Source organism: Anastrepha ludens, chromosome 2 (genome assembly GCF_028408465.1).
Source record: "Anastrepha ludens isolate Willacy chromosome 2, idAnaLude1.1, whole genome shotgun sequence".
NCBI lineage: Eukaryota > Metazoa > Arthropoda > Insecta > Diptera > Tephritidae > Anastrepha > Anastrepha ludens.
In genome coordinates, this window is record NC_071498.1 from 49,313,069 (window position 1) to 49,385,157 (window position 72,089).

General features: G+C 36.1%; 3 protein-coding genes and 2 non-coding genes across 6 annotated transcripts in view; 1 reads left to right on the forward strand and 4 right to left on the reverse strand.

Annotated features, from left to right (window-relative positions):
• Positions 1-11,194: 11,194 nt before the first annotated feature.
• On the reverse strand, positions 11,195-15,696 carry LOC128857555 (dynein regulatory complex subunit 5). The gene is made up of 6 exons (XM_054093308.1): positions 15,450-15,696; positions 15,032-15,379; positions 14,744-14,921; positions 14,450-14,646; positions 11,529-11,779; positions 11,195-11,462 (listed from the first exon to the last, which is right to left on the reverse strand). The coding sequence occupies exons 1-6, from the start codon at positions 15,670-15,672 to the stop codon at positions 11,286-11,288; spliced, it is 1,374 nt and encodes a 457-aa protein (XP_053949283.1). The 5' UTR covers positions 15,673-15,696; the 3' UTR covers positions 11,195-11,285.
• Positions 15,697-27,572: 11,876 nt separating this feature from the next.
• LOC128857563 (attacin-A-like) lies at positions 27,573-28,614 on the reverse strand. 2 transcript variants are annotated; one of them, XM_054093323.1, is made up of 3 exons: positions 28,335-28,614; positions 28,141-28,217; positions 27,831-28,064 (listed from the first exon to the last, which is right to left on the reverse strand). In XM_054093323.1, exons 1-3 carry the CDS (start codon positions 28,490-28,492, stop codon positions 27,928-27,930), a joined length of 372 nt encoding a protein of 123 aa, XP_053949298.1. In that variant the 5' UTR covers positions 28,493-28,614; the 3' UTR covers positions 27,831-27,927. The 2 variants fall into 2 exon arrangements, with proteins under 2 accessions (XP_053949292.1, XP_053949298.1); XM_054093317.1 differs by having other exon boundaries at positions 27,573-28,217; positions 28,335-28,613.
• Positions 28,615-31,674: 3,060 nt separating this feature from the next.
• Trnat-agu (transfer RNA threonine (anticodon AGU)) lies at positions 31,675-31,748 on the forward strand. The gene has a single exon. It is a non-coding gene; the product is annotated as a tRNA-Thr (tRNA).
• A 25,034-nt stretch (positions 31,749-56,782) lies between these two features.
• Positions 56,783-56,855, reverse strand: Trnaa-agc (transfer RNA alanine (anticodon AGC)). Its single transcript has one exon. It is a non-coding gene; the product is annotated as a tRNA-Ala (tRNA).
• Positions 56,856-66,776: 9,921 nt separating this feature from the next.
• Positions 66,777-72,089, reverse strand: part of LOC128857575 (uncharacterized) — a 6,828-nt gene continuing 1,515 nt past the window's right edge. Inside the window, exon 2 of the mRNA XM_054093329.1 lies at positions 66,777-67,292. Within this exon, the coding sequence (XP_053949304.1) occupies positions 66,801-67,292 (492 nt within the window). The 3' untranslated portion in view covers positions 66,777-66,800. The remainder of the gene's footprint in view (positions 67,293-72,089) is intronic.

The following is a 72,089-nucleotide window of genomic DNA, read 5'->3' on the forward strand; positions in this document are numbered from 1 at the left end:
GCAAATGGGTAAGCCTGTAGGCTACAAGTTCTCTTTTAAGGGTAATATCGCTATTCTTTCGGATAGCCAAGCTGCAATCCAGGCACTGGATTCGGCTAAAACAACCTCTAAACTGGTGCAACAAAGTAGGAATTCACGATAACGCTCTTGCAGAATCGGTGTTCACACCATTAGGTGCAGTCAAGAATATAATTTTCCTAAAATATCTCCGAATCGCAGAAGGAGAAGAAGACGAAATGCAAAATTAGCAGAACGTTATGGCTAACCTATAGACTCAGGAAACCATCGACATTGATAAACATGAAACAACGGGACGCCTGGAGACTAACGGCAGTCATAATTGGCTTTTGGTCTGTCGAGGAACAAGCAGCCAAAATGGGCACCCCTCACAACACATACTGTCAAAGGTGTAAACAACCAGAGAATAAGGAAACAATCTTCCACTTCCTCTGTGAATAACATGACCTATGGGAGAACAGAATGTTAACCCTGGGCAAACCTCTGTTCGACAGTCTCGAACAACCTCCTGGCTTTGATGTCAATAACCTAATAAGTTTCCTAAACCGCACATAATGGATATAGTCATGCTGTAAGTAACTGTTAAACAAGTTCGTAACGAGGATTTAGCAACTAGTTATATTCTGGATGAATCATCACTTTTGGCTTTGATTAGCAAAATTTTCATGTAATTTATCCTGTTCCTAATGACCATTCGTATTCATAAAGATTCAATTAGTATCCTCTAAACATTTCAAAACCTTTACATTTGATTTAAATTGACTCACTTCGGAAAATAGATTTACTTACGTAAAATTTTCTGCATTCTCTTTGCTTGTTTTGTCTACATACTATGTGTATGTTAATCCCATTTTATTTATAACTAGTAAATCCGTTCACGCTTCCCTGCAGCTCAACCAGTTTTGGAAGAAAATATTCCCTTTATTTAGCCAATACATGTTTTAAATTTGAGCCAAATTTTATAGATATCTTGCTTAGGTTAGGTTAGGTTTGGCAGCCGCATCGCACATAGAGACAACGATGCCACTTAGACTACGAACTTGGTCCGTTGTGGGCCGCGGGGGCTGGGCTTTCCCTTTCCATATTGAACCATCCTGAGCTTTTGACCAAGTAAAGGTAAAAGGTTGTTGATAAAGTGTATAAATTATCTACATTCGTTAAGAAGTAGGATCATAAATATCGGTTCCTGCTTCTGGATAGAGCTGGGTATGTGCAAAAAAAGGTGTTAAATTGTTTCCAGCTCCTCCTCATTTCTGCAGCTACGACAGTAGTCAAGCGTGTAAGCTCCTTGCATGATTTTCTATGAGACAAAAGACCTGTGAGAGCCCCTACTAAGGCCCGAATTTGAACCCAACATAAGATGATACGATATTGTTTGGCCATCTCATTAAGAGATTGGCGACAACGTTAGACACTCCTTGATGTTATTTGGAATGCATCCTGGGCTCGTAGAGTAGCTTGGCTGTCTGATATTTAGAATGCAGATATCTGTTGATGATATTCTGTTTATCTCTAACCATTTTAAGGCTTCATGAATAGCGTTTATTTCCGCTTGAAAAATACTACAGTGATCCGGTAGTTTAAAGGATTCACTGGTAGAAAGCTCTTCGCAATATAACCCTGATCCTACACCGGTGTCCAGTTTAGACCCGTCCGTGTAAATCTTAACGGGTGTGTTGGATGTTGGATTTTCTTCAAGTCATTCCAGTCTAGAAGGGATTTTCATTAGGAAATTCCTTTCGAAGCAGAGACTCGACATCGCTTTTTCTTCTGGTGCGTCTGATGTAGAGTGACACTCGACATTGCTTTTCGTTGTAACACGTCCGATGTCGCGTGCGGCTCGTTCTGTATCAAGTTTCACTCGTATTTAAGTTTTACTCTTTCTCAATTTTAGAATAAATAAGATAAGAGCTACGGCATAGACAATTTCAAATGAGCCATGCATCTTGAACTTCACGCCTTCGCTTTAGTCTTTTCGAACACAGCGCAGTGTACAGTTCGAACTCGTAGCAAATGAGGCATTTTCAAAACTTTTTTACAAGAAAATTTTATTTTGTAAAGAATATGGCTAAACAACAAAATTAACAGAGTACAACAGTCCGTAATACTGAATTCGAGAGTGATGATAGGTGACCAGTATACAGCAACCTACTGCTTTCTCCGCAAAACACTAGAATGGGGAAGGAAACGGTTTTTCTGGGTCTTCGAAGTGTCAATAATTAATGCTTATGTTTTGTACAAGCATCTCCGAACACCAATAAAAACATTTCCCACAAACAATTTAGAGAGAACCTTTGACTTGATCTTGAGGAGAACTTCCGAATGATAGTGAAATGTGGAGTACCGGCATCTACCGACAATGAACAACGACTGAATGGAAAATTCCATATCATAACACTGAATCCCCAGCGTAAACATTAGGATTGTGTAGTTTGCTCCAATCGAAAAGTTCCAGGTGGAAGGAAAGAAACTTCTTACATTTTATTTATAATTTTATTTTATAAACCCACCAATTCATCTCACTAATTCACATCGTACGCACTTACGAATCCAGCTCGGTTCTGCTGGAACGAAACGGTAAACAGCGTTCGGTCCGCAAAGGGTTAAACTAATGAGTCGATAATCATCGCATTTGTTAGCTCTGGGTTTTTTTGGCAACGGCACGAAGGTCGACTGTAACCAATCCTTTGGATATACACCATCATCGTAGATTTTATTAAATATTTTAACCATAATTCCTATATTTTATTCATTCACAAGTTTATATATAATTGAGTTGGAATTTCATCCGGTCTTATGGATTTTTTATTTATGAATTTTTGGAAGAGCAAAGAGTTGGCAACACTGCACAACTACACCAAACGTCACGTACTCTCTGATGGGTGCAATCTTGTTTCTAACATTCTAGGCATTGAATGCACTATTTTTACGCTTTAAAAAATTTATTAAATAAAAACCCAAAGCAAAGAACTCATCAATTAACTATTTGCAAATAGTAAAAACTCAAAAATTTTAGCTGTCGCTGTGCCAATGGGGAACAAAATTTAAATTTTTGAACTTTGAGTTGGTCTTTACCACAATGAATTCATAAAAATGTTTATATTTGATGTTTTTAAAAAGCGACGGAATTACGCTGAAGTACTGATGAAACCATCTTAGAGTTTTGAAACTGTCGCCAGTCGCTGAAATAACTGATTTTGCTTTCATATAGATTTTATCTAGCCATTTCATCTACATCATTTTTACACGCAATTATATGCATACATATGCACAGAGATACCAACATCTATACAAATTCCAAGTATTTTTGCATATTTTTGTGCAAAAACTTTACATCGACATAAATCACATTGCGAATCCGTGAAAGATTTATGTGGTGCTAAATATCCAACCAGCCAGCCACAGCCCAGCGAGCTCAAGGAACCAACCGAGAGCGGTGACAGGCGGAAGGAAGTTGATCCGACACATACAGAAAACTACTGCGTTGTAAAGACTGCGCAGTATTAGGTGGGGTGGCACTTGCCAAATACGAGTACGACTCCCACACCCCCATAAAACTTACCTCAGATTATTTTATTTCCTTGGAAGCCTCTGATGCGAAATGTTGATTTTTGTCTATTATTTTTGTATGCTTTATTTAAAATTCAATTTAACACTTTTATACATTGCGAAAATTGAAATATTTTCACTCGCAGTTACTGGTTACTAATGTATTATTGCTGTAATGTATTTGGCTTGTCTACAAACAGCCACATATGTATGTATGTAGGCGTGTATGGAAATATACATACATATATATACATTCACTCGCACTTTTCCATTTTTCCACATAAGCATTTCGCAAAGTATTATTGCGAGCATCCTAAATAAACAAAAGTCGTAGCAAAAGAAAAACAACACTCAGCCAAGCCAGACAAGAAAACAATTTGATTTTAATTGAAAAATAGCATACGCGGAAAATTTTTTTGTCCATCGGATGTATTGGAAAATGAGTTTGGGGATGAAACATATTGGAAAGGACTTATGAGAGGTGAACTCTTTCTAAATGAGGTTAGTAAAAAATTAAATATTAATTATTTGAAATGTTTACTAACCTAAAATTTGTGAAGCAAGTTGAGTGGATCGGCCAAACAGGTAACGTAATAACATGAATTGAAATAAAAATTATAAAAATATTACATACATATAAATTTAAACAGTTAAGGAGTCGTTGAAGTAAATCCATTTAACTTTTAGAGGGCTTCAGATTTAAAGTGGCGTTCGGTCCAAAATTAGTGGTCAAAACCAATAGTGCCCTACAGTGTCCGACACTCGAAGTGTAACCAATTAAAAAGGCCGCAAATTTAGCCACAAAATTACTTTTATTCAATTCAAAGTAAAAAATTTATGAAAATAATACAAAATTAAGAATCAATTTAATTTTGCTCGATATGACCACCTTTTGTCTTGATTGAGAACTTGGGACGGTCTAGAAATGAATCGCAAGCTGCCCGAATGTGACTTACAGGTATTTTGGCTCACTCGCGGACAATGTCTTTTTTCAGCGCCTCGAGACTGGTGAATCTTTTAGTTCGGACCTTGCTCTCCTAAATGGCCCAAAGAGAATAATCCATCGGATTCGCCTCTGATGAGTTTGAGAGCCATTTTGTGGACGGTCTGAAGTTCGGAACATTGTTTTTTAGCCATTCTTGGTTCACTCGAGCTTTGTGAGACGGCGCCGAATCCTGTTGAAACGTCCATGGTCTGCCAGCGACATTTTTGTCTACCCACGCCTTCAAAGCAACCTTTTCCGATAATATTTCGCATTTACCTTGAGGCCAGGCTCGATGAAAACGATTGGAGAGGACCCATCTGCGGTTGCAGCGGCCCAAACCATCACCTGTGGCGGGTGCTGCTTCCTGATCGATGACTCAAATTCTCGTATGAACAGTCGGTTTAATAAACCTTATCCTTTGTGGAGTTTACGAATTGTTCAATTTGAAAACTTTTCTCGTCAGAAAACTCAATGTTCGGAGCACGGAAATTGACCGCTTTCAGCCAAACAAAGCAATTTTTCGCTATCTCAAGTCTGACTTGTTGCTGCTTTGGTGTGAGATGCTATGTCCAGATATTTTCAGTTCTTTCGCCACGTATTTCAGTAAAACTCCTTATTACCTCTGAAGGCAAGAAAGACTAAGGATTTGTTCCCTACAACTTGCTTCCAGATTTTTTATACCTTCAAGCCCGGAAGCAAAGCCTTTAAATATTACCTGTGAAAATATAATGGAAGCAAATACTAACATAAAGCCTCATAATACTAAAGGTGATCTGTAGTAAAAACATGGAACCAAAAACCACAATAGATAAATAAAAGCTGGCTCATGCGTATAAGTGTTTCTGCTCCCAGCTAAAGCAGAATTCAGGTCTATATTTGAGGTTATGTGCAAATGCTACTTTGGACTAAGTGGGCAATTGAGTATCAAAGTTTCCTCTCGCCGAACAAAACCAACAATCTACAAGGCTCTCATCATGTCCGTCCTAACATATGGCGCAGAAGATTGAACGATGGTAATATCCTTGTTGTGCTTGAGACAAAGATTCTGCGGAAGATTTTGGACCTTTGCACGTTGGGGGCGGCGACACAGAGAATAAAGATCCAGCGGCTACGCTGGCTGGGTCATGTCGTCCGAATGGATACAAACGCTCCGGCTCTGAAAGTATTTGATGTGGTAGCAGAGGAAGAGGAAGGCCTCCTCTGCGTTGGAACGATCAAATGGCGGAGGACTTAGCTTCACTTGGTGTGCCTAACTGGCGCCGGTTAGCTCGAGAGAGAAACGACTGCCGCGCTTTGTTTAACTCGGGAAAAATCGCGTAAGCGGTTATCGCGCCAATTAAGAAGAAGAAGATTTGAGGTTATGTAGTAAAGTGAATATCGTTGCATATGTATCAATATATTTTTCTTTTATCTTAATAAGAGACAATTCCACTGTTAGATGTCTGCGTAGATTCTTGAATACTCAGAAATTTCTGAATTCGGCAACAAAAGATACTGGAGTAAACTCAACGGCATTCGCAAGAATGCTACTTGCACTTTAAGAGGGTTTATTTTTTTTTAATGGACATTTTTTGAAAAAGTATATTCTGCTTTGTGGTAAAATATTTTCTCTGAATTTTTTTGGTCCATGTTATCAAAACAAGTGCTTCTAAAATGAGACAAATCAGCCAAGCATACCCTTCACAGGAATAAGTAATCCTTCAATCTCAATTCTAGTAAATTTTGCATAAAGAACTTGGCCTCACCATTTTCATTCGGTGTATTCAGTTGTCCTAAGTAGAAACTCTTTGATAATTCCTAGTCTTTCTCATCACTGAGAGATTTGAAGATCAACAGGAAGTTATTTTCCATTTAGCGACAGCTTGAAGTACATTTTGTATTTTAGTGAAATAAATCAGTCATCTCGTGACATCATCTCAGCTTAGTAGTCAGAATGACGAAAATAGAAAAAGATACCCAAACATTTCTCACTAACCCTATTTTTGAGCATAAGACCCACTTTTCCACAGGAAGAACTTTTTAAAGTCACATGAAGAGCTTTCGATGCTGTAGTTCAAGTCATCAGCAGCATTTGGACATTGTTAATTTTTTTAATATTGGTATCCGCCTCAAGGGCATTCTATTGCCTGGTTATGAAACTGCCGCTCTGGAAACTAAAAGGCTGTGAGTTTCATCTCTAAACTTTACCAATAGATCTGCAGCAAAAGGGCTTGCAATTTTGTCTCCCCGCCTCAGATGAAGCAAGTATTTTGTCTTTTTAGCTTCACGGGGGGATACTTTTTAGAGTTATATGCTCGGGGTCAAGTGTCTCATGCCTTTAAGCGAATAATTAAATTTATGAATTAATGTCTTAATTTTTCAAAATTATTTTAAACCTTTTCCTTCCTATATTTTTGGAGGAATGCTTGATAATAAGCTTATTTCGGCAATTCATGTTTGTTGAAAAAAATGTTTATGACTTACAATACATGACCAAAAAACATCTGATACACTAAAAATAGCTGAAATAAATAGTCATCTTAATAGCTGAGGTTACAATTGAGGTCTTTAAAAAACTTTCAAACACTCCCATATCTATCATTTCCAATTAATTTCCTAATAAAAAACAAAAAAAAACGCAAAATTTTTAAACTCAAATCTAATCTCCAAATTGTGCACACCTTCCCTCGAAATCTTTGCTCTGCAACAACAATTAAAACTGATGGCCAAAGTTCAAATCCCTACAGCAATTTGTTTAACAACCATTAAACGAATGAAAGAAGGAAGAAAAAAAAAGATACCAGCGTACCTATGTAAAGGGTGTTTTGTTTTTTGAAGACGAAGAATTAAACTGGCAACACTGTATTCTGTCAAATTCTTCGTTTCTCGGTTGTTTTGAGGTGATTGGCTTGGCGATTCTACTTTTAGTACTTAAATAGACTCGTACTGGAGCAACGTTTGGAAATTTCTCAATTTCAATTGGAAAAATATCGTCCATTTTGCTATTAAAATACATAAGCCGTTGTTGGCACACCATTGAACCAACAAAAAAGTCATACTTTAGTACGCTTTATGGGCCGGTCGAATCACAGGCCACCTCGTTAGTGCGATTCGTTAGTTAAGGGGTTTGGAGTAGTTAGAATTTTCAAAAACTTGAATTTTTTTCTATATTTTCTTGAAACATAATATATTAGAAATATTGTGTGAAAATTTGAAGTGAATCCGAGAAATACTTTTCGAGTAATTCGACAATTAACAAAGGGCGCTCTGGCGCTCCGGAGCGTTCGCAAAACTTTAAATGCGCTTTTCTCAAAACTATGTTTTTTGAACTGGTGATCATTGTAACTTAAAAACCGCTTGGTAGATTTCAATAATATTTATACTGCTTTTGAAAAACATAAAAAACTCGTGCCTGATCGAAGGAGTTTTTTTTCAAAAATTTCGATTTTTTTAGGCAATTAACTGTCGGTTTTTTTCTCGAAAATCGGAAAAAGATTTTCTGAGGCCGCCATATTGTTAATTTTTAAAAAATTACTTCGATTAGGCACAAGATTATCTATTAATAAAACTAATTTCTCTTGTACGATGGATTTTAGATGAATGTCCAAGGACTTGTGATGATCACCGCAAGCGACTTTTGGAGAAATGGACTCCACACAAACAGCGATAACTTTTACAATTTTTTTTTTTTTGAAATTTTGCTAAAGTGAAGTCGTAACATGATTTTTTTATTTTTGTAAAATAAAGCAATTGACTAGCAAAACAAAAAATATTGAAAATCATCATTTTTTCAGGCCTCTAACTACCCTAACCCCTTAAGTTTTTTTTTTTTTTAAGATATGTATGTCGCAAAATCAGTAACAATAGAACACTTAGAAGGTAAAATTTACGAGTTATTGCCGAAATACAGCATGATTTAAGAGTTTATGAGAATTGTACCTCCAGATTACGAATTTTAGAAAATTTAACCTCCGTGTATGTTTGTACGTATCACTCGAGGCCGTCATGTGCCTGCAATTATATTCAAACATTATTGCGATAAAATGATCAATCGGCATAAAACCAAATTTTTGGACATTAAAAATATTTTTGTCTGTTTTATTTCCATTTATGCTTCTTCACATCTAAAACGAACACCCTATATATTGTATTTATTGTGTCGATTTTTTTTGGCTGCTGACTTTACTTCGGCGCACTTAACTTTTTCCAACGATGTACCTTTTTTCTGTAACCTACGATTCCCTCTTCTACTACCTTACCCTCTCACTCAAATATTTGTATGTTTGTGTATGTACACGTATCCCTTTTAATGGTAGTTCTTAAATGCCAGCACCACCCTGTGCACAACTACATGCTCACAATATGTAGCTATGTTAAGCGAAAGTGGCTGTCCACTTCAGCGAAAAGTTTCAGATGTTTTGTTATTCTTAGCACTTTTTGTTGTTATTGCTATTTGAAAGTTTGTTGTTATTATTTCGTTTTTTTTTTGTATACTGTTTTTGTAAACAATTTTTTTTGCTCACAATGACCTTTGAGAGAAAGAAGGTGTTTTTCTTTGTTAATGGCTTTAAGAGGGTTAAAAGTGTTGCGGAATCTAATTAGAAAAAAGGTGGCACGAAGAACGGAAAGTATGGTTTGTTAATGGCTGTAAAAAACAAGTATAATATTATAGTGATTTTAGGGCTTAAAAATTGCATGCCTTGAGGTCACAATCATGATGGAATTGTGTCTTTTGCTTTTGAGGCTCAGAAGTTAAGGAAATTATGCAAGCGAAGCTCTTTCTTAGTTCCTTAGCTTATGTAGCTTGTGCACATTTCTTTTTATTTAAATAACAGCAATTATAATTACCATGTATGTTTATTACAGGGTTTGATTGAAAAGTAATGAGCCTTATTTTTTTTAAACAGTTTTGTTAAACCTTTTGGCTTATACAACTAATATTCTTCAAAATAGGACCCTTGAACGTCAATACACCGCTGGTAGCGGTCCTTCCACTGCAGGAAACATTTTTTAAACTCACCCGCCGGGATCGCGTTCAATTCGGCTGTCACAGTTTTTTGGACCGCCTCGATGGAGTCGAAACGCCTCCCCTTCAGCTTTCTTTGCAGGCGCGGGAACAAGAAGAAGTCCGGAGGGGACAGGTCTGGGCTGTAGGGAGGGTGGGAAAGCACAGGAACCCCCATCTTGGCCAATGCAGAGGTGCAGAGGAAGGCGGTGTGCGCCGGCGCAATATCGTGATGAAGGGTCCAATTGTTGACGAGGTCGGGCCGAACCCGGTCGACACGGTTTTTCAGCCGAAGGAGCACATCTTTGTAAAATGCCGCGCTTACAGTGCTTCCTGGAGGTACAAACGCCTTGTGGACGATGCCTCGAGAGTCGAAAAAGATGATCAGCATGGTTTTGACCTTGGATTTCGACATGCGCACACTGCAAAATCCTAACACACTTTTAAAAGAGCTTTCACGCGCGGAGCGATGTGGACTGCACCGCTGTTGCCAGCGAACTGGGACTGGTTTCTAATGGAAGGGGATGGTCCAACGATCATTTTCCCCCCCAGCCGATTTGGTTAATCGCTTGGCAGACGCTCTGCGCGGGAAGGCTCATTACTTTTCAATCAAACCCTGTAAAGGTATGTTTTTTAACCACACTGAAGCTAACCATAAATGGTTTTTAGAGGCAGAAACATAAACAGGATTGGCATAGACAAAACGCCTTGTATTGCTCTCCTTCTCCATATATTTAGTCCGTCTCTCCCACCACGCATTTATACCGTCGTAATGGATTACGTCTGTTAATCACTCAAAGTAAGACAGTGTCTTATTTTCGAAAAACATTCAAGCATTCAGAAACATTTCACTCTTCAGATAGCCAAACATCACTCTTAAGACTGGTACTAGTAAGAAAATCGTTAGGGATTATAGTGAATCATGGGCTCCGCGGACGTTTCAATAAGAATCTCACTCGCCTTGGTGCCCGGATGGAGAATATACATACATATATACACGGTAATGAAAAAACTGTACTTTATCAGAGTCAAAGCATTTCTTAATGAATCCGAAGTAATGATGATATAATTCATTTGCTGAGTGGCTGAATTAAGTTGGACCAAACTAAGAAGCTGCGGCATGCTATGTATATTTAATCCAACTACGATAAGCTTAAAAATCATACTTTGAACGAAAGTCAAAAAGAGATATTTTCAGAGTAATGTGAATGATGGATATGTAATTAAAATGGACTTCCCGCACAACACTTAGTACGGCAGAGGTTCACTGGATGACAGTAAGGAAACGGTATTTCAATATTTCTGCGAGTAACCAGCCTTGGCGCGCAATAGACTGCCGGCATTAGACAACTTCTGAAAGGCAAGCCTTTTGGATATCGCTCTCTAAATACTATTTGACTAGCATATATTCAAGTAGCTTGAAGTTAGCAGGGAACTGTGAAGAAAAAGCTATAAAATATTTCAACAGAAAATGTAATAAAATGCGCTTCATACGCTAATTAGGCCTCTCAGGCTAGAAGTTATTTTGAATTTGGTTTTTTATATTGATCTTTCTCGCTCACCCCTGCTTTCATTGCCTAGTTTGTAAGATTGCCGAAGCGTAGATCTTTTTAACTGCACCAAACATTGGTTATTTACGACTTCAAACAATTCGGCAATACATTTTCTTCCTTGCCCATTGCCCATCCATAATTCTTGACACAACACTCCCTTAACACTCACTTAAGAAATATTACAGTTTGATATAAATTATATGCCTTGTTTCTTAAATATTTCCTTCAGATATGATTTTGGTTTAGGCCTATTATTTTTCAAAATTTCTTTTATTTTATTACGCAGCTCCAAGCTCAGCCCGGTATTTCGTAAATCCAAATGCTGTAGAACTTTATTGAAACCAATGATTTTGTAGAGCTGCTTGCCGAATTCCTGAAGGAAAATAAAATATTTTACTAAATTTAATTAAAAGAAATTCTTAGAACAATTTAGTATTACCTCGCCCAATTTGTTATTTGAAATATCGATGCTTACTAATGATTTATTTTGTATAATTAATTGCATGAATAGCTTGGTTATCGATTCACAAATTGAACAGCCGCTGATGTCGAGCGTTTCGATAGGCAAATTTTGTAATAGTGAAAAAATAGTAGCGACGCCATCACTTTCAATAGGATTTAGGCGTAGTATTAGCTTACGCAGTGAAAGGCCTTTAATGGTGCGGCTGAGCACATAGGCACCCTCGGAGGCTGAAGTAAGAAAAATTACAGTGAAGATAGGTAAAAATTAGGAAAAAACCTTGGATGGTAACACAGTTCAACAATTTTATTCTAATTCCGTGATCAAAATTTTTTGATAGGGTGGGAAGGTCTACAATTTTGAACGACTTTGCGAATAATTTATCGAAAATACTGTGAAATCTCCCTTGGGCAGACACTCACCGTCGGTCAACTTTTGTTCGCCCAAGAGAGTTTTTTAATCAGTTGAATACTATTTCTTATTTGATTAAATATATTGTTATTATATCATTCAAACAGAAATGTGTATAATTTTTTCGAAATTGCATATTTAATTTATTCCATAAGTGCATATAAAGTAATAACGAAAATAAAAATAAATATTACATTTCAGTCAATAAACTACATAAAACTAGATATATTAGATTCATTACATAAAAAACTTTGAAAAAAACATTTTTTTTTAAAGGACACTATTTTGTAGATAGTTTTCCAATTTTTTTAACAAACAGTAAAGTCCACACATTTATTTTGACCGAATAATCCCTTAATTTTTCACGATGTTTTTTTTTCAATTTTAAACCTAATAAGGGAAATCGGACTTTTTTCTTAAAAAATTTCTTACAGAAACAGAGTGATGAATTAATTATTTTTTTTATCTAAAAAGCTGAAACTGGTTATTGAATTAATTATTTTTTATCCTATACCAAGTTTTAAGTATAAATTTCGCAACAAATTACTCTCTCGCGAACTCCTCATAGGCGGATAAATTAAAAATTAATTATTTTTTTCGCTACCACTTAATAGAAGTTTTTGTTTCTATTTTATGAAAAATAACTGCTCGCGTTCAGCCATGATAGTTTCCGCTTAAAATTTAGGAAAAAATGTCCGCCCAAGGGAGATGTCCGCTTAATAGAGGTGACCCTTAGTAGAGGTTTCACTGTATTAAGACTTTTATAGTAGAAATTAATGGAGAATTTTGGGAATTACATTTCAACTCCATATCTTCTACCGAAATGGGTATTTTTTATCTTTAATCAAACCATATTCATTAAAAACGGGTTTAATTGTTTCACAAACATTTAAAGCAGAGAATTTTACGGGAGGCCACCGAAGTCGAAAAACTCGTACGGGCTAAGATGAGTGCGCAAGCTTTGCCCAAGCTAAATATAGATGCATTACGAAGACAACCAAGGGCATTAGAGAGGATCGATCGGAAATTATTTTCGATAAAATGAATTTGAAGCAATTTTCACATATAAAGTAGAGAGCAGCTTGTCTTGACCATTTTTTGTTTTTTTTTGGCTACTATAATTAACTCTACTTGCCAAAGCTGCTCTTAAAAACTTCGAATAACAAACTACTTAAGTTAGCAACTGAATAACCACATTTTCGTCAAACAAACTACTTCAAATTCATTTTTATTTCAACCAATGTGATAGGTCAAACAACTGATTTCCAAACAAATCGATTCTACCCCTAATGCTCATAATTGCATGTACTTACAATGTATCTATGTATACCAAATCGACAAAGCTTTCTTGCTCACTCACCTTAATCTGTACGTATCTTTCGCCTTCGGCGGACTCCTTTAAAATTCTCTTTGAATCAAGTTAACCCTCGAACTGCTTTTTTAATGAACCTTTGTTTCAAGGGTCAAAAATACCTCAAAAATATCCATTTAAGTAAGAGTAACCCTCTATCCCTGTGGTGGTGGTCAGAGTGTTGTTTGAGTAACACAGCTCAGACCCAATTAGCACAAAAGATGCCATTTTGTTACACCACTTGTAGAACCACTGCTTTTTATTAGTCGAAACATCTTGATTTGACTATGAATCTGCCTATGTTGTATATTTTCTTTCCTTGCTTTCTTTTACTACTTGTCTTGGGCACTCACACAGAAGTGAACGGCTATTTTTTAAATTCTTCTTGATGGCAGCTTCTACACACATCTATCGTTGTACGGCCACCCAATCTTCCTGGCATGGTCTCCCAAAGGCCAGTGACTGGTTATTGCTCACACAATTTTAAATATGTCTGCTTGTGGCTTTCTTACCAGCTCGTAAGTTCTGGATTTGTTGAAATTGGTTCACGCTGCACACGCCTTGGGGACAGCCTATTTCTACATCTTCGGATTCGTTACAGGATGCTCTCTTTAGTACCAATTCATCAGTTTTTCGTTTCCTTCTATGTTCGTATACGGGGTACGCAGATAATAGTGATGTCTGTTTTGCGTATTAAAGCAATAAGTTCTTCTATGCATTGTCTGATCATTATTCAATTGGTTATATGTGACTTTAAAGCTAAGATGACTCCTTGACTATCTGAAAAAATACACAATTCCGATAGTTGTTATAGATGGTTTCTAATTATCTTCCCTTAGCCCGAGAAGTTCTGCTTGAAATATTCTATTTCAACTTCTGTACTATCATACAAAAAAATCCTTGTTTCATTTTTCTACAGAAGTCTGAGGATAGAAATTATTATATTTGAAGCCATTTAAGCACAGTATTTTCTATAAACTATTCATACTCTGTGGACTAGTACTGTCTTCGGTAAAGCTGCTCCTGCATATACATATCCTAGTTCGTAATTCTTCATGTTGAGTAACCAGTGTTGCACATTGTAATCATTACAGGAAAATATTGTAGGCAATCGTAAGCTATCGATTTGGAGACTCACTGATTCTATTATCTGTTAGATCGAGCGTCTCCAGTGTGGTAAATGATTCCTTATTGCAAATACTCAAAAATTCTCTAATCCCAGCATCGCGTAGCGCGCAGTGAATTATAGAGAGCGATGTCAGCTTGTGACAACCTTTATCCAAAGCACGCGCCAGAAAAGGCAGCTGATACGATTCCAGTTTAGTACTATGAAGACTGCCTCAAGAGAGTGGGAAAACAAATGAAAATATTTAAAGGTGTCGCCCAACATCTTCGGGTAAAGTGCGCAATGCTGCCACCTTCTGCAACTTACCAGAATGTGTGCAACTCATAGCACTGGCTCAGTCCGCGTGACAGCGTGAATATGTCCTTATGTGAGAGTGTATTACTGCCCAGACAAAAGTTACTGCCCACCGTCTTGGTGGCGTAAGTCAGGCGTAGCATTTGCAACTCGGGCAAGTGGCTCAATATGAAATCGAGTGGAATGTGATCTGTGTTGTTAAGACAAAGGCAAGGAAGTCAACAAGAACGTTTGCAATATTAATACACTTTCCGTCTGTTTCTTTTCATCCCCAACACCTTTCCACAACCTCTTACTTACCATTGCGCCCATCGGCGGCCGGTTGCAAATACTTTATCTCTAGTTGATTTACATATGGCGAACAAATGTCCAATACCGCCTGCGCCTGCTCTTGCTCGTAATCGCATGTCTCCACGCATTCGATGAACTCCTGCAGATGTCGTTGCATGTAGATACTAATCCATGACTGCGTCTGTGACAGGCGATTTGTATGGTGATGAGGCTTCCAGCGTTGCTGGCAACAGCGGCGCCAAAAGAAATTGTCACGTATGCGTTCGCTGAGCAACTTGAGCGGCAATTTTGTGTCCAGGTGGGCGAGTAGATAGTTGCGATCTTCTTGCCGCGTTAACGCCTCGAAGATGGGATTGTCTGGCAGGAAGTGAACAATCGCATATAAATGATACAGTTATAAATATGTTACTCGTAATGAAATTATTACCATTCCAATTGGCAATGATGGCATCGAGCGCCAAATGACGCAGTGATTCCGGTTGATTTGGCTGCTGCTGTTGCCTGGCTTCGTTATCGGTTGTGCGCTGGCCATCGCTGACAAGCAGGGATTTGTCAGCCAATCGTGGCAGTATCACATTGTTTAAGCTGAAGTAAGGTTTAAAGGTATTCGAATCGACAGTGAAGGGAAACTCGACATATGAGAAATTCATTGTTTTTTCTTATTTTACGTTAATTAAAAATGTTTATACTTTTCGATTGGATTAAATTGTTCTGGCGAAAATCTGTTTACACAAATCAAACAAATAGTAGCATTAAACAGTAAGCGGATGTGCGTTGTCAAGGTAATTCTGCCATGGTTATGCGGGTGTATATTAGCCTCGCCAGGTTGAGAGCGTTGTATTCGCTACGGCAACGCATGCGAGTGATATCAATGAAACTTTGGTATCGAAATTGAAATTGAAACTGAAATTTGAATAGGTCGAGCCAAGCAGCACCAAGAGATTTGGTGGCTCTTAAAACACTCCGGCTGAAAAAGCACATTGTATTTAGGGCTCTGGAAAGAGAGTAGGTAGTCAAGGAGGTAAGAAGAAAAGTATTAGAGAAAGAGATAGGAAAGAATAGAACCAGAGCTAAAGGTAGTTAGTCCTGGGAGAATTTTCCAGATTCTTTGGCAAATCTGTAAATATCCTTCAGTTTTAGAGAACGAATGTTACTCATTCTCACGACATCGGAACCCAAAACTCGTAGCCTTGCTCTAACAAAGGCAGGACACTCACAGAGGAAGTGCTAAGTGCCAATCGCCTCCTCCAAGCAAGACAGGCATACTGGGACCTCAATGATTCCAATGGTGGTCATATGCTGACGCCATGGGTTGTGTCCTGTAATAATACCGATCATCAACCGAACGTATTTCCTTACAAGTTTTAGTAGAAAGTTTGACAGTTTTCTGTTTGGAATTGTCACAAAACACTTTGCAGTGCTGCAGCGTTCTAGACCAGACCATCGCTCTTTATGTAAGTTGCATACATAATCGCTGATCCAATTCATGATTCTTCGGAACTGATTCCGATTTTTGGTTTTGGCCCTTGTGGGGGACCCGCTGATCCACGGTTGGCCAATTCATCGGCAATTTCGTAGCCTCGAACATGGGAGTGTCTTGGAACCCATATAAGTACAAGCCTGTTCTGTCTTGCGACAGAATTAAGCTTCTTCTTAATTTTTGAACTTTGGTATCACAAAGGTCGAATTTTTCATTTGCGTCCAAGTGTGCCCCAAGTGGGCAACCATTTCAACCTAACCTAGCTTGATATCAATGAATTGAAAAAAACGGCGGAGAAAAAAGGGGAAGCAATGATGTACCAAAATATGTGTATACTCGGGTTTCTCACTGGCTAACCTGTCTTCGCAATCTCCTGTATGAACAGTTCGTATGGTTATGATTCAAATATAGCTGATCGCCTTCCACATTCTAGTCTTCTCCATTATCTGGCATTTATCCTATTGGAAAACGTCAGAAATTTTGTTTGACGTAATGAAATTCCATTGTGTTGCCATAAATTCTGCGACACATTTTACAATGCATACGGCGAGCACAAATTCGCAGAAAAAAGTTAGGTTATTTTTGCTTTTGTTCGTATACATTGTCTAAAAAGTGTAAAATGTGTAAAAGTGAAAGTGAGATTAACGAATTGCTGAAAAATCATAATATTTCAAGAATGTTTGTTTATCGCAAGATCAATAATTTTTCTCAAACGACTGAAGTGACAGACAGAAAAAGAAGCGGTTGTTCTCGCGTGGTTCGAACCAGTGAAAGAAAGAATTCGCAAAAATGCCCTTAGAAAGCAGAAATTCATGTCCAGTTAAATTAATGTATCGACCAGATCCATGTCAAGACTAATAGAGATAATCTCTATATGATAGCCTTCCGTCGCTCTACTGGTCATCTTTTGACAACGCGCTTGAAAAAAATTAGACTCGGCAGATACAAGCAGCTTCTTCGGTGGCACGCACTCAACGGCCATGGAAATATTCTTTTCACAGATGGGAAAATGTTCACTGCTGAAGAAGCTTTTAATAAGCAAAATGATAAAATATATGCTAAATCTGCTAAAGAACAAAAAATGTTGTGTCAAGAGTTCAGCATGACACCAACCCAACCTCCAAAACTGTACCAGGAGGAGAAAGCGTGGTGAATCAGTTGAATAGTACTCTCTTCAATGGAGAGCGTTGGATCTTCCAGCAAGATTCCGCTCCAGCCTATAAGGCAAAAGCCATCCAGCAGTGGCTAAAGGCAATATTCCTGGGTTAATAGCTGCAGAAGATTGGCCATTTGGAAGTCCAGATCTGTATTCATTTGATCTGTATCCATTACAGTTTGTGGTAAGAATTGGAGAACATGGCCTGTGGCTGCCTTATGTTCTCGATAGCCTCACGAATTCCATCTTTGTGGTCTTGAATCGACCCTCGGCTGTTGGCGTAGACCTTCTTTTGCACGTGGCCCTTAAGAAAAAAGTCACAAGGTGTTAAATCACAAGATTTCGATGGCCAATTGTGATCACCTCTTCGAGAGATAACACAGTCCGGAAACTTTTCCCGTAAAAGATCAATGGTTTCGTTGCTTGCGTGTCACGTAGCGACGTCTTCTTGAAAATAAACGTTGTCCAGACCAATACCATCCAATTCCGGCCATAAAAAATCGTTAATCATCGCTCGATAGCGCAATCCATTCACCTGTACCACCTGTTATTGGAAAACGCTTTATTATAATTTCATATCTATACAAACTTAACTTGTAACAGAACTTATGGCAGGACTAACTATGTACGTACCGATGTTAAAATGATAGGTGTTCATATGGGGTTGATAAGTACCAGCACCAGTTACTTAAGGCCAACGACCTTTAGTACCAGAAAAAGTGTCTCCTCGGGACAAAAACAGCGATGTATCACACCTCAGATTCATAAGTGCCGAAGATATGATGAAAAGTGTAAAAAGAAGGCCTCGACGTTCGACCAAAACTAATTAAAAAATTTACTTATACGGCTTTATTACACGGCAGGTTTTATGAAAAAATGAATTTTATTTGTTTATGAAATTTTAAGTTCATCGGGTAGAAACTGCAAGCGTTATGCGCTACTCACCATTTAATAAATATGGTATGCCACCCAGGCCTGGAACTCAATCAGTTGTGCTCGCCACTGTATATACTTAACCTGATTTATCTGTATGCATTTTTGCTAGACATTATACCGCTGAAATTGGCCCCTGCATCATAATATGCTTACGCATCGAGACGTTAAGTGCCATAAAAATAATTCAAAATAAATTGCTTTGCATAAAAAATGTAACTACTTACATGTCGGGGGAAAAACGTAGCATAGGCAAAGTACGATAGACATACTTACATACATATACTTGAATAATAATATACGAGTAATAGGCAACAGAGAAGGCGAATGAAATTTGCTGATGTCCTTATGTTTACCACTAGTCACTTGCGAACTGGCATGCGAGATGAATGAAAAACGTTACGAAATATGAGCGTATACGACACCTCAGCTATTTTTGCTATGCTTTTTTGTGTGTTCCTGGCTCATAAGGTGTATAATTTGGCAATAATAATGCGCATCATGAAAATTCATCGACGTTATTAATTTTATGTGAAGGATTTGAACGCCAATAACGCTTGAATTGGACGCCTGGCTGCGTAATAATAATTTTATTCTACTTCCCAATAACGAAAATACGAAGTTCCTAAATAGCTGAGTGGACGCTGTATGAAGTTAAAAAACGAAGTTCGGTTGAACGCAGAGATGGCAGAGTCGAAGTAAGAAATTTTGAAAGTCGCCTTAATGCTGCTGTCGCTAAGCCATGAAAAATTATTCATCACCTTAAGGTGAGCAAAATAAACACTACCAACTCCGAAAGGTGTTTTCGGTATTGACTTTTGCACAAGTTAAAATAACTTAATCATCAAATTTTGTGAAAGTCATGTCAGCTGGCGTAAACTCACCATAATCTAACGCATCTTTTGGAGAGCTTGAGTGGTTGGGTGGGTAGGGTGGGTTTATTTATATTTTTGCTCGCAATCTTAAAAGTCAATAATATCAGCTAATGCGTGTACCTAGCAAGAGTTAGGAAATATGCAATCATTCGCTACAAGTATTCAGTTACTTTTAAAATGCATACATATGTACTCATATATACTCGTGTAATAATGTAGGGTAAAATGTAGCGAAAGCTATGGAGGAGAGTTTACCACAACCGCGAAATGCGTGGCATTTCAATAGAGCCCAATAGCTTAAATTTTTGTTGATATTTAGGCTGAGCAACGCAAATCCATTGTCGACTTGGCATTCTTCTCCTTCGCTTCTCCCCCGTTTTTTGGTGGCTTTAAGGCGTATTTTCTTTGTGAGAGTCGTGTACTTCTTATTGCCTCTCATAGCTCTTATGCAAATTTCTTTTCTTTGTACTTTTCTTTGGTGGCAGATAATCGCGTCTTTATGTCATGTAATTATGGTCATAATCAACTTGTCGTGTCGGACAATTTTCTCTTGTGGTTATCTTTGGCGGAAACTGTGAACTTGGGTGGTTTATTTTTATTCGCCTTTTTTTTTTGTATCGCATGACAAGTCTAAACGTTTAGTAGTGTGTAAATTGCTTTATTATGCTAATTTTAATATATATTTTCTAGTATGGGCATGCATACACATGTACCAACTTATGGATGTTAAGAGGTGGAGATGTCCACTAGAGAAAAAAGCAGATAATATGGCATTTGATTGTACGGTGGAAAATATTATTTAAAAAAAAGTTCTAAGAGTAAAAACACTGTTAGAGGGCTTAGAGGCTAAGGACCGGCTAACGGTCTGATATTAGCCCATCATTAAAAATCTTTTCATCATGTCCTATTTGTATACCGATTAAATATTACTACTTGAGAAAAGGGTTTTACTAAAATGCGAAATATTGAGAGAGAATGCTGAGAGCCTGGAAGAGCTACCCATAACTTCTGAGAGACTGACTAGTACCTTCAAAAAGTGGAAGACGACATTAAAAAAAAACAAAAAATAGCGAAACATTTACAACGAAACCTCACAAACGATCTTATAACAAAGTCACAAAAGTTGGACTGGTGGACTCAAATGTGACATACTTTTTTTAAAAATGTTAAATCAATCCGGGTAAACGTGATTCGGTTGTATTATCTTATTTAAATATTTAGAGGGAATAACAAAAAAACTGAAATGCTAAATAAACAGGATATTCAAGAGCCACTTAAGACTACCATAATCTGCCCAAGGTGATTTTTGCGACCTCAAAAGGAACCTAAAAACATTCAAGTTCTGCGCGTGCTATTTCTTGCATGCATATGTACATATATGTACATATAAGTACTCTTAAAAGAAAAAATATGTCGAATTAATCGATTAATCGGCCGCCGTAGCCGAATGGGTTGGTGCGTGATTACCATTCGGAATTCACAGAGAGAACGTTGGTTCGAATCTCGGTGAAACACCAAAAAAGCATTTTTTTAAAAGCGGTCGCGGTCGCCCCTCGGCAGGCAATGGCAAACCTCCGAGTGTATTTCTGCCATGAAAAAGTTCCTCATAAAAATATCTGGCGTTCGGATTCGCTTGAAACTGTAGGTCCCTCCATTTGTGCAACAACATCAAGACGCACACCACAAATAGGAGGAGGAACTCGGCCAAACACCCGTAAGGGTATACGCGCGAATTATATATAGGTATATATATATAATCGACTATAGTTCACTATTTTCAACTCTTCAACTAGGCTAATACTGTTGTAGTCAGTCTGTGTTAAAAATCCATTTTCTCAAAAATTCTAGAATGTTGGTGCAATAATTTCGTGTTAAAAATTACTGTGAGCGTCAAAATAAAGTGTACAAAGCATTTTGTTATAATATGGATTTTATTTCAGTATTTTATAACAAAACAATATATTTTAATTTCATGTTTTTTAAATTAGTATTTAATTCTCTACTAATTACTAGAAAACAAAGAAAAAATAAATTACAACAACAAAAGTTGTAAGATAAAAACAAAATTTAGTGGATAGTTTTCGCGTCAAAATAAAGTGTACAGAGATATATTTTACAAAAATGATATCGATTTAGTATTTTGTTGATTTCCCTTTTGCTTTAATAACGGTAGACAGTCTTCGGGGCATCGACTCAACTAGTTTTTTTGTCACGTCAGATGAAATTTTATCCCACTCTTCCTTTATAGTGAGTTTCAGCATATCCGTATTGGTGATTGTCCTTTTTCCCTATTTGGTGGTCTAAATGCTCCCACAAATGTTTAATAGGGTTTAAGTCCGGTGACTGTGGAGGATGATCCAATGTCTTAGGAGTACGATAAAGCAGCCATTATTTTACTATTTTTGCTGTGTGCTTGGGATCATTATCTTGTTGAAAGATCCAAGATCCCTGCAAGTCTAATTTCTGCACACTGATTAGTAAATTATTTTGTAAAATATTCAGATAATCTGTTTTGTTCATGGTACTTTCAAACCATGGTACTAAAAACCAAATTGCCAACTCCGCTTGCCGCCATACATCCCCCCACCATTACCGAACCCGCACCGTGCGTAACTGTGGTTATCAAATTTTGGTCCGCATACTCTTTATTTTTGGTTCTCCAGACTTTAACCGGTTTTTTCTGCCCAAAGACCTCGAACTTACTTTCATCGCTAAACAGGACATTATTCCAGAAAGAAACATCCCTATTTTCGTATTGTTTTTGCATAATCAAGACGTTTTTTTTATTAACTGTCGATATTAGCGGCTTTTTTCGTTGGATACGACCATGTAACCCATTTGCGTGCAACGCTCGTCGTATTGTACTGGCACTTACGCTAGTATCTGATGCAGTTAAAACTTCTTGTGATATTTTGACCGCACTTTTAAAGGGATTTTTCTTCACATCACGCACTATAGACCTTACTTCAATCTCATTTAAAATTTTTGGACGGCCTGCACCTGGGCGATTTTCTACTTTGCCAAACTTTTTGTATTTGTCAACTATTTTTTTCACAGTATTATGGCTTCTGTTGACAATAGAGCCAAGTCACGAAAGGTTTTACCTTCATTGCGAAGCTTTAGTACCAGTTCTCTAACATCAGTCGAAGTTTGTTTACCCATTATTAAAAAAAATAAATAATAGAATTTAATTTACTGTAGACGAAAACTTTTCACTCTGCCAATTTCAACCAATTAAAATACAATATGAAAAAAGTTTCAATGCATCGAAAAAGGAAGTAAACAACCAAATATAACGGTATTTTTTAACGTACAACATCGCTAAAATGCTACTGATGTACGCTGTACACTTTATTTTGACGCGTAAAATATGCACTAAATTTTGTTTTTGTCTTACAACTTTTGTTGTTGTAATTTATTTTTTTGTTGTTTTCTAGTAATTAGTAGAGAATTAAATACTAATTTAAAAAACATGAAATTAAAATATATTGTTTTGTTATTAAAGACTGAAATAAATTCCATATTATACCAAAATGCTTTGTACACTTTATTTTGACGCTCACAGTATATTCTTTGGAAGTCTCTTTATTTTTTGAGTTCTACATATTGTATTTTCCCTGTAAACATATTGTAACTAAGTTTTTTATTATCATATTCCTTTACTTGATTTTAATTCATGTGTTTTAGAAAAAAATGTCTATAGACAAATCTAAAGCAACGTTGAAAATGCTATATTTAATATCTCTTAAACAACTTAAAAAATACATATTTACAAGTACAAGCATATAATTTTATTTATTGTACCCAAGTATACAAGTACTTGTTGTTTTGCGGCTTTCGCCGCAGTGTGGCCAACATCCAAAAAACTAAGATCAACAGTAACTAAACTGCATTTCTCCTCCGTAGAGCAATGCTCAAGCATTAGCAAAAAAAAACAAAATATTTTGAATTGCAACCTTGGCGCTCTCTAGCATGAATGAATATGAGAGAAGACTATTTGCCGAATGATAGCAATAATGCAAGAGTGACGAAGGCGATGCGAATGGAATGCCTTTGGAGTTTCATTTGTATTACGCTTAGTCCGATCGGAGATGTGATTTTTATTTAATTTTTTTATTTAATATATATATTATAAATATAATTATGAACAATATTACATTACGAAGGGCTCTGGTAGCTAAGATTATCAGCTTAAAAAAATGTTACTCATTCTCACCACATGGGAACCCAAAACTCGTAGTCTTGCTCTAGCCAACCGCCTCCTCTAAGCAAGACATGCATACAGGGTCCTCAATGATTCCAATGGTGGTCATATGCTGACCCCATGGGTTGTGTCCTGTAATAATACCGACCATCCACCGAACGTCTTTCTTTTATGTAAATCGCATACATATTCGCTGATCCAATTCATGATTCCTGCGGAATTGATTCCGATTTTTGGCTCTGGGTTTTGTGGGAAGCCGCTTATCCCCGGTTGGTCAATTCATCGGCAATTTCGCTTCCTTGAACACCGAAGTGTCCTGGAATCCATATAAGTGCAAGCCAGTTCTGTGTTGCGACAGAATTAAAGGGTGTTTTTATTAAAAATCAATTTCGTGAATAAAATATGGCATTATTCGCGCTGCATGTCGTGACTAGCCGATGAAAAAACTAATAGCTCTAGATATCTTGTAAAAAAAATTCTAAAAATAGTAAAGGACTTTGATTCAAAATTACAAGAATAATTGGCGGTTTTTATACATCGTGGGACACCTTCATAAATAATTACGCCTATTTAAGATACAATATATTATAACATGTGTTGGAGCCAACTTGCAATTCAACCATGTATAGTTTAAGTACGAAAAAAATATCAACCCTGTTTGTAACTTCTTTACTTCTTCTTCTTGTATTAATGCTTACTGTGACTCAATTCACTCCAATAAAGTTCTTCAAACGAAACGGTCGTGTTTATATATAATATTATATATTTAATTGCGCTTTTCTCTAACAACATGTGTTGCTATATAACGGCAAGAAAGTTACCATGAAAGAGCCGTTGCAGCTTTTCCTTATCGTAACGGCGACACCCTGTGTACTGTTAACTCGAAATTTTAAATAGCGCGCCAACGAAATCGCGATGACGGCGCCGAGTGATTTTTCCCTAAGTTTTTTTGGTGAATAACTAGGCTATCTTAAAACATGCATGAACATGCTTCTATTCTTTTGTTTCTTTCAACGAGCAGAATACATTGTGTCGAGCATTTGTTGACAAGTAGTTAATGTGATTGTTAATACGCCTCCTAACATGAAGAGAACATTATTTTCTTATTTCGAGCGCCTTGATCCAGAATCAGAACCAAAAATAAAAAAGAAGGAAAAACAGGTAAAGTTAAAAATTTGTATCCAAGAACAGTCAGTGTACAGTTGGTGCTCAAATTAATAGAATCACTATGAAAAATTCAAGTTTCAGCCATTTAACTGATAATAATCAAAGAATAGTCTATTTTTAATATGTTGTTTATTAAATTTCTATAATACGACAAAAACAATATTCAAACCAGTCTTTTATTAAAAAAATATCAAAAAAAAAAATCAAAAAATCAATATTTTGCGTAAGCACCTCGTGCAGCAATTAAAACCGGAATCTTTTTGGGTATGCTTTCAACGCATTTTAAGCAGTTTGTTTTTATTTGGTCGTAATTTTTCCAAATATTTTGCAGTCTTTCGCTCAGTTGTTCTTTATTTGTAATATTATCTTTCGATATTTCTGTCTTTGTTGACTCTTAAAGGTTCTCAATTGGATTGAGGTCTGGTGAGTTTCCTGGCCAATTAAGAACCTGAATTTTTTGCTCTTCCAAAAAGCTGCTCACAAAAAGCCAAATATATCGAACGGTAATTTCGACAAAGCAATGATTGCTACAATGTTTCACATTATACAAAAAAGTAGCATTTCCTAACATTTTTGCAAACTACACGTCATTAAACTCGGCAATTTGTTCCTCTACAGTATGATTCTAATAATTTGAGCACCCACTGTAATTTGAATTTTAAAAAACTAACATCAGATTTGTAATCATCGACACCAATGTCGAGCATACATAGTTTTCTAAGAATCTGTTGCGCCATTAAAGAGGGCGTTAAGAAAATGAATTTGCATGTCTAAAAGTCTTAAATTCAAAATAGTATAACTTTTTTTTCATTCATCCTAGAAGTCTTTTAAAAAATGGATTTTAAAGCTACAGAGTATTACTTTGCGATTCCGTTGTGGAAAATAAAAAAAAAAATTTACCTTACTCAAAAAAAATTCATAAAGATGTCCAAAATCGGCATTTCTTGACTATTTAACCACAAATTGCCAAAAGTCCTGACGTGCTGGAGCATTTTCAAGATCAAATTCGTTTTCAGCACAAAAAAAACTTCAAGAGACACTCGTAGCCGTTTTAGAAATTGGACAAAAATTAAATTACGCAGGCCTGTGTAATTATTCAAAATTTTGAATTGCGTCCGTCGTATTATAATTGTTTTTATTATAAAATAAATTAAAACTGGAAGAAAAATCTAATAAACTGCTAATGCATATAAAAAAATATTGTTTTTTTTAACTTGACTCATACAGAATTGAAACATAAAATTTTAGAGCATGATTCCAATGGGGGGGGTCCGGACCCGAAACCCCCCCCGTGGATCCGCCACTGGTACCAAAGTTCCGTCTTCGTACCAGAAACCATATTTATGGAGGTTGTGCTCATGGCACCCGTACTGCATAAACATACGCTTCCCTGCTGCCTGTATAGTTCTCGGAGTGTGGACTTAACCATGCTGTGTATATCCATAGGACCACAGCAGGTTTTACCAAAGGCTCTGCGGCATCGCTGAAAAACCCTTAATGCACGATTCACCTGCAGTAAAACGTGTGTCTCCCAAGTAAGCTTCTTATCTAAGATTACTCCTTGATATTTAATTTCATCGGAAGGACCAAGTGTCCCACCTTACAGTGTTGGAAGACTAAGTCCATCCAATTTCCGTTTTCTCGTGAACAAAACTATGGTGGTTTTGTTCGGATTGACGGAAAGACCTTATCTCGTGCACCAGTCATCGATTTTGTCCAGAATCCTCTGCACTTTCGTGCAAAGACTCCTTAGGAATTTTAGCAAACCAATTACTAGGTGGTTTAATAAGTTTTGCGGTTCGCTAAGAAAAACACAATTTTTGAAATTTAATTATTCAGAATAGTCTATCTGAGCATCAATACACTTTATATCAATACCATTCCTGAAGAGAGACTCTGGAAGGGCTGCAAAATACGGTTCCACAGCTGTTATGACATCATCATTTGTTGAAAAACGCTTTCCACGCATGCATTTTTTTAGGTCTGGAGACAGATGTAAGTTGCTAAGGGCCGAATCTGGTGAATACGGAAGATGCTCCAACACTTCGAATTTTTATTCATGCATTTTAGCAATTGTCAAAATGCTCTTGAGATACATTGCATCGTCCTGATGAAAAATATTTTTTTCTTTTGCAGGGTCTTTTTCACTTTTTAAATACAAAAGGATTTACTCCGTATACGTAGAAGCGCCAACTAAAAAAAAAGGTGAGCCGTCGCTGGCTCCTTCTAGTAATGCAATTCTCGATATTAGAAAACTTTGCTTTCCTATCGATCTGGGCCGATCTCGAAATCCGTTGCTGAAAAATGATACCCGCAAACTTTTATGCCTGGTTTCAATGAAGTGCCGCACGATTTCACTAATATTTTCTTTACATTTTGCCTTTTGGGACACGAACAAACCTAACGCCCTCTTATGTCCACGTTTAGTGGCAAGTGGCACAACAAAAACAATATTGCTTGTTAACTTTTTAGCAAGAGTTTTCCTTTCTATGCTTTTGAGTATTTTTTCTTTAGAATTTGCCCTGAAATAGAAAGTAGTTTTTCAAAGAGGAAATCACGGATTTATTAAGTAGTTAAATATGGCTGACAAAAGGTGAAAATTAGACATCTTACATCACCTTTAATTATTGCTTCATGTTCTAGACCGGCATACAACTCTCAATTTCTCAAAACGAAAACTGAACTTTCAAACTGACTGATGCTGGCTCTATTGCACAATTTTAATTAATACACAATTTTGACATGCACGCACTTTAATGACAATTATAAAAAAATTATAAAAAATTTGTAAATATCTATAATGATTGCATTTATAAAATGACGCTGTAACAATACAAGTAAAATATCACGTTTTTATGAAATTTTAATAGATGCAGAGATGTAATACTGTTCTCGAAAGCCAAGATATCAGCTGTGAAATCTCTCACTGATTCTTTGAAATTTCTACTCGTATACTTTTCAACATCGAAGAGTTTGGCTCTCAAAAGTTATGCGAAAACCTTAAACTTCCCCCAAAAGCATATCTTCCAGCTAATGGGCCTCTAAAGTGACGTGTCACAACTACAGCTATTCCCAATGTGGTAGCCGAACTTATTGACCCCAAGATATTCGCTCTAGCTGCCACAGCGATTGTGCCCATATTCGTTTCCGGAAATTCAGAGGCAGAAAATGAGACACCATGACCCCGAGCGTGAGTATAAGACAATCCAGAGCTGGTATGATCAAAGCTGACGCCAGAAATAAATTTGGTTTGCGAGTACATTAAAAACGTGGAAAATTTATGCGTTTGATTATTGAAAATACTTGCATGAAAGCCACCCGTAAGAGTGGTACCAAAGTTGTGCATTATTATACGCTGTACCGAAAAGCCTTGACCGTGGCTGGGTGAGAAGAGTATGAAAAAATAAACAACAACAAATTAATGCGAAATATTTTTACAATATTATTTAATAATATCTTAACATTTTTTTTTAATATTTAATATTTTTGTAACTTACGCATTAGCCTCCGCAAAGATACCCGTGCATCCTCCACCAATGGTCGCGTTGCTGGCAATAAACGCGCCTGCAGTTAGATAAACTTTTTCATTTCCAATCCTTTTACTTGCTTGCGCTCGGGTACCATTTCCAGCTTCTGTTGTTGTAAACCAATGCATAGTTTTTAAAGTGGCAAATTCAATTATTTAACTATTTAATAAAATGACTTTTTTTTGTTGTTTAGGAATTTTGTCAAGCACTTGTTGTGCTTTCTGCTCTGTAACTGTTTGTAAAATTGCATTTTCGGCGATTCTTTTATGTCGTTATTTTTCTTTTACTTTATGGGTGCACAGACATACATATATACTTAGTCCCAATTCACACACAGCAACAACTGGAAAATCTCTTTAGCATCTTTTGACATTTGCATATCTTGACATTTCGCTCACTCGTCACACTCACACTTTGTTTGTTGAACTTTATTTGTTGGAAAGTGGCGAAGCGTGGACAAAGCAAAAGCAACATAACTGGTTCGAATATATTCAACATTCCGCAAAAATGTAATGCCGAGAACTTTCGGCAACAGCTTCTTAAATATTTCAATGAAAAGGGCAAACTGGATTGATAATAAATATTAATAAATGAATGTAATACATAATTCGTTTCTCTTTTTTTATTAACATATATGTATAAATTTTGGTACTTGAATAAAAAAAATGTAATTACAAAACTTTCGGCCGCCGTAGCCCAATGGGTTGGTGAGTGACTACCATTCGGAATTCACAGAGAGAACGTTGGTTCGAATCTCGGTGAAACACCAAAATTAAGAAAAACTTTTTTCTAATAGTGGTCGCCCCTCGGCAAGCAATGACAAACCTCCGAGTGTATTTCTGCCATGAAAAAGCTCCTCGTAAAAATATCTGCCGTTCGGAGTCGGCTTGAAACTGTATGCCCCTCCATTTGTGGAACAACATTAAGACGCACACCACAAATAGGAAGAGGAGCTCGGCCAAACACCCAAAAAGGGTGTACGCGCCAATTATACATATATATATATATATATACAGTTAGAATATAAACGAAAAACGAAAAAACGAATTTACCAGAATTCTTTCTGAGAAAATTTTTAAATTTATTGAACTAAAAATTTTTACACATATTATGTTATCTTTTAACTGTATTTAAGACTTAGTATTAGTAAAAATATTTGTTTGAAAACACCATTTTGAGAAAAACGCGTTTAAAGTTTGCCTTGTACTTTCAAGCACTCTGAAACGCCTTTTCAAACTTGTGTCTAACTTCGAAAATATTCACCGGAACGATATTAAATTTTTTGTATGTATTCTTAAATATATTTATGTACCTTAAGAAAAAGAAATAAAAAAAATCTATTTTTTTAATTCTAATTTTATATAACCCCTTAATGGCTTTAAGGGGACAGATAGATACCTGTAAAATTTCGAAAAAAAAATTTTGTTTTCATAAAATGTTAATATAATACTTTAAGAATATGTCAAAAAATGTTTAGAACGTAAATTTAAGTATATCTTGTATTATTGATCGTCAACCGTAACGACTCTATTCTTTGCGTTCGAGAGCTGGGAGAGGTATAGTTACTTTGTATTCACACTTTAGACGCATTTTTCTCAAAACTATATATTTTTGGAATTGGCGTACACGATAACTCGAAAAGTTATTGACCGATCTCCCTGAAATTTTGCACACATCTTTTTTATGATATTACTTTCCATGTGTTTCAAGTTTTCGAAAATTTTAAAAAAAAATAATTTTTTCGAAGCACAAATAACAAGAAAATTCGCCCCAAAATTAATTTTTTGTTGAAGCATTTTATTCCGCGAATTTTTTTCCATTTATTGTTAATTCATATAGAAATTATGACATTAATAAACAAAAACATTTTTGGTTTTTTGTATTCCGGTCACTGACGCCGATGCTACAATGCCCGCCGATTGAGAAGCCCCGCTGCGACCTTCCTGAAAGAATTGAGTGTAGATCCGCGATTTTAAATTATTAAAATTAAAAAAATATATATTATTTTAATGTAGAAACAAACTGTATGCCAATTTTGAAAAAAATATATTGACTTCTTCATTTTAAATAATTTTTATGAAAATCAAGGAAAATATGGCCGTATACAGGTATCTGTCCCCTTAATTGAAGCATCACTTTTTTGGCGTTTGAGTAACTAGAAATGAAAAAAGAAATAGATTTCAATATATGCCACAACATGTCTCTCAATTTTTTTAAATCGTACCTACTTACTTTACTAGCAAAAATCATCCTGTATTTCCTAAGCAGCGTTCTGCTGTTTCTCCATCTTTATTTGCCAATCCGATTTCGAATGTAGGCGTTCACACAGTTGTACAGATATAAAAAAAATAATGATATTAATTATTGCACTTATATCACTTACACTTATAAAAATTAAAGCTTTAGTAAATAATGACGAATAAATTACAATAAATAAGCATAAAATTAAATTATATTTTAAGCAACTTTATCATAAACTAATAATGTCTCTATGTTTTGGATTCCAGTCCATTGCCTAATGTTTCTCAACCAGGATAACTGTTTTCTGCCGATTCCACGTTTGCCTTCTGTTTTTTCTTGAAGTATTAATTGCAGCACACATTCTGCTGCTTGTCATCGTCTATTTGGTTTCATTTGATTGACAACCAACACAGAAATTTCTCACACAAAAGCAGCCAATTTCGGGGCTTAATTTCATGTGCTCGCACATTTTATTCATATCAAAAGAAAATTTCCACTTGCGCTAAATCTTTTTGCGAAGTTATAGTTGATGTGGTGTGCTTCCCAGTGTTAAGTGACAACAACAATGAATAATAGCAAAAATATAAATTTACTAACCATTAATATTAACATATTATATTATAATATTTCGATTTCTAAATACGAGAGAACGTCCTCTGAACTACATTTAAACAAAAAACAAAAGAAAAACATAGTCAAAATTTTGCAATATGTCGCGTTGCTTTTATTGCGAACACAGGTGTATTTATTTGTAACAAATATTATATACAAGTATATATAAATATGTATATCTATGTATGTGTGTAGCAAATAAAAAATAAACCGGAATTATTTACAAAGATCTTTTAATAGCAAAGAAAGGGAATATATGCAATTTTATTTTACCACTTCTTTTTACCCGGAAGTACTAATAGAATACTTCTCTTTTTGTATACTAATTACAATATTTTTGGAATATTTATCACGCTAAATTTAAGTTTTGGTTTCTTCTTTACTTCTATTTCATTTAGACGCATATTTCATATCCCCTGCATAGATGCTTCACACTTTAGCCAATTGGTGTCACTGTGGCGCCGTGGCTTAGTTGGTTAAAGCGCCTGTCTAGTAAACAGGAGATCGTGAGTTCGAATCTCGCCGGGGCCTTCGAAGTCTACACTATACGATTATAATGGACAGGACTTCAGATTTCTTTTTACTCCATTTTATTATATTAAAAGAAAAAAACTATTATTTAATGTTAAAGACCTCGAAGCAAAAACACACGAATATATAGACTGCGTTAAGTATCTATATATACCACAGAGACTTTTTGACATTTTGCCTATTTATTATTTAATTTTGATAAATTGGCAATAAAAATATTGTTCATACTTCTACAAAAATCATATGAATCCAAGTTTCAACCATAGCGCAAGTTAAAAAAAAAATAAAAGAAATTTTCCTCAAAATTGTACATTTTTAATCAGAATTAGAGAGATTTTCGAATATTTTTGAATTTTATAATAATAAAGTGCAAGTTATTTCTAATGGCGGTCGCCACTCGGCAGACAATGCCAAACCTCCGAGTGTATTTCTGCCATGAAAAAGCTCCTCATAAAAAATATCTGCCGTTCGGAGTCGGCTTGAAACAGTAGGCCCTCCATTTGTGGCACAACATCACGACACACGCCACAAATAAGAGAAGTGTGCGTGCCAATTATTTATTAATTTGCATTTTTAAAGTGTAAATTCAAGAGGCTAAAAAATTTGTGTTGTTTTTTTTCATTTTTTTTTTTTGACGGTAGGGCTGTTTTCTTCCATATAAATCGCCTTCATTTGTGTATATACTTACTTGTATATGTACTTATTGTATATATAAATAATATTAATTAATGAATTTCACATTTTTAAATAGTTCAAATTTTGACATTTTTACGTGATTTAAAATATTGTGTGCTCCAAATAATTTATTGCCTAAAATATCTACCAATCTGATTCTAGGTGTCGACTATAATTAGCTCGTTGATTATCGGTAATCCTATTCGACATATACATAAATGCCTGAAGTAGCAGGAACAAATGTTATAATAAAAACTATTATACAATACCCGTTCGTTTTTCTGCAATCTAACGGATATGTGAATATGGGTAAGTACACTTACTATCTGAAGTATGTAGTTTAACCCTTTCGCGATATTGTTGCCTTATGGCAACAGTAAACTTTAAAAGGCCGTCAACACTCTCTTGTAAAAAATAACAACTTTTTTGTTACATATTTTCAAAAATTGAAGTTTAATGGTTAAACAGAAATAAAATAAATAATAACCGCCCATTATATATCGGTAATACAACATTTTTAAAGAAAGCCTTCTGGCATATAGCACTTCACTCTGAAATTTGTATTTTGTATAGAAAAATGTTCAATCTGTCATTTGGCATATAAATATGTTTTCGCTCGCGGCTTGAAAAGCTGTGTTAATTTTTAAAACTAAGCTTGTTGCCATATGGCAACAAATTTCTCGTAAGGTGTTAACTTGCATTAGATTGCAGAAGAAGTTTATTTGCGATTGAAACTGGTAGCAGAGAGACGTGTTGTTCTTTGCGGAATATTATTTTCAAATATGGCAAGAAAAATTAGCGACAGTGTTATAGAGTTTTCTGAGTGTTATTCAAGTAACGCTGTAAAACTTCCAGTACAGTACTTTTTGGAGTATTTTACTGTAGAATTTTTTGAAGAAGTAGTGCAGGCGACAAACCAAGCCTCTCTTTTAAAAGACGGTCGATCATTTAACTTAACTCAAGAATAATTTTTTAAGTTTCTTGCTTTGGAGGTTATGATTGGGACAATTGGTTATCCCAGATTGTCTACGTACTGGACAGCGCCCACAGATATTCCGGCATTTCATTCCTTGCGAAACAACTTGAAGTTCGCAACAAGTGATCCAGGCAATGACAAACTTTTCAGGATTTGTCCATTAATAAATATCTTTACTAAAAAGTTGTGTACTATCCCCAAAGAAGAGAATCTTTGTGTGGATGAAATGATGGTACCTTTCAAAGGAGAGACTGTCCTTAGACAATACATGCCTAAAAGCCAATAAAATGGGAATTAAATTATTTTGTCTATGTAGTTCAAATGGCATGTTGTATGACTTTGAAATATATCAAGGAAAAAATACCGTTATTTCTGGACCAAAACTAGGGTTTTGCTCCGATATTGTAGTTCATCTCACAAGAACTATTCCCGAAAACAAAAACTTGAAGCTATTTTTTGACACCTATTTTTCTACACTTAATTTGATACTGTACTTACAGAAAAAAGGTATTTGGGCTACGGGTACAATTAGAGGAAATAGGTGTAGTAAAGTGCCTTTGCAATCTGAAAAGGAACAAAAAAAGGAAGGTAGAGATAGTTTTGATTACCGCATCGAAAGGGAGGACAACCTTTATGTCATAAGATGGCTTGATGGAGGTGTTGTCCAATTGATTTCATCAATATATGGCGAAGAACCAGTTAAAAATGTGCAAAGATTTTTAGTTGAAAAAAAGACGAAAGTTGAAATAACTCAGCCCTACATTGTGGCTGTGTACAACAAGAATAGGGGAGGAGTTGATAAAATAGACTTCCTTCTTTCATTGTATAGAATATCGATACGGTCAAGAAAATGGACACTTAAAATATTTGACCACTTTATTGACCTGGCCATATGCAACTCATGGCTGGAGTACATGAAGGATCATTGCTGATGGTCTGCTAGCGCAAGCAAATAAGGACGCATTTTCTCGCAAACGTGGACGGCCAAAAGTCTCTTTGAATGAAAACATCGACAGCCCATCAACTTCTCGAAAGAGATATGAAACAGCACCATCAGTTTCTGTCCGATATGATGGAAATCAACATTGGGTGGAGTACACTGAGAAAAAAACAGATGCAAATTAAAAGGATGTTCAGGATTTTCCAGATACAAATGTTCAAAGTGTGCGGTTCACTTGTGTCTACCCAACGGAGATCGCGATTGCCTTAAGGATTATCACTGCAGCGACTAAATTCTTGGTAAGATACTTCTTTCCTTTGTATTATTTTAAGTAATTTTTATAGCTATAGTTTTCTATAATACTTTTTATGCTAATATTTTATGTTTTTAGTTTATGTCCTTGTTCACTTTTTAATATGTATGTATGTGTATATTTATAGTATTGAATGAATTTTTTTTATTTTAAATATTTTGTTATTGTTGGAACTTTAGTTTAGAAATCTTGATTTATAAATAAATTGAAATTTTGATGTCAAACCAAATTTTAATAAATGTACGAACCTTTATGCAAAAACCAAAAATAAACTGTTTTTCTTTACCATACAAAACATTTGTTGCCATATAGCAACATTAAAAAAAAGCACTTAACAAAAAAATAAAAAAAAAATGTATTCGTAGTGTTATTGGTCCTAAAATAAATACTCAGACAAAAATTTGGATTTTTTGGATGGCGCAATAAAAAGATGTAGCGAAAGGGTTAATAAATAAGCGTTGGCATATGTGTATGTGTGCGCCGGTACGCCGTTCCAATAAATCTTACGACGCTATAAATTATAAGAAACTAGTTCTACACATTTACAGTGGGGGTCACGAAATTAGCACTCTATGCAAAAATAGAAATTCTCTTTATAGTTTTTCTTCTTAGTTTCATCATTCTTCATTTCTCTTGGAAAGTTATTTACTAAGTAGGGAACAAGTACCTCAATAATCGGTGTTTGATATATTCCCCCCTCGTCATAAAACTCATTTTAGTTTTATGTCTCTTGTTCACTTGTTCTCCTATACCTACTTCGTACCACATTGGTGGTTATCGATTATCTTGGTGTGGTATTTGACTTTGGATTCTCTTTTCAAAAACAAATAAATTACACCATTGCATAGTCATATTACGTGTTCGCTTTTATTCGAGGTTTTAGTGGATTCGTATACTCTAAATCTGTTTCAGGTATATCTTGTCTTGTACATTCGAAACCAGAATATGCTGCCTTTATTTGGAAACCACATTATGCCTGTCATATTAGTAGGTTGTAACGTGTCCAAAAAGTCTTTGTTCGTTATGCTTTGCGCTCTTTGCATTTCACTGATCCAATTGGAGCACTCTAAAAGTCGGTGATTGCTCATGAATCTAAGAAAACTAGAATGACTATTCTTACTTTCGTTTTTGATTTTATAATAGCGACAGCTTCATCAGAACTTAAAATCATCTGGTAGCATAATGCTGGGAATTTGTAGAGTTAAAGAGATGATATATAATGCACCTAAACATGTCACTGTATGCTATGATATGATCTTGAATTGTTTTCGTATTGTATTGTCTGAATATGCTGCAAAGAGCAAGATGCTATTTCTACCGCATAACTAGATGCTACAGTTTCTTCCCATACATACATACATATAATATGAATTCTATTGTCATGAAAATTATGAAAATCTTCATTGAGAATATACATGTTTCGCTTTCGGTGTTCCAATTCGGTTTCCCAAACAGAGGATTCTGATATTCATAGAAAAATGCTATTTTTTAATATAAATGATCGGATGTTTATTTCATTATAAAAAGATAATAGGAAAATAACATCATGCGAATGACCACCACGACCACGCTTATAGGACAATACCCTTTTCATGAAATTTTCCATAACCGAACTGCAAAGTGGCTGCCCCCTGTCCTCGATAGCCTTCCATCTTTGAGGTCTTGAATCGACCCTGGGCTGTTGGCGTATACCTTCTCTTTCACGTGGCCCCAAAGAAAAAAGTCACAAGGTGTTGAATCACAAGATCTCGGTGGCCAATTGTGATCACCTCTTCGAGAGATAACACGGTCCGGAAACTTTTCTCGTTGCTTGTGTGGCATGTAGCGCCGTCTTGTTGAAAATAAACGTTGTCCAGATTAATGCCATCCAATTCCGGCCATAAAAAATCTTGATAATCTCTCGATAGCGCAATCCATTCACTAATAACACCTGTTATTGGGAAACCCTATAGAATGCAACATAAACAGTTCATTTGGGATATGGAAGGGACTTTTGTAGATCAAAGGAAAATGCGAAATATTTATCTGAGTTCTTTGATGCTAAGTTTTGATCTTCTTTTAAAGATTTCCTAGCCGGTTCTGTATTTTTCAAATGTATGTTATGTTCTTCTAAAAGGCTGCTTTTTCATTAGGGTCTGAGGTAGCATTAATTTTCGAATTTAAGTAATCATATTTTTGACAAGTATCTTATGGGGGATGTGGGGGATGAAAATTTAAATTAAAATTATTCTTAAACATTTTCCTATATATTCGCTCGTTGAGAAATGCTGTATGGTTTTCTTCGCACTTTTCAACATACAAGTTGTAAATTTTCCTTAAGTTCAAATCAGAGCTCAGGTATTTCCTGTTTGGATTATTAGAACGCGTGTAATGACTTTCATAGTGTGGAAAGCTTTTTATATGATCTTTTACGATATCCACTAGTTTCTCATCACTCTTTCTGCAAGATCCTTTCATTTTTCCACGTAAGTAATTTCCCATAATCTTTGCTTTGAGATTATAATTTTCAGGAATGGAGTTATTCCACTTTCAAAAGAAATATTTGTGCGATAGCATTGTACAGCAACACTATTTTTGTTTATTTTATATTTAAATAGAACTCTATTGAAATTGTGATTGTAACTGTGGAAAGAAGGTGTCCATAGCTCATCAAAATGACCACTAACTTAGTTTTTTTTTAAGTGGAATAAAAAAAAACAGCTTATTTGTTTAGGTCAAAATGGGCTTAAGGACATGACAAGATAGGACCGTATAAGTCTTTCGCAAACAAAGAAAAAAATAAATACATTCAAACATAAATCCGAACTAATTTGGTTATTTGATTTTTGACGTAAAAAAAAAAACTATATATTTGCTCTGTACAGCCTCTCATCCATGTGTGCTGTGCTTTTTGATGTTGGCTTATGAAATAGAGATAAGCCTACCTCTTTATGAGAAGCTTTTTGAATTGAACCTCAGTGACAATAACACAACATTTTAGCAAAAAAGTATTGCAATTTCAGCTATCTTAATTTGATGTAAATGTTTAGCTACACCTAATCTGCAAGGAGGAGTAGCAATACTCCCTCACACACATTTTAGAACCGTTACTTGCAGCGTTGCATTGATTTTTTGATATTCATGTGCGTGGTTTCCGATCTCCTTCAATTCAACTCATTTAACAACGCCTTTATCTGTTGAAAAATGAAAAACAACAAACAAATTCTATGCATGAAAAGTTTAGAAATACGTTACGATAACGGCGTACCGCCATTTATTGACGTATACATCAGATATGAGTTCATAACTACATACATAGAAACGTTTAGATGGGGATATCAAAATACTAACAAACTTCGATGTCACAATTGCAAGAACTCCTTCCTCAATATACTGCCATATAGTACATTAGCACATACGTAGTTGGTTAGACGCAAAATTTCTAAAACAAAAAGCAACAACAGTAAAAATGGCATTCAATGACACAAAAAATGGTTCATCTGCAACAATAAACACATTTTGAGCAAACAATGTAGACATTTTTTCACTTTTTGTCAATTTCATATTTTTTCGCTGATTTCGCTTCGACTGCTGTATGCATTTCACTCCATTGTGGACATTTTACGACATCAATAGGCTGTCAACAGACAAGGTTCTGTAGCAGAGGGGACAATTCGAGTTGGAGTCCAATTGTTGACAGAAGCCCATGGCCACCTGTTGTCCTAACTGCAATGCGTATCGCATGACAGGCGATATGAAATATTGACGGTGGGATTGGTTCGTCGTTGCAACGGTCGTGACGGAATACATCACGCTATTTTTTCCACTGGAATGTTCGTTGCGGTGTACCCGGAAATGTTCGACAAGATGTTGCGTGCATTTTTGCATATGGTTGTATAATCGCGACAGTTTGGGAGGAATTAAAAAAAATATACAAAAATCACTGTCTCTATCGGATTTGTGATGTAAATTTGCAAATAAATTGAATGTCAACTTTGGGGATGCAATGTTGACTTTATTAAATATTGAATTTTTCAATTAATAATACAACAACAATATTTACTATTAGCTTAACTTTTACAAGCTTACTTAATTACAGAAAAGGAGAGCAATAAAGCTGTTTATTGCATTCAGGCGGGTAGGTATAAGCATAACAGCCGCCGCTCTATTTAAAGATCCAAAAGAGTCAACCAAAAGTTACAGACAAAAGTTGCTGATGCCATGGCCATTGGAGATGAATGAGTACTCCATATTATTAATTTATATTTTTTTGTTTTAAAAAATTTGCTTATTTGTCGTAAAACAGATTTTGCAAAGCTTTCGGAAAAATATTGCAGAGATCGTAAAGTGTTATTCGAGCTTCATGGGAGTAGGTTAGGTTAGATTAGGTTGCAGTGGCTGTCCACTATGAGACATACTCGGGATCCAAACCCGCATACGGGTTCCCCGGGATATGATACCGCAAGAGGAACTTTTCCTGAACCAAAGTTAACTTCTTAAAAATTTAAGAACATCCCTTATTCCCGCAGTGCCTATCTTCGTCTGGGTAGACCAGGATAGTGGTACAAAAGGACCGAGAATGACCTCTTTCGTTCAGACAGCTTCTACAGATGTCATGTGTCTACACACCTAACCTCTGAGCGGGTCTGTCTATGAGGCAGTGCCTCGTTATAATAGAAATCGGTGTGCTAAGTTCATGTTTTTAGGCTTAGCAGGAATGATGCGCGTTTAGTATTGATAGTTGGGTTCTTTATGTCATCTTTCATCAAAAATAAGTATCTTGCATGCTAGTTTGTAAAGGGTATACCAATATCAATTGCAATATTCTCGGTAGGAATGGTGGTGCTGAGTCTTACTAGTTCATCGACTGTTGCGGGGAGAATCCTGTATGCAGCTACAAAACTGTTGCGGGAAGAACCAATAATGTTGCAGGAAGAAATTGATGCGGGAAGGACCAATAACGTTGCAGGAAGAAATTAATGCGGGAAGAATCTTGAAGGCGGCTATAAATTCGTTTGCAGGGAGAATCCTTAATTCTTAATGTTGCGATAGGACCAAGTTGATTGAAGCGATGAAATATCCGGAACGAAGGACCTCACTAATGATGAACACAAATTCCTGTTGGTTATTGTAGCGATGATATTGCGGCAAAATTCCCAATTTAAAACATGTTGCTTCCGATTCAAAATTTCAATTTTTTCTCACCTTTATTTTACAAAATGTTCCGTATTTATACACATTTCTTTACAAACAAAACCTACTTAATTCACAGAAAATTATAACAAATAACAAAAGTTGAAAAACATTAAAGTATTTTAACTAATATTAAATTGAACTCAACATCGACCTTACAGCTTGTCTCGATATTATAATACAATGACCAGGAACTCATGCTAAATTTGAGCGAAATTACTTAACCATCTTTTTGCGGCATTTCAGGGTTACTTTGGAGGTCACCGACTGCTTTGTAAAAGATTTTATCGCCATCTGGCTGTCAGTGAAAATGTAGATATCATTTTCCGGTATTGCGTTGTAAAGGCAAACACTGTATCAAAGTCACGGGACTAATAATTGCCATCAGTTCAGCGTTAAACACTGCAGTAGTCGAGGAGTCGAAAACTTAAGGAGATCCCCACATGTTCGGAATATACATACGTCTTCATCCATCCTGCCCTCGAGCTTTGATTCATCTATGTATACACGGATAGACTCGCACTGTTTCATCAAAAAGACAGTTGATTTAGAGGCCTTTGTAGAAATTAACACAAGTTGGAAGGTGTTTACCCGAGATTGCTATTACAGTATCATCGGCGTATGTCGTCAGGTTTCACAGCAGTAGTGAGATTACCCCGTCCTGAGGCGTACGCCGTCTAATTCTGCATTTATCGTTCGCCCGATTAGAATTCGTTCTATAAACGAAACTGGCGCACTATTTACACATATCCCCGTAAGCGAATTTGGTATTACTTCAGGGATTTGTTAATGAATGTGCGCTCGATATCTAAAAAGGCAGCTGGGTATATTCGTACAGTGATTTCTCAATTGTATCAATCAGCGAGTTGGAGTAAGTAAATATATTGAAGTTGAGGGTTATATTATATTGAGTAAAAATTAATTTCATCTACAAAGTCACACTCTTTTATTTTCGTTTTCTGGCTCTTAAACCAACCTGTAACACGAAAAATTTTAGTTTTTATTTATGGGATAATCGCTAGCATAAGCATTAGGTGCAGAGAGAATAATCTTAAGAAAACTGTTCTCAAATTAGGGAAAATAATGGTTTTACATGCATTAGCCTCTTGTGCCAATTTGATAGCATCGCTTCATATTGTGTGAAAAATATGAAACCCAATGAACATTTCATTATTTCGTATTTATTTTTCAATACATTTTAATATTTTCTATAAGTATACTAAAGGGTCCGACACTCGAATTGGACCAATTAAAAAGGCCATAGTTTGGAAAATTCATTCAATTCAATTCAATAAATTCAATTTTATTCAATTCAGAGTAAAAAATATGCGAAAATAATACAAAATTAAGAATCAATTAAATTTTGCTCGACATGTTTACCTTTTGCCTTGAGATGGTCCAGAAACGAATCGCAGGCTGCGATTTTGACCCACTCGCGGACAATGTCTTTTTTCAGCGCCTCAAGACTGGAATCTTTTAGTTCGGACCTCGCTCTCCAAAATGGTCCAAAGAGAATAACTCATCGGATTCGCTTTGGGGAGGTTGAGAGCTATTATGTGGACGTTATGAAGTTCGGAACGTTGTTTTTAGTCATTCTTGGTTCATTCGAGCTTTGTGAGACGGTGCCGAGTCCTATTGAAACGCCCATAGTCCGCCGCCGAAATGATTGTCTACCCACGGCTTCAAAACACTCTCCAGAATAATTTCCAATTTTCCTTTGATGACCACCTCCATAAGGTTGCGCGATGATACCAATATAATTGTAACGAGTAATGGTGTGATAAAGAAAAACTGTATTTACTTTAAGGTGCTCGAGCTTACGAACAATCGCTGGTTGTGATTTTCCAGCCAAATATAATGCAATCACACTATTGCGTTTGAAATCCTTTACTGATTTTCTTTTTTCGCGTTTACTCTCGGCAAAATGCTTCCGCGCGCTTGTAAACAATACTCTGGAGTGTCATTTAGTCATCTAACAGGCAACTGATGACCGTGCATCAACCGCGCGAGCGGTCTGAAGTTGATTCCACTTGGAGTGCCGGACCCCGTATGTACAGACAAGGCGTATCTATAAAAGGCGATACCAGTATAGCAGCTAATGATTTCGCCTTGTTCACTTATGTCAAAAATGTTTGCCTTGTTTACATATTTCAATTTTTACATTTTTATTGTGAAGCCCAATGGGTTCGCGTTGTATACAGGCTCCACTTACTTTTCTGTTTTTTTTTTAATGCTTAAAAGTGACTGATACGTGTTGAATATTTTCCTAGAGGCTGATAAAATCATTAATCATTAGAAAGGAAGACTACTTGAAAACGATCTTTATTTAGCTGAGGGACAATACATCAAAGAAGGTACTTTGTATTACTCTTAATTTCCACATTTCATTGAAAAAATTAATTAAGTCAGGACCCTGCTCATATAGTAAAACATGGGATGCAGAAGGTCGGCAAAAATCCACGATATACTGCCAGACAATATAGTAGTTGGTCTCATTAATTCAAACAAATGAGCAAAAATCAATTTTATAGGTATATTATATTCGCCTTAAGGGACTGACTCGTTAATGGGATATACCCCACAAAAAATCTAATGGCATGAAATCGCAGCTCCGAGGCATGTAGCATGGAGGCTGTGTGGCATGGAGCGTTATCCTGGTGAAAGAGTCGTCCAAGCTCATGTTTGCAATTTTCAGCTGCAAAAAAAATGTATCATTCCACTGCAGCGCGTGATGTTGACCGCAATGGCGTTTCTAGTAGCATTTTCAAAGAAAAATTGGCTAATAATGCCAGCGTTCCAAAATCCGCACCAATTTGTCACTCCTTCTCCTCGATGATTACGCGCGGGTTTTCCGATCCCCAGATACGTTAGTTTTGCTTGTTAACATAGCCGCCGATATAAAAATGCGCTTCGTCAGAAGAAGATCATTTGTCGAGCGAAATCGTTGACCATTTCCAGCTACTCTAAGGTCAAAAATTTTCCAACCTTGCCTACGTGTAAAGCGTTTCATTTCATTTTGCGCAGATATAATACTGGCTTTCAGTCAAGATTCCCAGCGGGAAAGAGCTGCTACTGCCAAAATAATATATTGTATGATTAAAATAAAAGACCATATGAACCACCCTGTACATTCACAACTGCACTTCTTTCCAGATAGCCATGGTAAATCTCCCAATAATTTAACGAACACTCCAAGGTCCGTCTGTCGGGTATTGTTGTCTTTGAAGCTTGTTGTGTGACTTGTAAAGTGTGATTTTCGTTCATCGAGAGAGAACTTTACTACAGAATTGGCTATTTAGACCAAAATTGTACTTGTTGAGACATTCTCGGTTTAATTTCACAACTGTCGTTATTATTGGTGTTAATGCTGGGCCTAAAGTAAACGAAGTCCTCTACTACTTCAAAATTAAGAGTATAATCGTTAACACTCACGTAGTTACTGCAATCCGAACGCGCTAACTCTTGTTTTCTCTTTGATGGCAGCGGATTTTCTACTCCTTTTTATTATAATTTATGGCTTGAAATTTTAATCAAAACCATGAGTTATCCAATTTTTTCTTCTCGGAATCATTCATTGCCTTGGAAAATAAAACACTCTGCATTCAATCTGTTGTTTGGTTTCAATTATATCGTTTTGGTTTTGCTTATCTTTATATTTTATGCTTAAACGCACAATGAAAAAATTGTATTTTATGTGAAACCTATTAATACAAACGTATGTTAAAACAAGTAAAAATGAGTATCTGCGTACCAGTGTAGCACTGAAGAGCCAAAGGAGAAACATTACAAGGAGTGTTCAACTGTAACAGGATAAGCATAATCAGCACAATAGCTTTATTACCATACATACAAACAACAACAGTTGAAATGACTTTAACAACAACTACAATAATGGGACAGCAGAAAAGCAAAACGACATTTTTCGGACAGACAACAATCAACCGGACAATAAAAATACGGACAACAATGACAATGACAGTTTGTGCTGACCAATGCTCTTCCTACTTGTAATTTGATAGTGGCTTAAATGAATCTTTGCCTCCATTTTTCTGTATAGTTTTCCACCATAGCATAGCAGCAGTTAACAACTTTATAGGCAAAACAATTTTATGGATTTAATTTCCAATGTCCTGTCGCGTTGCCAACTCACACATTTAGCGGTTGTCCGAAGAGTCTATTGTATTCGCCATTGAAGTTGGTGGTTGGATGCTCAAGGGCGGGTGGATTGAAGATTATACGGTTGTTGGATGCTACATGTGTAGTTGGGTAAGTATTTACTTGGTATGGATGAAATTCCATTGTGCTTCATGTAGTCAATTGTACTTCCATCTAATATTTATTTAGTTTTCTTTTATTTAACTGCAACCACTAAAGTACAGTAGTTCGAATAGAAGGCAATGCATTCGCTTGTGCTCACAATAGTAGCAGCGCGACAAAGTTAACAGGAATAATTTATCTTTCAGTTGATTTTATAATATTTTTTGTCACAGTACGAGTATAGTTCGTATTAAAACAAAGTTAACTTAAAGTTTCAAACGTTGTACAGAATTGTGCAAAAATTCAATAAATTTTCATAAAAATTTCCACATTTTGTCATTCACCCTAACTGTAAATGTCGGCTGGCAATATAATATTAGCGCTATTAAATATTACGAACATTGTACAGAAATACAAGTAAAACACTCTTCTTTTTTCTTTTTGTTTGCAGGCACCTTCGGTGTGAGTTTGACAGGCAAAAATATAAAATAATATCTTTGACTTGGAAAATTTACAAAAACAAATATTTTTAATATACTTTTTTTAGAATTTTTCATACGGTTTTCTAAGAAAATGTAATAATATTTTATGCAACCATGATTGGTAAAGGAGCAGTGGATATTTTTGACGACCAACTGAGAGTATTTTTTCTTGAAATTTACGTAGATGATTTTTATTTACATCATTGATAATTGTTAACATAGAAATCATATTTTTTTTAAAAGATAATTAAATAAAACAACAACAAAAATTAAAATAGATTCCATTGCTGCAGCAGTTTTATTAGTAGGAGAGGAAGCTAAACAAAAGAGGTTTTACGAGTAGAGCGCAAAATGTTGAGGGCTACTTCTAATCCCTTTACTTTGGACGATCAAATGTAAGTCGCTATACAAAAAATTATATCGAATTCACTTTTAAGTTCTGAGAATTTCCGATTGGAAAAATGTGCGTTTAAATACATACGTACTTGAAGTGGTGTTGAAAAAATTGATTGAAAATTATGCCGCATTTACCTTACATTTTTGTTTGCTTTAAACAATTTAATAACATGTTTTAATTATTTTCAATTATTTTATATCTTCTCCCTACAAAGTAAGTCATTCGCATTAATTTGTCAGGAAAAACTGTCAAAACCGTGTTTTATTCGGATTTAATATACCGGTTTCAGGAATTTCGAAATTGTGGGAGAATTACGTGTCCACGTCGGAATTGATAGCATTTTTACAAGGTTACGCCGTGTGGATCTTCGACGGAATGAATAATAGACCTATATAGGTATCATACTTTTGTCGACTGAGCCAATTATATTTTATTTTTGCATTATGTATCGCGATCGGCAAGCACTAGTACTATTGATCAGCCACGCAAGTTGAATTTTTTTGCTTACAATTTTAGGTCTGTAACTCCCAGAAACATAAATTACTTTTTTTTGCAAATTTCAAACAAAATTCTTCTTCTTTTTGATTGGTGGCATAACCGCTTACGCGGTTTGGCCAAGTCCTTCTCCACCTGATCTTTCCAACGCAGATCAGGCCTTTCTCTTCCTTTGCTATCACCAACTGGTACAGCACCGAATACTTTATTAGCTGCGCTATGTCCATGTCGTCTTAAAGCTCGAGCGGAAGATGGCCTCATATGTAGAAATCTATGCAAGTGGGGAAAATCACTTATTGCCATTCACTTGGGAGTGACCGGGACGATTCTTCTGCAAATGGTTCAAGCAGCTCAAAACTTTCGGGTTCAGCCCAAGTATCCTCTGGGTAGCTTCCGAACACCCATTCAAGAGCGACCTAATGTGAGAAGGCAAATCAACCCAGGATAGCTGGTTGTGCGCTGGGTTTGGAACCCGCCACGTAAAAATACCGCCCAATGAAAACGAAGCCTCAAATAAAATTACGAATACTTAAAATTGTAGGAAGATGAGCGACAAACTCTATGCCTATTCACAGTCAAGGATTCAACACTCACAATAGCATCGACAGTCGATAATTGGTTGGCAGTCGTCTATTACTAGTCGACACTCCTACTAGGTGTGAGCATTTTTAGAAGAATTCTGGTTATGCAGTTTTGTACCCATTCAATTTTTGTATATTGGGCCAGTTTAAAGTAGTTCGAACTTCATATTTATTTTTGATAGCATTTTCTATTGAGGGATTTATGCATTTTCTTCTAATATATATTTCCATGTAACGAATGCTCAAAATCTAAAAATAGAAATAGATTTGCCAAAATTTAATTGACAATCAAACTACTTACCCCAAGTTATTCTAAAAATTCTGATTAAAAATTTCGATGAAAATTTGTAGAACTTTTGTTTGCACAAAACTTGAGGCTAAAAAATATGAGGTTTTGCAGTATATACCATATTTTAGATAGATAGATTTTAATAGATAATCAGAAATTTGCAATATGTCACGCTGCTATTATTGTGAACACAGGTGTATATGGTACATAAAAACCTCGACGCATTATTATTAATTTTACGTACAAATTTATGTACGTTCCCACGACAGTCGGTTCTACGTAACCGGAACGACCCGGATTTATATCCGGCCAAGGACTGTCATTTCAGCATCATTCCTCGTATTTGCATGGGGAATGTTAATGTTGCTACAACAACAACAACAATAATGATTAATAATTTTTTTGGTCTTTGTGTTTCAGATAAATAGAAGAGCCAAAATGGACAACACCGTCCAGGTCCAATTTTTCGGGAAGGTGAATTTCAGCGCCATTTTTTAAATTATTAAAATTTAAAAAGAAAATTTCATTTTTGTATGTAAAAGAAGTTTAATAAAAAGCCTAAAAAATTTAAATAACGCTTTTAATTTTTTTTATTTAAAAAAAAATTCTTGAAAATATCCTAAATTTTCGAGCTCTAGATGATGGAAATGCAAGGTGTTTCTGTTGGCTCTCGTACAGCGACCTTTTCGATTATATGTATTTCATGATTGCTAACTGCCATAAGGCATTTGTCATCTGTCACATGCTATCCAAACCACCTGAAATGCACATTATTTCACTTGAGCAAAGGATTTTCTTACTTTAAAATTAAATATAATTTATCATTCACATTTCAAAAAAAAAAAAACCTTTTGCCAGCATTCTAATCTCTAATTTCCTCCATAAACATTGTAAATATGTATCAAGATATTTTCCGCTGGACTTCCTTTCAAATAATATTCTTCATTCCTTATTTACCGCCCGTTGTAAAATCCCTTTTCACAGACATTGTAATGTCCCAATCGCACTATAAGGCGCTTGTATGCCAGTGCTGGACACTTTTACACTATCACACATGTCCTTTTGTCCAGTCATCAAATCGCCACGTACAGTCAGTGGGCGTGCTGGATGCCGAGAGTATTAACATAATTTATGTGGTTGCAGGACCAAAAATTGGGCACATACTCACGCAGAGGAAGCATCCCACTAGCCAAGTGTTGCGAAATACATATTGGGGCAGTGGCTATGTGGAAATTGAAAAGATGCCACGCAGGGAGTATCAACGAAATATAATAAATCCATATAATGAAATGCGATAAATCCACTTACAAGTCTCTTGAAGTGGAGAGGATTCAGAGTTGAATTGATTTATTCATCTATACCCTGAAATATACACCCGTTGAAAAAAAGCACACGCACTCCTTGTGATTATAAATTTTGACATTTAATTTTCTTAATTTGATTTGCAATAAAAGCATAGAATATTTACTAAAAAAATATATACATATGAATCAAAGTTCTAAACTTTATGCGGAATTGAGAAAAATTCATCAAAATTTCCAACTTTATAGTCAGAATTTTTAGAAAACTTTGGAGTATGCAACTTTACAGTCCATTCAATTTTGTTATAATAAAGTGAAAGTTTGAAATCATCAGAAATGGCGTTGTTTTAAACAAAATTTTATTGATGATATTGTGAATTTTCTTCTATATAAAACAAATTCTTTATATGGGGGAAAAGTTCAAAATTGTCAAAAATCCAAAATCTACTTTCGAAATCCTATGGCTTCCTGAAAAAGTCTCTGCTTTGATGCTATTTGCATACCGAAGGCATTTTTCGTCCATAAATAATTTTCCAAAAATAAAGATGAGTAGTCCACGTTTCCATCAATGGTAGGCACAAATGATTAGTAACTTTTTCCCGCGTCGATACTAAACACCTAAGGCTAAATTGTTGTAACTTTCAGTGACAGAATCACCCCAAGAAATGGGCCTAACAGTTAACCGCATGGGCAATTTTTATTTTACTTCTTTGGGTTAGAATTTGTGGGGATATAAAAACTGAGGTTTATGCTAATTGATCAATTGATCAGTAAAGATTGCGGTGCGCTGTTAGCGAGACAAGGCCGGTTATGTTACCAAAACATAACTTTTCTCTGAAAATTGTACGAGCGGCCGCCGTAGCCGAATGAGTTGAATTTTTATAAAATAACGAAAATTTACTTGATTGAAAAATCTTTATTATTTTTGTGTACAACCAGTCCTGGGATTTTTTTAAAGTAAACCCTTTCAAATGTTAGCCGCAACTGTGTCGTACACCGACCATCCGTAAACACCAATTTGGAATGACACGTTGGAGGACATCGGTCGGTACCTACCTCGTGAATAACTTTAGTAATGTTGGCTTCCAATACCTCAATCAAAGCTGGTTTATCCACAAAGCATTTAGACTTTACATACCCCACAAATTAAAGTCCAAAGGATGTTACACGATCTTGGTGGTCAATCCACTGGTTCGAGACAAGAGATAAATTGCTCACCGAAACGTCGACGCAGTAAGTCCATTGTTTCACGGACTGTATGGCAAATAGCGCCGTCTTCTTGGAATCAAATGTTGTGGCGATCACGGGCTTTAATTCCCGGCATCAAATAGTTGTATATCATGGCACGATAGCGTTTGACATTCACTGTTACATTGGCGTCAGCTTCGTCTTTGAAGAAATATGGGCCGATGATTTCTCCAACCCATAGGTCGCATCAAACGGTTGTTATCAATGGATATAATGACTATTCCTGAATGGCTTCGGGTTGCTCTTCAGTCCAAATATGGCGTAGTCATTAAGCGAAAAATGGGTCTCATCGCTGAACACCATAAGTTGGCCTATGTGCGCGAGGAACACTTTTCACAGAGCGTCGATTTTCGTAATAAAATTGTACGATTTGTAAACGTTGTTAAGGCGAAAGTCTTTCCATCATGAAATTTCAATGAATACTGAAAAAATTATGTATTTAGTTTGACAGTAGTCACGCGAGATCTTTCAAAACCACCTTATTGGAAAAATTATACGGAAAAAAGCTCGTAATGTCTTAAATACTTCCTGTTCTATTTTGAATAAAACACTGCCGAAAAAATTAAAGATCTTTGGTTTTGTTTTTGATTCTCATTTTTCTTTTAGTTCTCACATTAAATTAATATTTCCAAATCTTAGTCAGTTTTGGGCTTCGAATTTATCAGGTACAAGGGACCCAAACTGATATTTTTATCTTTTGTTCGCTCTAAACTGAATTATTTTGCTTTTATTTGAACAATATGGAGTGCTAATTTTGAGCTGCGCTTCAAAATGAAATCTTGACAATATACGGTGGTTCCACCGAACGCGCCGTAATTTGTCTGCAATGATATAGTTCATCGTGATCTTGGAGTGCTATCGCTGCATAAATAAATTGGCAACAACAGCATAAGATATATCAACTGGCTCGCTAACCATCCAAATCCTCGGCTGTCAAGCCCATCATACCAAACCAACGTCTCACGCAGACTTACAATCACCTATTTGACAGACCAGGCGCAAGACCTTCAAGGGAGCAGTAACGAGAGCAATGAAGCTCAGCGCTTAACAAAAGGCAATGAAGATGGCACTCATCCTCCACTGGTCGCTGGACACACGAGCTTATCCCGAACGTCGACTTTTACTTGCTGCTGACTGGAGATGGATGCTTTCAGCATTATCTGCATAGATTTGGGCTGACAGCTTCACCACATTCGCCCACCTGGCCTAAAGAGCCCGAAGACGCGAGCCATGTTCTACTCTACTGCCCTCGGCTCGTAAGAAGGCGCGAGGAATTAACCCTAGCGTGTTGCATGCAACAGAGTGTGTCTGACCTAATAAACATCAAGTGCAGCTCAAAACACTGCTGAGATGCGGCGTGCAAGTTTGCTAAGCTGGTACCGCATCACCGCTGAGTGAGCTCTATAAGGAAAGGCGAAAAATAGAGTGGTTTCAACAGCAGCAGGTAGAGCCTGATAGCTACGATGCCTGAGCCTGTATTCATTTAGAAGCAAACTTCCAGTGGAGGTCGAATAGAGACGAACCGACGACAATTACAGACGACTGAGTTTATTTCTTTTGATCCTATCTACAGCGGAAGCAATTGGAGACTATCTTCAACGTGTTAGCTCCATACGTCCTAGGCAAAGGGTCTGGACGTAGGTTCCTATCCTGGTGAATGGCCACAATCACGGCTCCACCTTGATGTAATGCATTCCCGGGTGGAAGTTAGCCGAAGAGGAGAAATTTAGTTTAGTGGGAGCATGCACCACATATCATTGGTACAATGGCATCAATTGAATGTTTCTGACATTTCTTCAAATTCGAAATACATCTTATATGCCTTAAACCACTTGAAACAAGAAGAAAAATTCTTTCACTCTCATTCGTTTTCGATTTTACTCGTTTTATTGAGTCTGTTGATTATTCGTTTTTACTGCTTCCCATTCTTTTTCTGGTTCAGCTGAGGGCTTTACATAATTGCAATCATTTCTATCCAGACACTATTTCTTAGTGATATCTCACTATATAATTAGTCGCTTCTCAAATTCCTGAATACGGCTTGGCAATATTCATATTTATCAACACATTTTTTTTGTTCTCTTCTTTTTTTAATATAAAGGGTTTTCCAATAACAGGTGTAATTTTGAATAGCCCGTTATTTCGGTAGATGTCACTTTTGAAGCTGTAATTTTTTTATATTTCACAAGTAGAAACTACGCCATTAATAAAAATTGAACGATACACGCTTAAACAAGCATTGCAATTATTAAAATTCACTATAAAAATGGTGAAAATTTGACAGAGACGGTACGTGAAACTCGAACATTTTTAGGTCATAGTGAAGCAGCTTGTTGGACCGCAATACAGGAATCGGTGAAAAAATTCGAACTATTGGGACAAGTGAGTGATGAGAAGAATGAAACGCGTGCACGTCGCTCAAAAACAGCCGAAAATATTGCTATTGTGTGCCGAAAGTGTTGAAAAAATCCAGGTTTGTCCTTTACTCGTCGTTCTTTGGAATTAGGCATTCCAGAAACGTCATTGCACCGTATTGTGCATAAAGATTTGGGTTTTAAGGCTTATAAAGACCAGTTACCACAAGAACTCAAGCCGGTCGATCATCAACAACGTCGTGTCTTTGCTGATTGGGTCATTCAAATGCATGAAAATGATACGGAATTCCATCGAAAAATCATCTTGAGTGATGAGGCCCATTTCCACCTCAGTGGCTTCATCAACAAGCAAAATTGTCGGATCTGGGGCTCAGAAAATCCAAGAGTTATTGTTGAAATGTCTCTCTATCCTCAACGTTGGACTGTTTGGTGCGGTTTATGGTCCGGCGGAGTCATTGGACCTTACTTTTGCGAAAATGAAGCTAGAGCAACAGTTACGGTGAATGGATTGCGCTATCGAGAGATGATTTTTATGGCCGCAAGTGGATGGTATTGATCTGGACAACGCTTATTTTCAACAAGACGGCGCTACGTGCCACACAAGCAACGAAACCATTGATCTTTTACGGGAAATCTCTTATTGGAAAACCCTTTAGCAGCTGCACATATTAGCTTTAAGTAGTGAGTAAGTACATCGCTCATTTATAGAGAGACCGAAATAAAATGGTTAGATGGCATTGCTGCTTCTTGTGAAAAACAAGATCGATTTGAATGGAAAGAGATGGCTGACGTGGGCCTAATAAGAAGTCAGTTAATTTCCCTACAGGGTTACTTCTATATGCCGATTTGGCAATTCCGACCGGTGTACTCCAGCTACACCCACATACATATTGTATAATTGTAAGATGTAAGCAAAACAACCAACCGTTGCCACCCATTTTCTTTATTCGGTCCTGCTCTCTCCTCATCTCCTAGCTATGAGTGTATGTGTGTGCGTGTTCATTTATTGCCGGCTGTTTGCCCAATTTTCCATTTGTTCATTTGTATATTTGAATTTTTGCTTATTTCGATAAAAGTTTTCGGTCAAGTTGGTGCTTTTTAATGCTTTGTGGTTTTTATTGTTTTTATGGTAACGGCGCAGAGGATTAGTAACGGCGACTACTGATGCTGCCAATGCTTTTACTTGCAGACGCAGAAAGGAGGCGAAACTACAACTTGTGGTAAATGTGTTAGGGCTAAAGCTTTTGTTTGATATTTGATTTGATTTCAGTTTTATTTTCTGTTGATTTTGCATATTTTTTTAATTAAGTACGAAAAGTTAACGCGCTGCGGTCACAATAAATAAAATCCAGCTAACAATAAGAAGCATTTCCGCATGTTTATTTTACTCTGAGTATTTGCTTTGGGTGCTTTGTGTATAGAAAGTTTGTTCTAACTGTATTTTCAACACTTTTGCATAAGCAAGCAAAGAAAAAAATATAGACAAGAAAAATATTTATATTGGAAAATTTATGCAAAACACGTGCACGAAGAAAACAATCTCGAAATTTATGTTGAATACATCTAATCTTGAAACAATTTTTCAAGCTTTCATATCCCTAACCACCGATTGTCGTATTGACTGAGGTGCGCACTGCTATTGCGGTGAGAGTTACTGCTTTCTGTTAAAACGCGCGTTGAAGGATGTGACCCTACTCAATACGGCGAGGACGACGCACCTACCTCATTATTATCATCTTGACATTTTTCGTACGTTTTTGAAATTACAATAGAAAAACGTGCGAAAATTTATTGGCACGTAGGCGTCGAGCCACTTACCCACCGCGCTCATGCGATCACCAACCACCCACCCACCTGCCACTTATACTATACTCAACATGGCACATGGTAAACGAGCGTTTAAAACGTATACCATCCCCTGCCCACAACGGGTCCTTCGCACGCTTACACACTCGCTCGAGAATGCTGGGGAAAAACGAGAAAGCAGCACGGCTCCTTTATTTCTACTTATACATACATATGTATGTACATATGTAGGTATTTGCGTGTGTGACGACATTATTGCGGCACTTTTTTCCAGTTGCCGCAGCATTTGCTTTGCTGTTTTTGTTTTTTATCTCACAGCTCACGTGATTTTTGTCACCTTTTTGGACGTTAGTGAAGCAAAAACTCATAATTCATGCAAAAAGTACGGACTATGTAGAGGTGTGGAAAAAACAACACCAAAAACTCACTCCTGTGGGGAATTCGTTAGCTGATACTTCCACCTCTCTTCGGTGCCGTAAAATGGTATTTTCCATTGACACCATCCTCTTGGGGTTCAAGCGCGATAATTCGTGTCAGTTGCGGAGTGTAATGTGCCAAATAAAATTAAGAGGCTACGCAGCCGGCAAAAAAGTCAACGTGCTCCAATGAAAGTCAACGGAAATGAGTGTAAAAAAGCGTGTGAAGTTTGTAAGTAGACGTGTGTAGGTATGTGAAAATCGTAAACGTTGTATTCTTATATGTATGTATAAATAAAAAGAAATATTTGGCGTAAAAAAGTTAAAATGCAAGAATTTTAATAATGAAATATTGCTCGTACGAGTGGATTGTTGTTGGGGCTATAAGTGTTAAGTTTAAATAAATTACAAGTGGTGGAATGTGTGAAATGCATTTAGGGGCTAAGTTTCAACTTAAGAGTTTCACGAAATTTTTTAGAATTACAGATAGCACTAACCAGCTTTTGGTTTTATCTGAGGTCGCCCTATGTAAAGGGTTTTTATTGAAAGAGGTGTTTTTCCCGTAAAAGATCAATGGTTTCGTTGCTTATGTGGCACGTAGCGCCGTCTTGTTGAAAATAAACGTTGTCCAGATCAATACCATCCAATTCCGGCCATAAGAAATCGTTAATCGTCTCTCGATAGCGCAATCCATTCACCGTAACTGTTGCTTCAGCTTCATTTTCGAAAAAGTAAGGTCCAATGACTCCGCCATACCATAAACCGCACCAAACAGTCCAACGTTGAGGATAGAGAGACTTTTCAACAATAACTCTTGGATTTTCTGAGCCCCAGATCCGACAATTCAGGGTCGCCCCTGACAGCTTCAAAAGTGACATTTACCGAAATAGCGGGCTATTCAAAATATCACCTGTTATTGGAAAACCCTTTATATGATTATTAATGTTTCGTAGTTATATCATGGTACAAAACAGAAGGTAGCTTCACTTAAAATTTCTTTCATAGATACTGGGATTTTTTGAAGATTTGAATAATTTTTGAAGTTTCATATTACGTAACGTTGCCGGATCGTTAATAGTTAATAATTAATTATGGTATTTCGAGTTTTAAGAAAATTGTATTGGTATTTGGCATTTTTGTAGCTTTAGTTATTAAAAAAAATGATTTTGAATTAAACTGAAGACAGTTGCAAAATAGGCTAACATTAAGTGAAATTGCTTTCTTTTTTGTATCATGAAGGTGGTGCAAATGAATCACCCTTTGCGGAGATTTATAATTTTAGGAAATGGCATCGTTCGTCAATCATACTCGACACTTGTGAATTATAATACAGCTGCAGTATACAAAGAGATAAGCAATGGAGCGCTGGAGTAAGGGTCAAAATAAAGATTTTTTATTTATAATACATAGTAAAAAAGTTATTTAAAAATAAAATTAATTTTAATATATTTTAATATTATTTTTTGCGCCACTCAACACCCAAAAAAGGTAATTGGGGATATTTAAAAAATCCGCGTAAAAACGCACAACGTAAGAAATACTTTTTTCACATCATAATTTGTTTCTTAGCGAAAAGACATTTTTCTAATGTAACTGCCCTTTGGTGAAAAAATTCTAGTTTTTAATTGTAATATTAAGAAATGAATGAAAAAAAATTAAATGTTATATACCTATATATCGTATGTTTAATTTATATTATTTTAATAGATTTAAATTTTTTTTTTGTTTTTAGAAAAACGGAATATAATTTTTATCATTTTGAATAGTTTAATTTAACTGCTAATTATATTATAATAAAACTAAAAGAGTCACGTGAATTTAGAAGGCAGGAAAAACAAAATATAATTATGAAGCTGGTGGACGGCTGTACAAAGTTTTTCTATTAAGGGGGGGAAGCTGGTCTAGAATTTTGAAAAAATCGAAAAAATTTTTTTTGTCTTAAAAGGTGCTTTAGGGTCTTAGAAATAATATACCAAATGAGGGATGCCAGCAAAAATGTCTAAATGCCCAAATTTTTCATTCGACGGCAGTGCCTCGCAGGTATGCCTTGAACGCTACTTACAACTTTAAACGCGTTTTTCTCGAAATCACTTTTTTTAAACTGGCCGAAGACATAACTCGAACAAATCTTTACCGATTCTTACGAAATTTTGACAATACATTCGAAATACCTTTCTCCGGAGACGTACGTAGGATTTTTTATTTATATTGAATAGTTTTTTTTTTTAATCAACAATTTTATGTCGTTCTTTATAGTGAAAATTGTAACTTTTTGTTCAAACGTGCACCATTTCGCGAAAAAACAAAATATCGAAAAAATCCTACGTACGTCTCTTTCTGTTGTTATATAGAAACTAAAAAAATTTTATTTTTTGATCCAGGACAAAAATTAAGGAGTTTACGTCTTCGGCAATGGACCCACTAGAAAAAAAGGCGCCTTAGGAGAACTGCTGGACAGCGGCCATTTTGAAATTAATTCAGACGAAAAATTTTGTATTTGTACCATGAAAGCTATATTATTAAACCTATTTCACAGATTTTCGATTGATTCCTTTGTTGAGTCAAAATAAATTCATAAAATATGCCCATTTTTTGCGCTCTAGACCAGCTTCCCCCCTTAATAGGGGGAGAGGATACTTTAATTTAGTTTAACATGGAAATAAATTCAGATTTAATTCACATTATTATTAAAAATTTATTCAGCTTGTAGTACAAACTTTAATATGGAGTATTTAATTTCATATTTTAAAAAATATTTTTAATTTTTCTGAAATTTTCTGTTTTACTGCAGATATGGCCTAAAAGTATTCAGTACTGGAAAAAAAATGTTTAATTACTCCTGCCTCATTACTGCATTAACAAAAAATGGATTTTATTTCGTGTTGATGCACTTTCATTGCACGCTGCCACCGAATTTAATCACCTTATTAGTATGTTCATGTCATGTTCTTATAAAAAAAGGACACAAAGACGTCTACGAGTATTTCCGCCGTTTTCACCGTAATGAGTCTATATAAGACTAAACATAATATCATCAGCCTCTAATTTTAATGTATGATAAAATCTGCAAAAATTAAAATCTCCAGGAACTTCTCTTTACTATTAAACTTATCTACTTATATATTATATATAAAATATAAGTATAAAAGTTTAGACCGACACATATTTAATGTCCTCATGAACGCGGTGTACAATCACACTGTCCTACATAAAGCCATCAAACATAATTCAAACTCATAAAAACAAGAAAACTATTAAAATAAAAATAATAAAAATTTCGCAGCTATAAAATTAAAAAAAAAAATTCCATTTGGAGATGCGGGGCATCGATCCCCGTACCTCTCACATGCTAAGCGAGCGCTCTACCATCTGAGCTACATCCCCACATATCGAAATCATGACTAACTGCAATTTTGTCGTTGTTGCGTTAGTTTAGTGTTGAGAATACCAATGACTAACAAAAAATATACAAAAAAATTTTAATGAAATAACAATGAGAAACTGCAAATGAAACTTCAGGTAGACCTAAAAATTTATTTATAATTTCACTTGCCCAACAACTGCTTCACGCGCATCGCACAAAAAATCAGGTACTTGCCAACGAATCACGCAGTCGAATATTCAACTATTCCGCACATGTACGCCAACAACAACAACAACGACTTCACAAGAAATCAATAAAAAGTGGAATAAATAAATACAAAGAATAACAGTACTAACGCAAGCTGGGTGTTAGCTTTGGCATTTGCAATATCATCGTTTCAATCGTTATCTGCCATTTAAAAGTAAATAAAACGTTTGAAGTGTGCGAATATAAATGGAAATTGATTGAATTCGTATTTCAGGTGTGTGGGATTGATGAATGAGTTGTTCAAGGCCGCATAGTAAATAATCACAAAAAAAAAACACATTGCAGAAATACTTACAAACTCATGCTCTCTATCACCTCTGTACGAGCGTGTCCTCGACTCATTGAACTATTTAAAGCTGTTTTATGCGAAATAATGATTATCATAATACAGGTGATATGCAATGTAGCTACGAAAATGCACTTCATTAACAGCGTCTAGCTGAAAGAAGCATAAAAGGCTTTGTAACGCGAGGTATAACTAATGCAAGGGAGGCTTTATTGATATTACACATAGTACAAGACATTTTTTCTCACACATGAGGAATTCAATAACGATAATATAACTGTATATGTGTGTGTGTTTTTTTTGTTTTTGCATTATTTTTATTCTTCAAGATTTTCTTTCTCGAAGATTTTCATGTGATTTATTCCAAACAATGGTTAATGGTTAATGGTTGTAGAGGGTTAAGGAGTAGCCCTTTAGCACTGCGACCATATTGATCTATTGTGCACCCTATGCTGTCTATTGACTGTTAAGTATGCTTATGAATTGTACCAGCTCCTTCTGAGGGAGTGATTGTAGGTCTTCATCTGTAAGCATGAACTTGTTTAAAAACCTTTTTCTTCTATGCGTCAACCCCGGACATTCGATAATGAGATGTTCCATAGACTCCTCATCTTCGCAGCAGAATCTGCAGGTGCTGGTGTTAGTTATGCCTAATTTATGTAAGTGTTTGTTGCAGGTGAAGTGACCCGTGAGGGCACCTGTGAGAGTGCGAATGCTCTTTTTGTTTAACGTGTGGGCCATGTTGGCTCTTTTAGCGTTGAAACTTAGGAACTTTTTGGAGTGTCTAAGACCCTCTACATTGTTCCAATGCTGATTTAATAGGGTTTTGGCCCAGTATTTTATTTTTTGTTTTAGGTTGTTTTTGTTGAATCCGAACATAGGACTAGGTCCGATGAAGTTTTCATCTGCCCCTTTTTTTGGCTTGAACGTCTGCCTTTTCGTTGCCGTCATATCCCTCATGTCCCGGTACCCAAATTAATGAAACATTGTTTTTGGATGCCAGATTATTGAGTGCCTTGTGGCATTCTAAGAGGGTTTTTGAGTTGTATGTATAGCTATCTAGAGCTTTTAGGACTGATTGGCTGTCCGAGAGTATTTTAATTCTTACTCTCTTGTGGTTTCTGCGTTGCATGATGTTTACTGCTTCCATTATTGCGTATAGTTCCGCTTGGAAGATAGTGGTGTCCCTGGTGAGAGTGTATGATTTGTGGATTCTGGGCCCCACTACACCTGCTCCTACACCGTAAGGTGTTTTTGATCCATCAGTGTACCATTTTTGTGAATCATCATTCATCCATTTCGGGTTTGTTTTCCACTCTATCCTCTCTGGAAAGGTAACTGAGTATCCTTTTGTGAAACAGAGGGTTGGGTCAATGTGGTCTGAAACTTGAGCCATGCTTATGGTGTTTTTGATTTTGTTTAGGATATTTAGGTGACCGGTGAGGTTGCCCAATTTGAAATTTACTTTCATGTGTAGCATGAGTGCTTGCGTAGCTGCTTCCTCTTGGATTGCTATATGAAGTGGTGGGAGATTAAGGAGTGCTTCCATGCCAGCTGTTGGGGTAGTTCTCATAGCAAACTCATTCCAAACAAAAATTGTGATAAAGTCAGTTATGGACCGTTATGAGCCAAGAGCTAAAACTCCTCGAATTATGTTCTCCTCTCTTTCTTTTAATACAATTCACTCTTTGATCTCTCACTACATAATTTTACACACAAAGATCCATTAGTTGAATTTACATCTTTTCCATTTTCTCCTTTTTAATAGTTAGTATGTAAGATCGGTTTCTTAGTTTTCGTTTGAATTTGTACTTTAAGCACGCTTTAATAGATTTAATAATAAATAAATAAAAACAAAAACAAATTACTTTGCGTTTTCTTTTACTGACGCAGTTGGGAGGCAATGGTTCTGCCTCATCAGAACTATCTGTCATTTGAAGGCGGCATAAAACTGCAGGTCCATCCGTATTGTGGAACTTGAAGACGCATACCAGATATTAGAGTAGGAGCTCAGCCAAATACTCAAAAACGGATATGCGCACCGGGAATGTTTAAATAAAACAAAACAGAGTAAAATTTAAGACAAATTTATTTTATTTCCTTCAAAATATGACCCGTCTGAAGCAACAAACATATGCTAACGTTTAACCCAGTCCTCCATGCACACCTGGTAGGCCGACGAAGGGATGACCTTCAGCTCCTTCGTCGCATTCTCTTTGATCTCCTCTATCGACTGAAATCTCCTTCCACGAAGTGGTAACTTCAACTTGGAAAACAAAAAGAAGTCGCTCGGGGCCATATCAGGTGAATACGGTGCTTGAACGATGGTATTTACTTGGTGTTTGGTCAAATAATCCAGCACTATTTGGGCTCGGTGCGATGGCGCGTTATCATCATGCAAAATCCAAGAATTGTTTACCCACATTTCCGGTCGTTTATCGACGTACAGCATCTCTCAAACGCTTCAAAACGGATAAATAATATTCTTTACTGACTGTCTGGCCCGATGGGAGGTACTCATGGTGCACTACACCTTGGCAATCGAAAGAAACAGTCAATTAAAACTTCTCGGTACTTTTTAATCATAGGGTATAAATCTGAGTCGAGAGTAAGGTAGAAAAGCTGCGTGTTTAGCATTGTCTACCCTGTGTTCCAAGCAATCTTAAAGTTGTAAATATGACCCGAGAACAAATTCGCAGAAAAAAGTTCCGTCATTTACTTAATACTTTGTTTACCGCACGATCAATCGGTTTTCTCACACGTCTAAAGTGACATACAGAAAAAGAAGTGGTCGCCCTCGCGTGGTTTGCACCAGTTCGCAAAAGTCCCTTCAGAAAGCAGAAATTCATGTCCAGAGATATTAATGTATCAACCACATCCACTCAAGACTAATTAGAGATCATCTCCACCTTCCGTCGCTCAACTGGTCATATGACAACGCGCTTGAAAAAAATTAGACTCCACAGATGCAAGCAGCTTCTTCGGTGGCACGCGGTCAACGGCCAAGAAAATATTATTTTCACAGATGCGGAAATGTTCACTGTTGATAAAGTATTTAATAAGAAAAACCAAAAAATCTATGCAAAAACTTCTAAAGACCTAAAAAATCTTGTTCTAAGGGTTCAGCCTTGTCAGCCAATCCAGACCCCATAATGGTTTGGTGGGGAGTGTCTTGTAAAGGCGTTACATCCCTTCATTTCGGCGAAAAAAGACTAATACGGGGGCAAAAGTGTACCAGGAGGATGTCTTAGAAAGTGAAGTGCAGCAGTTGAGCAGTACTCTCTTCAATAGAGAGCGTTGGATCTTCCAGCAAGATTCTTCTCCATCTAAATAGGGCAAAATCCACACGGCAGTTTTAAAAACAAATTCCTGGGCTTATAGCCGCTGAAGAGTAGCCAGAAATTAGGTCACTACTACGAATTCCAGCTATGAATCCATTGGGCTACAGTTTGTGGTTAGAGTTTTAGAACATGGCCTATCGAAGACCCCACAGAAATTTGGAGAGTCTCAAACAATCTTTGGTTCGAGCAGCGACGTCAATATCCATGGAAATCGTAGGTGTTGCAGTAGCTGTAATGCCTAATCGTTTGAAACTAACTTCATTAAAAAGATATTATAATTTCATATCTATAACGACCTCAACTTATAACAGAACTTACCGAGCTTATGCTTTCATTTACTTTTTTTAGGAATTTTATTTTCAGAAACAACATTTCAATCTTAATTAAAAACTTGAAATTGCCTACAAAGTTTTTATAATCTCCCACGTCGACATTTTTTAAACATTGAATTTTTGGGGGCTTTTTAGGCTAATTTTCAAGAAGTATTTTTATTTCTTTAATAAATAGATTTTCTTATACGCGAATTATTGTGTTTTGATTTTAGGAAAATTTCAGAGGTTTTTGAAAATATTTGGAGGAAACTTTTTGAGTGGTTTGTAACACTGATTATATAGGTATATGTATATAATATGGTGTTGCCATTTGTAAGCTCCAGCACCTTAAAGTAAATAAAGCTTTTGTTTATCGCACCATTACTCGTTACAATGATACTGGTTGCATCGCGAAACGTCAGGGAGGTGGTCATCAAAAGACTGCAACATCACGTGAAATGGTTCAAAACGTGAAGAAGCGACTTGAGCAGAATGCCCGACGAAGTGCAAATCAAATAGTGAAAGAACTGAAAATATCTGACCGTAGCATCTGCCGCATATTGACAAATAATTTCAAATCCAAGCCAAGCTCCAGCAAGCACATGATCTCACACCAAAGCAGCAACAAGTCAGACTTGAGAGAGCGCAGGAGTTGCTTCGCTTGGCCGAAAGCGGTCAACTTCCGAACATTGCGTTTGCTGACGAGAAAAATTTTTCAAATTAAGCAATTCGTAAATTCCCAAAACGATAGGGTTTATTTGATCGACCGTTCATACGAGAATTTGATCGATTAGCCACCAGGAGGCAGCACCCGCCACAGGTAATGGTTTGTGTCACTTTAACCGAAGATGGGCACTCTTAAATCGTTTTTATCGAGCCTTGCGTCAAGGTAAATGCGGAATATTATCGGGAAAGTATTCTGGAGGTTACTTTGAAGCCGTGGACTGGCAAACATTTCGGTGGCAGACCATGGACGTTTCAACAAGACTCGGCACCGTCTCACAAAGCTCGAGTGAACCAAGAATGGCTAAAAAACAACTTTTCGATCTTCATACCGTCCACACAATGGCCCTCAAATTCACCAGACGAGCATCCCATGGATTATTCTATTTGCGCCATTTTGGAGAGCTAAGTCTGAACTACAAGATTCACCAGTCTCAAGCCGCTGAAAAAAACCATTGTCCGCGAGTGAGCCAAAATACCTGCAAGTCACATTCGGACAGCTTGCCGTTCGTCTCTAGATCGTCTCAAGGCAAAAGGTGGTCATATCGAGCAAAAGTAAATTGATTCTTAATTTGGTATTATTTTCACACATTTTGTACTTTGAATTGAATAAAAATAATTTTCCAAACTAAATTTATGGCCTTTTTAATTGGTTGCACTTCGAGTGCCGGTCCCTGTACCTAGGAATGATAATAACCAGCATAACAACGACATAAAAAAAGATTTAACAATCCAAAAAAAGGGGCTGCTACACCAGGAGGTTTAAAAATATTATCAGGCGTAAAACATATATATGTACGTATAAAAAGTAAAACGCGTATCTATAAAGCCTGCGTGCGACCAATACTAACGTATGCTTCAGAGGCGAGAGCTGCCACAATAGCAACACAACAACAAGCAACTACTGTTAAAATGCATACGCTTAGAGCTATCACCGGGCACACTCTGTCCTATAGAAAAACGAATGCCGAGATCCGTGAGGTTTGTGAAATCGAGGATATCAAAGAATTCACGAGAAAACGGAGAAAAGAATGGCAAAATCATATTGAAAGAAGGCAAAGTAGTTATGAAAGACCACAAGGGCGACCACCCAGAAGATGGAACGAATACACAGCAACAAAAGCTATTTTTTACTAACACCTTCTTACTAACATCATATCTTGTAAAATAGTTTAAATATCCATACATAGTTAAAGCCAATTAGGTATTCATACATATTGTAGTTTTGTAAGTAACTGGAAAAAATTTCTAATAAAAGAAGAAGCAGAAGACTTATGACAAAAGAATAAAATAAAAAATTTCTTCAATTTCCCATAACTTATTTTTATTTATTTAACTGTCTGCTCTTGTTTATCATTTTTTCGCAAACACGCTGTGCATATTTCCTTTGCCCATAAGTCTATTATTATTATCATTATATTTGCAGTACACAAAAAAATAAAAAAAAATTAACAACTCTCTGGGCGCAACATTAGACTGTGGTCACTTCACACATACGAGTACGCGTATACATCTGCACAAACTTACTTACACTCATTCTGTGGCATATCCATCCATTATCCTTCAGGGCAATTTCAGGCCATCTTTGCTTTATTTGTTATTGCTGCTGTTAGATTCCAAATATATTTGTTATTTCTATTGCTACAGCTGTTATTTATGCAGTGTAGTTGTTGCTATCACTATAGAAATTACGAGCTACATACGAGTATACATTGTTGTTGCTGTCCACTTCATATATTATGTTGTACCATTCCACCTCACTCTCCGCAATCAAACACTCATATCATTTTCGGTTATGATGAAATCAAAACATGCATCCTCATGCAACAATCGCCCACACAGAGTACAAATTCGCGCGCACACATCCAAACGTGTATTCCTAACATTACTTCCTGTTGCTGATTCCTTTATGTACATATGTAGATTGCAGGCGGCAGATAAGTTCGAAGACGAGGCGAGAGAAGTACCATTCCAGTGGTGAAATTTTACAGCGATTGCGAAAAAAAGTGATGTCCAAGTGATTGAGCTGGCCAAGCGGCAGTGGTGTAATACTGACCATCCCTTCTCGCTGATAACGTTGATGTATCTTCGTAACTCGAAAATTCTTCTCTTGCACTAGTTGAAAGTTTTGTATGATACTTTGCTGGTGCTTTTTTCCAATTAAAAATGAATTGTTTTCTTATGTCTTGTCTGTTTGGAAATGTTTATTTAGGACTCTGTTAGGTAGCGGGCACTCTGGGCACTCTCGGCTCTCCCGTTGGTGGCAGTGAAAGGTTATTTCGACCAGCTGTGAATTTACTCATCTGTAAGTGTGGCCACCACCCAACTCCGGTTGTTTTTGTACTAACTGAGCTCACGTGGGCAATGGATATTGACCATAGTTGAGCATGAGGAAGTGTGATGCTTTGTTTCAATTCGAAGTTTTGCAAGAATTTATACTTTAAGATAAAAGCTATGAATAAGTTTGAAGTGCGCTTACTTCTATTGTTGACAGATGTTAATGGATGATAGTGGTGATGTCTGCTTCTTAACATATTTGACTTTATTGCAAAATGATGTTTGAAGATGAAGATTGCATGTGGAGCTTGCTGAAGGGAGTTGAAGCAATTGGATGTACATCCATTCAAATTCCCTAAACAAAGTTCTTGCATAGGCAAATAAAACTAATCGCGGTATTGGTGCTTTGGGGACTTTTATTAGGCCTATTTGATTCGCCAAGTGTGAGTAAGTGGCGTATAAAGGAAACAACTAGTATAAATGAACATACATATGTATCTCCGCAAAGCTGGAATAGAACTGTCTTGAATTACATTTATTTGTAAGATAGTGAGTTATACCAGTTTAATGAGGTATAACCAGACTCGCTAGTGGTGAATCTTACTCGACAACTTTGTTGTTGCTTTCGCAAGCAAAGAGTGGCGAATAGAAGAGCTCTATTATATTATAGGTATAAATATCATGCTAATTCTCTAAGTCTATTATAGAGTTACCGAGATAGTCGTCTTAGATATTTAAGGACATTATCATCTAGGATATGATGTCCAAAACTTTTCCGTTTTCGAGATATACGACTTTAGAGACTATTTAAAACAAAAAATTTCGCTTTTACAAACGCCCACTTTTTTAAATGTTTGTTCAAGGATTAGGTTTTTTCTGTTTTTAGTTAAAGGGCATAATTAAAGAAAATCGTCAAAAAAATTTGAACCGGCCGCTGACAGTTAATATTGCCTGCTTGATAAAGTTTTGCATTTACGATTTTTCACTAAGTGATTCCTATTTCACGTCATTAAAAAAAGTTATGTATGGAAACTATTCTGAAAATTATTTTAAAAGCTTTTCAGCTATCCAAAGAGGTTACGGGCTCATATGGTTGAGGGGAAAAATGAAAAATACGGTTTAAGTTGGGGCGACGTGAAGCCTTAAATGTAAAATTCAAGATCCCGAATAATCTATTGAAGATTATTCGTAGCTATCTAAGTAATGGCGTGCTCTTATACGAAACGCGAGAAAGATGCAAGTCTAAACAAATAACAGCAGGTGCGGCCCAAGGATTAATACTCGGTCCTGAAATTTGGAATATATGCTACGATGAAATCCTTCGAATAGAAATGTCTGAGGATGTGCATTTAGTGGGATATGCAGATGACATTGCAGCTATAATAATCGCCCAAAGCACTGACGAAGCCAAAGGTAAGGTAATCAGGTAATGATCCGAGTTCAGACATGGCTAGAAGACCATGGATTAAAGCTGGCCACAGAGAAAATAGAGCGAATGCTTCTAGCCAACCGACTTATCCCACTAGAAGTAGATATACAAGTTACTCGATGCCACTTTACCGACAAAAAGAGTGGTCAAATACCTAGGAGTGCAATTAGATACAAGGCTAACTTACTGGACGCACATAAATCATGCTGCCACAAGAGCTGCCAAAGTAAGCGGCATGTTAAGTAAGCTCATGGCAAAGCTTGGAGGTCTAACGCAGAACAAGCGAAAACTTTTAATGGACACGACGAACTCGATTCTTTTATACGAATGCGAAATATGGGCAGATTCCCTAACGGTGCAGTGCTGGTGGAAAACTCTACAATCTATGCAACGCACTCATAGTGGCTTTTTCACACAGAACAGTATCTGAAGCAGCGGTTTTAGTTATCAGCGGAACAATCCCTAATCTCAGGAATCCCAGTACCACGCTTTTCTGATATTAGAGTTCAAAAGCTCACACCCGATCTAAAAAAGTGGGTAGAAGGAAAGCACGGTGAGCTTAACTATTACCTCATACAGTTTTTTTCCGGACATGGATCCTTTCGCAAGTATTGGTGGCGAGTGGGAAAAGCGAGCCTACCAAACTGCCTATATGGAGATACTGAGTGTGATGATGTGGAGCACATCTTCTTTAAATGCGAGAAGTGGAACATAGAGAGAACAGGCCTGCAACGAGCTATTGGTGTATTTACACCTGCAGAAATAATTGAGAAAATGATGATAGATGAAGAAAAATGGAATGCCGTCGCAAATTTCGTGGAGAATATTACCCGAAAATAGAAGCGAAAAATGGAAACTTATGCTGAAGAGCATTGAGCACAGGTTTCTCAAAACAAACGTCCTTCTTAGGACGCCGTCGTGGCCCTCTACCTCGAAGCAGTGCTGAAGCAGTCCAGGGGTGGAGCGAAAAATCCAAGAGAAGAGGAGGGATACTTTTAGTGTAATCACCACACACGTAGTAGCGACGGTTACTATATGGTGCGAAGGCATTTTTAACCCAGCCCCTCCGCCAAAAAACAAAAACACACATTTGGGAGAAAGATTTACCCATTGGTTGGGCTTCACTGGTCACACTTGGCGCTCAAGTTGAAGGAGTTAGGAGAAAATGTAAAGGTGGCAAAAAACTAAGTCTAATATAAACTGCAAGGAATATTTGATAGTTCGAAGCCAGCATTCATTTAAACAATGTTGGATAAATTTAATTTAAATTTATTAAATAAAACATAAATATTTTAAACAGAAAAACTTAAACTCAATTCGGTGCATACAATTTAACGCCGCTTCCAAGCACCAAATCCGCCAAATCCATGTTTGCCGAAGCCTCCAAAACCACCGCCATGCCCACCAAAACCTCCCAAACCGCCACCATAACCGCCACCGAAGCTCGATGCCGATGCAGATGCAGATGCCGATGCAAAGCCCTGTCCACCACCATAACCGCCATAGCCGCCGTAACCACCATAACCACCATCCCAGCCGCCGCCAGGCCACACAGGTTCGGGTACCGAAATGGGTACTGGCACAGGCACCACTTTCGTTATGGGCACAGGAATGGGATGTGGCACCGAAACTGGTACCGGTATTGGCACTGGCCCCGCTTGGTAATTGTTTATAACGCTACTACTGGCATACGCACCGCTATAACCACCACCGAAACCGCCGCCAAAACCGCCACCAAATCCACCGAATTTTTTCTTGAAATGCGCATTTGTAGGTGCTGCGCAAATGCCCAAGAAAAGCAAAGCGACAAAGCTGGTGATTTTCTGCAAAAGAAAAAATTAGAAGAAAAGTTTTAGAGAATTTCCTTTAGTGAAAGTATTTAAGTACAAGATAAATATAATTAAATTTACTTTATTGTAATAAATTTATATTTTTTTAATGGTGTAACTACGCTCGTGGTATAAAATATTCCAGGATGGAGCAATTAATGAACTGAAGTTAATATATATACATAAGTCTTTATGAGCTCTTTGGTAATTATTGAATGGAGAGCATAAACATACTAGATATTAGTACAAGGGACGCAAAATCAATCGCCCAATCGGAAGATTTATAATTTTTGCAAGGTGTCGTACGTCAATAATATTTGACACGTGTATACTTTGACAATGGAGCTCGTAAAGGTCAAAATAAAGTTTTCCATCACTCAAACCTCTTTTTTTATTTGGTAAAAAAGCTATTCAAAAACAAAATTGGATTGTTAATTTTGCTCTATTTTTCATATTCATTTTTGGGTACCGAAAAATTATTGAAACTGAACAAAGAAAATTATGTACATAAACTTTAAGCGGAAAAGTTAAATCTTGGCCTTTTAAGTAGTTTGCTCAAAGCTTTCGAGCTTCAAAATATTGCAAAAATACTAGTTTCTATTAAACTAGAACCAGAAATTCGTAATAAACATAAACAACTGTTGACAACACAACAAAGGAGAAGAATGTTTCTTGCGTCGCATTGTTGTTGTTATACTTATTATGTATTTAAAGGGGATTTTTTCGAATTTTAGAACTTCAGAAAAAACTAACTGATATCTTGTTTTCACATATTTATACAGAATACAAAATATTATTTTATAGTGCTTTTAAAAATCTCGATCATGACTCGTCATTTGAATGACGAAATACTTTTGCTTTGGGAATTAGTTAATATTTATACTCATTATTATTTGTCATTTAAGAGAGATTCACACAAAACTCGTTTTAAAAGTGTTTGTGCTAATGAATTCAAATAACCACCAATTCATGTGGACATCGCAAACAATGAAAGGTTTTCGGGAATTTTTCAATGAATGATTTTTCTTTATGTTCCTATTCAATAGTTAATTACCCAGTAGGGAAGCGCTAAATTCGGTTCGGGCTGAACTTTATCTAAAGGCGCATATTTTAGTAAAATTTAATTCGGGCTGGCTGTAAAAAATATAAATAATATACGTTAATCATTCAAAAATCGGGTAAAAGCTGATTTTCTGTGTTTTGTCAAACTATCAGTAAACAGGATTTGTAAGACAAAATTTAGAGAAAACCCAAATATGTTTAAAATATTTCCTTAAAAATGGTAAACAAATCCTGATGACTAACACAGCTGTGAACAGCTGTTAAACCCACAGTTAGATTGAAAAGTATTGCATACCCTATCGATGGAAAATTTACAGGTTGGTTGAGAAGTATTGAAATGGACACATACTAACCGTAGAGGACTAACACAAAACGGATACCCCATTTTACTATCTCATCTTGCGTTTAAGCACAAACCAAATTTTATTTAAATGGGTCAATTCATTTTTTGGTTATAGTTTTAGTGCGTTGAATATTAACTATTCAAAAAGTGCGAAAACACCAGCATTCCTTGCGCAATTATATTAGTTTGGGGAGAAGAAATCAAATATTTTTATTTTTTATTTTACGTAAATGGTTTTAAACTGTTTTATAGTCGATATTTAGCTCTTTGGCGATGCTACGACTACTAACATGCCGGTCAACACCGATTATTTCTGTTCGATTATGTTTATCGACTTTTTCGACAACGGGCCTGCCTGTGTGAGGTGCGAGGTGATTTCAAAAATGCCTGAATGGAATCGCCGAAACCAAATTGCACGTAATTAGCAGTTACCGTATCGGCACCATAAACATTATTCACAATTTCAGAGGTCTGGCTTACCTTTCCGCCTTTACCAAAGAAAAACTGTGAGATGTACGAGATATCGATTATTACAGCCATCTACCGAGAAAATAATGTATATCTTTTTCCTCAAACTAATATAATATGTCTTGTGAAGATCGCAGCTAACTAAGTGTCTGATTGCTATAGCATAGGAATCTCAGAAGAACGAATACTCCATATTTTACATATAGAATTACGTATGAAAAAGTTCTTCCGAAAGTTAGTGCAGGGATAGTAGAAAATTATTGGATGATCACTGGAATAAGTGTATGAAAGTTGATGGAGATTATTTTGTATAAAAACCCCCGTTTCATATTAGTTTATTTTTGCCTTCTTCTTTCTAAAGATATAGACGAAATTATAAAAGTGGCACCCATGGACGAGATTTGAATATTTATTTATTTATTTTTTTTTTATTTCAATTATTGTTTTTTTAATTTCAATTATCTTTTTATACAGGTACATTTCATTCTATAACAATGCCCATATTGATTTAAATTTCAAACTCTTACAAGATTTATTAAGGTTTTAAGATTTAAGATTTTTAATTGCAAAAAAATTTCATCAAAACTTCACTCTTTTTAAACAGAATATTAAAAATAAATAAATTTGGGTATGCAGTTTTTAGACCATTAAATTTTACTACAATAAAGTGCAAGTTTGAAGTAACTCACAATCCTCGCTGATTTTTGATAATTTTCGCCCAGAGGACGCCTTTTTCCTACATAATAAATGGACGACACGCAACACCTTCATGGAAAAAATTTTAAAATCAACTAGAATTTTAAGCTATTTCAAAACTTTCACTTTATTACTAATTAGAATGGATGGGGGTTCCAGTACAACTCAGAACTAAATGATCTCACTCAGAACGAAACAGCTGTGCGTTCTGTTAAAGCGCAGCACATAATAAGACTGGGTCATGTTACCCGTATGCCAGCTGACTGTGCCGTGAAGCAAGCAACGAAGCAATGAAGAAAGTTAATGGGCATAAATGTCAAATGCAGACCAAGGAAACGATGGATAGACGCAATGGAAAACGATCTCAAGGATTTGAGAATACGTAACTACGAAGCAAAAGCTCAAGATCGACCACTTTGGAGGAGCATTCTGAAGGAAATTTCGACGCGCCCGTGTTGTAATGCTGTGAAAGAAGAGGATAAAACTGCATACCCAAAAATGTTCCAAAGATTCTGAAGGGAAAGTGTGAAATTTGGATAGAAATTTGATAAATGTTTAAACATTTTGCACAAAGTTTGAAGGCTGAATTCATGTGGTTTTTAATATGTTTAGAATAAAATATATTTTTATAAAAATAAATTATAATTTAAATTAGTTTTAAGAAAAAATATAAATATGTATATATTTGTGTGTATTTTTATTTATTATAAATATAATCATGTTCACAAATAATATTATATTTTTTTGAAAAATATTATTAATTCAATATTTAGCAGTTACATTTTCTTTTTAATTTTTTTTTTTTTATTTAATAAAATCATAGACATTTAACATTTAATGTTGTATACTCGTATCTGCACAGCAATTCAATTTGAAACTAACTGAATTTATTCAGAATTTAGAAAGCAAAAAATATATTCAAAACTTATCAAAATTTGACCTACTTTATATTTGGACATAGATGGCGCTCCAAGCAATAAGAAGACGTTGTTCCTAAGCAACGACAGGTGGGCTTTTCCACTATTTAGGACTAATAGCGGCGGCTAATCACCTACCCTGTCAGAAATCAAATAGATTAACGAAACCAACGCAAGACAAGTCTTGTTGAGGCCTATGCTCCCGAGAGGAGTGAATAAGGGGGAAAAAATATTCTGACATATGGAAATCGGGTGAGCTTCCTTTTTTCGGACATAATGGCAATTGAGTGAGTTATCTTTCTTTTTTCGGAACTTAAAGAACTTAATTTAAGCTATATCTCAAAAACTGTTCTGCATTTTTAACATCTGCCAGTCAAGCGAAACGTTTGAAAAACTGCCGACATAATAGCTGCAGCACTAAAACATATTCTCTGGTTGTGCTGTAAAACCTATAATTTTTATAATTCAATTTTGACTTTGCTGCGCTGCCTCGTTTCAACAACCGAAATCACAGCACCGGAAAATATGTAAGTATTCCCTTAAGTTCTCATATGACTTTAACTACGATGCCTCAAAGAACTCAGTCACAGCACAGTTTCAAATTTGTACTCGTATGACTATGCTGTAGTTTTGCAACCTTTTAATATCTGTGAGGCTTCTGTTTCATGCATCTTTCACCAATAGTCATGACAAAACTCTCCCTGTTTCTAAATCCCTATCACTATACTGTCTTGTTCTAACAAGTTTCGCAGCAAAGCTCCGGTTTTTTGGTATTACTTTGCTTTCGCTGTTGCAGCTTAAATTTTCGCAGCCAAAGTATAGCGGATGAGATTGAAATGTAAATTGAAAACAATTTCAAGCGCTTGGCAAATACTATATTGCAGATCAAAAGTTTTCTTTTTATATCTTGTGAAGTCATTGTGAATACTCATTCTGGATGTTGTGGATGTTTGAATAAAAATATGAAATTGACATTTGGAGATAAGTTTTTATAAGTATAGATATTTGATTACTAATTCCTTAGGTAATTAGGGTAATTCAAAAGTGACGCCTAAATGTCAGTAGTGAATAATTCCCAGATGGTACCTTTTTAATGCCATCTTTGACAATTTTCAAGATATACAATTTTACACGCTACACGACAGATATACAATTTTACACGATAGATCAACGCGTTAAAACTATTGAAACTTATTATGAAAATGGTCGATCCTTAAGAGATCGCAAAATTCGAGATTTTCTTTGTTGGAAATAATCGTTCGAATGGGTTGACAGTTCAAAAGTTGGTGAACAAATTTCTATAAA

Excerpts from the sequence above, each read along its gene's own strand:
- LOC128857555 (XM_054093308.1), bottom strand. The coding sequence starts at position 15,672 with ATGAATTTCTCATATGTCGAGTTTCCCTTCACTGTCGATTCGAATACC. Across the intron at positions 15,380-15,449 it reads CATCATTGCCAATTGGAATG|ACAATCCCATCTTCGAGGCG; the intron begins GTAATAATTTCA and ends ACTTCCTGCCAG. Across the intron at positions 14,647-14,743 it reads TATGAGTTGCACACATTCTG|TCTTCATAGTACTAAACTGG; the intron begins GTAAGTTGCAGA and ends CTCTTGAGGCAG.
- LOC128857563 (XM_054093317.1), bottom strand. The coding sequence starts at position 28,492 with ATGCATTGGTTTACAACAACAGAAGCTGGAAATGGTACCCGAGCGCAA. Across the intron at positions 28,218-28,334 it reads ATCTTTGCGGAGGCTAATGC|CCACGGTCAAGGCTTTTCGG; the intron begins GTAAGTTACAAA and ends CTTCTCACCCAG.